The following is a 71,531-nucleotide window of genomic DNA, read 5'->3' as shown; positions in this document are numbered from 1 at the left end:
GCTCTTCAAAAAATTTTCCTGCCTCTCAAATTCACTAGGTCACACAATCAGTCTTCAGAGACTCTCAAAGACTGTATTGTCATAAACAATTGCAAAGACATTTGGCTGGGTATGGTAGCACATGCCTTTAAACCCAGCATCAGGGAGGCAGAGGCAGGCAGAACTTGAGAACAGAGTCAGAAAATAGTTTGAGGCCAGCCTGGTCTACACAGGGAGTTTCAGGCTAGTCAAAGCTACAGAGTAAGACCCTGTCTCAAGAAAAAAGAAGGGCGTTATTTTTCAAATTTGATTGGTTATCTTCTTTGGGTTTGATGAAAGAAGGTTACTTTCTTGCTTTTTCCAGGGAGAAGTTTCCCTCCTTGTATTGGTGTTTTTCTCCTATTATCCTTTGTAGGGCTGGGTTTGTGGATAGATATTGGGTAAACTTGGTTTTCTCATGGAATATCTAAGTTTCTCTATCTATGGTAATTGAGAGTTTTGCTGGGTATAGTAGTCTTGGCTGACATTTGTGTTCTCTTAGAGTCTCCATGAGATCTGCCCAGGATCTTTTCTAGCCTTCATAGTCTCAGGTGAGAAGTCTGGTGTGATTCTGATAGGTCTTCCTTTATATGTTACTTGGCCTTTTTCTCTTACTGCCTTTAATATTCTTTCTTTGTTTAGTACATTTGGGATTTTGATTATTATGTGACGGGAGGTAGTTCTGTTCTGGTCCAGTCTGTTTCGAGTTCCGTAGGCTTCTTTATATTCATGGGCATCTCTCTCTTTAGGTTATGGAAGAGTTCTTCCATAATTTTATTGAAGATATTTGCTGGCCTTTAAGTTGTAAGTCTTCACTCTCATCTATGCCTATAATCCTTAGGTTTGGTCTTCTCATTGTGTCCTGGATTTCCTGGATGTTTTGGGTTACAAGCATTTTGCATTTTGCATTTTCTTTAACTGTTGAGTCCATGGTTTCTATGGTATCTTCAGCACCTGAGATTCAGATTTCAGAACCCTGTCTTGAAAGAACCAAAACAAAAAAAAAAAGAAACAAAGAAACAAAGAAAGAAAGAAAAAAGAAAAAAAGAAAAGAAAAGAAAAGAAAAACAGAAAAAGAAAAGAAACTGGGAAAGACCCTTGAATGCATGGGCACAGGGGAAAAGTTCCTGAAGAGAACACCAATAGCTTATGCCACTCTAAGATCAAGAATTGATTGACAAATGGAACCTTACAAAATTACAAAGTTTTTGTATGGCAAAGGACACTGTCAAAAGGACAAAACAGCAACCAACAAATTGGGAAAAGATCTTTACCTACCCTAAATCTGACTAATCTGGCTAATATCCAAGATATACAAAGAACTCAAGAAGTTAGACTCCAGAGAGCCAAATAACCCTATTAAGAAATGGAGTATAGAGCTAAACAAAGAATTTTCACCTGAGTAATATCGAATGGCTGAGAAACACCTAAAGAAATGTTCAACATCCTTAGTCTTCAAGGAAAGGCAAATCAAAACAACCCTGAGATATCACCTCACACAGTCAGAATGGCTAAAATCAAAAACTCAGAAGAAAATAGGTGCTGGCAAGGATGTGGAGAAAGAGGAACACTCTTCCACTGCTGGTGGCCTTGCAAGCTGCTACAACCACTCTGGAAATCAGTGTTGTGGTTCCTCAGAAAACTGGCCATGATACTATTGGAGGACCCGGCTATACCACTCCTAGGCATATACCCAGAGGATTCCCCAGCATGTAATAAGGAAATTCTTAGGCATGTGGGTGGAATTGAAGGATGTCTTCCTGAGTGAGGTGACCCAATCACAAAAGAACACACATGGTATGTGTTAGTACCGAGACCTGTGACATCATATAGGCGACAATTAGCACAGTGAGACTATAGGCCTGTTGCCAAAGCAACAGCCACCATATACCCAGAATTCAATGGACCTACCTTTACCTGTAATCACCTGTATATAATTGGGTAGTGTTTCTCCCCTCTCTCTCTTTCTCTTCCTTCCTTTTTCCCACCCTTTGTACCTTTTCCCCATCTTAAATAAAGCCCCATGTGGAACTGATTGGCCTGGTGTGACCCCTCATTGTGGCTTGCATCTCTGCCACATCCCCGTGGCCCACTGGCTTGCACGGCGGGCAAACAGGTGACCTGCATGCTGTACAGGCAGATGAACTGCGTGGAAAAACCAACAGTATGCACTCACTGGTAAGCGGATATTAGCCCAGAATCTTGGAATACCCAAGAAACAATTCACTTATCAACTGATGCCCAAGAAGAAGGAAGGAGAGGCCCTTGGTCCTGGAAAGGCTCAATGCAGCAGTGTAGGGGAATACCAGGACAGGGAAATGGGAAGGGGTTGATTGGGGAACAAGGGGAGGGAAGAGGGCTTAGGGGCCATGGATGAACTGGGTTACCTAAAAGAGGGTCTGGAAATGAAAAAGTACAGGGTGCAAGAGAAGGATAAAGCCAAGACAAAGGTTCTGATTAAGATTCACAGTTTAATATTCAGCCCTGTGTTTATATAGGGAAAGCCCACAGACCCATCCTTTGTTTCAGCTGGATTGTGTTGCAAAGCGCGCTCAGCAGGCAGTCTAGTCTTCTAAGTTCCTGTAGGAACTTGCAGATGCAGCAAGGCCAGGCCACTCCACCTAGGTCTTTAAACCCTTGGAGGCAAGCACTCAAGGATTGTTTAGCTTGGGGGAAGGGCACATACCTAGGTAGGAAGATTGTCAGGAAGTCAGGGCCAGTCCTGCCTGCAGAGTGAGATCCTCTCTCAAAACAGCACACACACACCCCGCCCCAAGTTGAAATTGAGCCCTGTGTTGTGGTACATGCCAGTAATCCCATCCTACAGGAGGCTGAGGCAGGAGGATTGCCAGTTTTGAGGCCAACCTGAGTTGCATAGTGAGACCCAATCTCAATGAGCTGAGTGGGTGAGGAGAGACCTCAGTGGTAGAGCACTCAGTTTATGCATGATCCTGCATGCATACAGACAGACAATGAAATTGTTTCCCCATTGCCTTATACCTGTAAACCATATTATTTTACAATTTAGATTCTAATATTTTAATCATCAATTAGTGTACCTATTTATAGAGTACAACATAAAATTTCAAAGTATGTATATTGGTACCAGGACCTCCGAAACCTGTGATATCACATAGGCGATAGTGGGATCTAAACACCTGTTGCCAAGGCAACAGCCACCATATTACCAGAATCCATTGGGCTTACCTTTACCTGCAACCACATAATCATCTGTGTATATATAAGAGAAGCACCTCCACCGCCGTCCCACCCTCGGACCCCCCCCACCTCCCTACCCCCCCACTTCCCCACATCACATAGGCAATAGCAGGACATATACACCTGTTGCCAAGGCAACAGCCACCATATTCCCAGAATCCATTGGGCTCACCTTTACCTGCAACCACATCACCATCCGTGTATATATAAGTAAAGCACCCCCCACCCTCCAACCCCCTACCCCCCACCCCTACCCTCCCACCCCCCCAAGCCCCTACCCCCACTCCCACCCTCCCACCCCTCCACCAAAGAAGTTTCCTACATTGCTAGAATACTGCTGGGCATTGGGCCTGCTCTGAAGTGTGGTTGATAAACCCAGTGAGATCCTACTAGAGAAAACTCATTTTCCCTTTGCAGTGGGTATCAGTTGCTGCCCCGGCCTGCAGGGGTTGTCAACAGGGGACCCTAAGACAGAAGAGGAGAGAATGCAAAGGACAGGAGACACAGAAACGGAACCGAGACAGGCTTTCTGATCAAGGTTTGACAAACTACGTTTTCTCAGGGAATTTATACAGGCAGGGGAAGAAGTAAGGCAAGTGGGATTTTCCATGAAGCCCAGGCATTCTGCCATGGTGAATCTCTGGCAGCTGTAAGGTGTTTTCTTCTTCTGGCAGGGAGCAGTGACCATCAACCACCTGATTTCTCCAAGGTCTGTAGCTGAGGAGAAGTCAAAACCTAAGCCTATCTTTTAAATGGAATCTAAATCTAAAGTAAGGTCATTTTAGCTCCTGGCAAGTTGCAGATAGTGTCTTTATTATTAGGTGTAGACCCCTATGTCAACTCCTTTCTCCCAGTGCTAGGACCACTCATTTCCCTTGAAGCCATGCAGATCTTGTATGTGCTACCAGTCTGTGAGTTCACATGTGCATAAGTCATTTTGTGTCTGGAACACACTTGTTGTTTGGAATCCTCCACCACTTCAGTCTCTTACAATCTTTCTGTCTCCTCTTGTGCATGGCTCCCTAAACCCTGAGGTGGAGGGGTTTGATGTCACAAACCATTTAGGACTGAGTACTTCAAAGTCTCTCAGTCTCTGAACATTGAACAGTTGTGGGTCTCTCTGTTAATTCCTATCTATTACAAGAGGAAGTTTTTCTGATGTGGGTTGATCCTCTATCAGATGTGTAATTGGTAACAGTCTTTTTGAATTCTGTAAGCTGCCACTTTGCTCGAATGATATTGTCCATTGCTGTACAGAAACTTTTCAATTTCCTGAGATTCCATTTCTTAACTGTTAGACTTACTGCCTGTGCTATCCTGTCCAGGAAGTCTTCTCCTGTGCCACCGAGTTCGAGCCTGTTCCCCACATCCTCTTCTTTCAGACTCAGGGTATATGGTTTGAACCATTTGGGGTTGATTTTTGTGAAGGGTGATAAATATTTGCATTCTTCTCCATGCAGTCATCCAGATAGACAAGCACCATTTGTTGAAGATACTGCCTTCTCTCTAGTGGTATACACCTTTAATTCTAGCTCTGGAGGCAGAAGTGGGTAGAATTCTGTGAGTTCAAGCTCAACCTAGTCTACAAAATCAGTTCCAGGACAACCAGGGCTATAAAGAGAGACCCTGCTTCAAAAGCACCAAAAAAAATAATCAGGAGTCCACAAGCATGTGGACTTATGTCTGATTGAGTGCTCAATTCCATACCATTGATTAAGGTGTCTGGTTTTTAAAAAGAATTATTTTATGTATATGAGTACATAGGTACACATAATTTATGTATGTAAATATATCTTCATGCACACCAGAAAAAAGGGCAACAGATCTCTTTACAGATGGTTGTGAGCCACCTGTGGAATTGAACTCAGGACCAAGGTAGAGCAGCCAGCAAGCGCTCTTAACTACTAAGCCATCTCTCTAGCCACCAAGATGTCTGTTTTTGAGCTATGTTGCTTTGTTATTATTCAGTTTTCTATTTATTTTGACAGAGGTTCTCAGCTCATTGCTCAGGGTGATTTTAAACTCACTCCATAGACTATGCAGGCCTTGAACGTCTGCTCTTTCTGTCTTAGCCTCCTGGGTAGCTGGGATTACAGTCCTATACTATTGGTTATCCATTCTTTCTGGAATGAAATGTGCTACAGCTTCTTCTCCTCCTCTTCCTCCTCCTCCTCCTTTTCTTCCTCCTCCTCCTCCTCCTCCTCCTCCTGCTCCTCTTTCTCTATCTCCTCTCCTTCCACTTTCCCCCTTCTCTCTCCCCCTCTCTTTCCCCTCCTCCATCTCCTTCTTCTTTCAAGACAGGATCCCTCTATGTAGCCTGCCTGTCCTGGAGCTCTGTATATAGACTGGGTGGAACTCAAGCTCAAAGAGATATATCTGCCCTGCCCCCAGAGGGCTAGGACTTAAGGCATATGCCATGATGCCCAGCTGAACGTCTAACAATATTTCAATGTTGTCAGTGTTTCACCTTCAGCAAAAGGAGCATCCAAAATATGGTGCAGCACACCTTTAATCCCTGTAATGGGAAGGGAGTATTAATTCAGTGAGTTGAAGGGCAGTCTGGTCTTCTCATTGAATTCCAGGCCAGCAAGTGCTAGATAGTGAGATCCAGTCTCAACACAGAAACAAAAGCAAAGAAAAAAGTATTATTTTAGAAGATAAATCTGGACTTATCTTTAACTTTTAATGTACATGATATGTAAAACCATAAAATTGTATAAATTTATGGTCACTGTATTGTATTTTGGTGCATATTATTGCATTTAAATCAGGTTAAGTATACCTGTCTCCTTCAGTGCTTAATCATCACTTCATGATAAATATGTTCAGAATGCGTTTGTCTAGCTTCCTGGCATGTGTGCTGGCTGCACTACTGGTGTGTACAGTCATCCTGTTGAGAAACAGCACACCTGAGCCTCTCGCTCCTCCTTTCTGTCTAGTACTCATCGATTTGCCTGTTCCATTCCAAGCCGTGTGCCTTGCTCCCATGAACCTTTGGTGACCACTATCTGGTCCCTTCAACTTCCTTGAGGTCAGAATTTTTTAAATTAATAGTTTGCAAGTATTTTTAAAAATTGTGTATGACTGTTTTGCCTGCATGTATGTCTGTGTACCATGTGTGTGCCTGGTACCTGAGGAGGTCAGTAAAGGGCATCGGATGCCCTGGATCTGGACCTACAGATGCATGTGGGCTGCTGCCTATAGGTGTTTCTACCATGACCAAGGCAACTCTTATAAAGACAATATTTCATTGGGGCTGGCTTACAGTTTTAGAGGGTTGGTCCATTAACATCATGGCAGGAAGTATGGCAGTGTCCAGTCTGACATGGTGCTGGAGAAGGAGCTGAGAGTCCTGCATCTTGATCTGACTGCAGCAAGGGGACTGTCTCCCAGGCAGCTAGGAGGAGGGCTTCAAAGTTACCCCCACAGTGACACACTTCCTCCAAGGCCACACCCACTCCAACAAGGCCACATATCCTAATAGTGTCATTCCCTGGGCCAACCATGTTAAAAACACCACAGCTACCCTGTGGGCAATGAGAATTGGACCTGGGTCTTCACAATAAAAATAGTTGAACTGTCTCCAGCTTTATAGACTTCAAATGAGGGGCATTATGCAATGTTTGTCTTTCTATCCCTGGCTTAGTTCCTTTAACATAATGGCCTCCAGTTTCATCCCTGTGGTCAGGAATAAAAAATTAGAACTGAGATGAAGTAGATGAAACTATTTGACTGGTCAGTTTAACTTTAGTGTAACTTGTGAATGGCGATGTGAGGTTTTTATTGCTGTTGGGTATTTGTTCCTTTGTTTGGTGGTTTTGTTGTTGTCTTTTTTGTTGTATTGTTTTTGTTTGTTGGTGTTTGTTTTTTTCTTTGTTTGTTTTGGTGAATGTTGGTTTTTTGAGACAGTGTTTCTCTGTGTAGCCAAGCCAGTCATGGAACTCACTATGTAGATCAGGCTGGCCTTGAACTCACAGATGTGGCTCTTGGGTGCTAGGATTAAAGGCATGCAGTACCACCACGCAGTTACACTTTAACAATTCCTGCTTCAAATTTAAATAAAAGCCCAAGGCCAACCTGTGCTATATAATAAGACTGTATCAAAAAACAAAACAAAACTAAACTAAACAAAGTGAACTTGGAACAACCATTTGATATGAGAGAATTCATGAATCTCAGTTCTTATATGAACCTGCATTCTTGAAGTAGCCTCTGATTTGTGATATAAATCTTGATTCATGTCATCTGATTGAGTTGTTCTGGGTTTTCTGTGATCATTTTAAACACTGTAGTCCCCTTGGATGAGAGACACCAATAGACATTTCATAAGTTGCATACACATTGTCAAGTCCTGTCCAGTAAGAATGTACTTTCACTTATTTGAGATCATTATTAGTAAGACAATTTATTGCAATGTTAACAAATATTTATGTATTTATTATGTATTCAGTGTTCTGCCTCCATGTTTGCCTCTGGGCCAGGAGAGGGCACCAGACCCCATTACAGATGGTTATGAGCCAGCATAACCATCAGTTGCTGGGAATTGAACTCAGGACCTTTGGAAAAAAGACAGTGCTCTTAACCTCTAAGCCCATAGTTTTTTGTTTTGTTTTGTTTTGTTTTTTTGTAAGCATCAATTAGTAAAATAATGAAGTGCACACTTACTGTTGCAAGAATGATCAGACTTCTTCCTGGTACCTTTTGTTACTTCTCAACCTGCCAGTTCTCAAATCTTCCATTGGTCTTACTAACCTGACAGCTTCTGAAACTCACATTTAGAACTCCTAGCTAGTGACTTCTCAACCATTCTTATTCTGTGGCCCTTTGATGCAATTCCTGATGTTGTAGTGACCCCAAACCATAAAGTCATTTTCATTGCTACTTCATAACTGTAATTTTGCTATCATGATAAATGCTAATATGAACATCTTATATGTAGGATGTCTGATATGTGACCCATTTGGAGATCACAACCCATAATTGAGAACCAATAGGGCCGAGGACAAGGACCCACTGACCAATACACCAAGCAGTAGGTAGCTGGATGATACCAAATGCTTCCTTGCACCCTTCTGGAGACTTGAGGTAGTCCCAGATGCTAAAATCAGAGCAGATTTCCTCTTATCACTCATTTGTCTGTTTTCTTGATGAGGAAATTAACTATGTTCCAACAGCAAATGTTACAAAAAGGAATGAATTTTTTTGAGGTTGGAGAGAAGGCTTAGAGGTAAAGCACTTACTGTTCCCACAAAGGACCCAAGTTTGGTTTCTAGTACCTACATGGTGGCCCGTACATAATTCCATTTCTAGGGGTTCTGACACCTTCTTCTGACTTCCACAGATACCACTTACATATGTGGTACACATACATTCATGCAAGAAAAATATGCATGCACATAAAATAAGGAAGTCTTTTCTTTTTCAAAGATGTGAGAACCCAGAAAGAAGAGTACTTGTTCTCTTGGAGAGGATCCAGATTTGGTTCCCAGAAACTGCAGGGTGGCTCACTCCGAAACTTGAGTTTCAGGGCATCTGGAATCTTTTTATGAAACACTCAGGTTCCTGAACAAAGGTGATACACGCAAGCAGGCGAATGCGCGGACACACACACAAACGTGCACGTATACACTCACAAACGCAAACACACATACACACATTAGAATCATTTTTATTTTGGTGGAGATTCTCCTCTCTTGCGGTGCTGACATCTCTTTGAGTCTCTGGAACGTCCATGGTATCTGGAGGTTTCTCTCAGCATCTCTCGGCAGCGTTCTGACACCTGGCCTCATTTCCTTTGTGACCACAATGCTTTCTACTGCTCTCCCCTGAGTTGGTGCAGTGATCCTTCTTCTGACTTTAACTCTGTCCCGAATTCAGGTTCTTTGCATCTAATGTTCAGAGAAAGAATCTCTTTCCTCTTGTGGCTTCTTCTTTGGCTCCCCATGCCCGTCTCTGCAGGAGCATTGTTCTCAGCCATTGCCAACTCTGCTGTATCTATTCTCGTGGCTTCTGTCCTCCATGTGCATTGCTGGGATATCTTGCTGTGGGATTCTGCGTCTCGTGAGATCTGAGCTCTGTGTCTCTCAGACCTTGCTGTCTCAGTCCTCCTTTCCTGGTGCCTTTGGTCCTCCCTGCCTCCTTCTAACCTCCTGTCCCCTGCCTGGTGGTCCCTGGCTAACTTACCTACTTCTTTGCCTTTGGCCTTCCCTGTCTATTCTTTCTTGCACCTTTACCTCCAGCAGAGCTCTGACTGTAGGGGTGGTGGGAAATCTCTTTCTTCACTGGAGGACTCTGAGCTGCAGCTCTCCCTGCTGTCAGAATCTGAGTCAGAGGAATCTGATGGTGAGGAGAAGACTATGAAGATGAAGTTCTCAGGCCTGATTTGTTTGTTTGTTTCTTTGTTTTATTTTTGTTTTTTGTTTTCCTTTTTATTTGTTTTTTGCTCAGTTTCTCCTGGGATTGAAGTCATGCACTCCATTGCCTGGGCCTAAGTTTTCCATAGTCACTCTCTCAATTTTATCTAGACATAGAGAAGTATGTGTTTCTCAGCGTTACTAAGTAGCTAACACTTGGTTCGTTTTATTTTTGTAGCTTTTACCTCTTTCTTCCTACTTCATTTTCCTATCATTCATATACTTTTTTTTTTTTTACTCAGGAGAGTGGCACAAAATTTAAAACAGACCTAATCATATATTCAACCTGGATGAATCCTGGGATTTAGTTTTCAACTCCTATGAGACTTTGACCTAAGATAATGATTGAAAATTGAAGCCATTACTCGATGTACTTGTAAGTTATTGGTATTGCCCTGACACTGGAGAGGGGAGAAAACCCTCTGAAAAGTCGACTCATCCTCAAAACAATTAAGTACACAGAAACTGTGCTTTACAAAAACCACTTTCAATCTCAATTCCTGTATACAGTAAGTGATAAGTATCCATGTTTCAAATTCTACCATAGAGTAAATTGATGTAATTGAGCAAGATAAAATATTGCACAAATACTTCAAGTTTACCAACATTTACATAATATTTTTCATATCTTTAATTTTGTGAAAAAGGCAATCAGTTTACCACAAACAAACATTAATTTTCAAATAAAAGACAGAAAGAAAGAAAAGGAGAGACAGAAAGAAAGAAAGGAAGAAAGAAAGAAAGAAACAAAGAAACAAAGAAAGAAAAGAAATGAAAAGAAAAGGAGTGTGTCACTACATTTAAAAAAAATTTTAGCTGGGCAGTGGTGGCTCACGCCTGTAATCCCAGCACACTGGGAGGCAGAGACAGGTGAATTTCTGAGTTTGAGGCGAGCCTCGTCTACAGAGTGAGTTTCCAGGACAGCCAGGGCTATGCAGAGAAATCCTGTCTCAAAAAAACCAAATTAAAAAAAATTATGTAGCTCTCCCTAAAGGAAAGATACTGTGGCAGACCCTGGATTTTTAAATAATCTGTGGACAATAAAAAGAATTATTTCTCCTGGGTACTAGGACACATTGTGATAACTCTATCACTGTGTTGATTGAGCAAACCTGGGCTTCGAAACACAAAGAAGCATTTCCTGTTCACCTTTTCATGTCGATTCATACAAGTCTTTCTACAGCAGTTGTAATTGATTTAAGGATTCTTATGGTTGATTCATAGAAAGAATCTCATATCTGTAATTTTAGGAGGATGTATACAATGTTGTATTATTCCTATTTAAAGGTTCATTCAAACAGAAGCTATAGATCCTAACAGTCTAGCCAGGACTACTTTTATCCTGGTGTTTTTCTTCTAGCCACAGGATTATATCTTTTATGAACATAGGAATTAAAATATTTTAAAATGTTAAAATGGTAGTGGGTTTTTTTTTGAGTTTTTAATTGGTTTTGTCTGTTGTTTCGATTTTGTGGTTGTTTTAACAACATTTGTTCCTTTTATTCACAAGACATAAGACTTAGCCCTCTTTTGATTCTATTTTCGTTGTGAGTTTACACAAAGAACCTTTATCAATTATAAAACATGTCAAAAGGAAAGCTCCTTAAAATTTACAAACAGGTACTTTATTGAAGAGTTCTCTATACAATCCATCAATGTAAAAAAGACATGGGATTGCATGTAAGGCATGCATGTGCAGTTGTCATTAGAATCATTTTTATTTTGTTGGAGATTCTCCTCTCTTGCGGTGCTGACATCTCTTTGAGCCTCTGGAATGTCCATGGTATCTGGAGGTTTGTCCCAGCATCTCTCGGCAGCGTTCTGACACCTGTCCTCATCTCCTTTGTGACCACAATGCTTTCGACTGCTCTCCCCTGAGGTGGTGCAGTGATCCTTCTTTTGACTTTAACTCTGTCCCGAGTTCAGGTTCTTTGCTTCTCATGTTCCGAGAAAGAATCTCTTCCCTCTTGTGGCTTCTTCTGCAGGAGCCCGTCTCTGCAGGAGCCTTGTTCTCGGCCATTGCCAACTCTGCTGTATCTGTTCTCGTGGCTTCTGTCCTCCATGTGCATTGCTGGGGTATCTTGCCGGGGGATTCTGTGTCTCGTGAGATCTGAGCTCTGTGTCTTTCAGACCTTGCTGTCTCAGTCCTCCTTTCCTGGTGCCTTTGGTCCTCCCTGCCTCCTTCTAACCTCCTGCTCCGTGCCTGGTGGCCCCTGGCTAACTTATCTACTTCTTTGCCTCTGGCCTTCCCTGTCTCTTCTTTCTTGTACCTTTAGCTGGAGCAGAGCTCTGACTGCTGGGGTCATGGGGAATCACTTTCTTCAATGGAGAACTCTGAGCTGCAGCTCTCGCTACTGTCAGAATCTGAGTCAGAGGAATCTGATGGTGAGGAGGAAGACTCTGAAGATGAGGATCTCAGGACTGATTTGTTTGTTTGTTTGTTTCATTTTTGTTTTTTGTTTTTGTTTTTGTTTTGATTTGTTTTTTGCTCAGTTTCTGGTTCCTGGGTTACAATAAATGACCTTGGGCTTGTTTTTCAGATGTTTTCGAAGCTCATCAGTCAAACCTCCCAGGCCTATGGATGTGAAGAAGTTAATGGCAAACCGGCTATTGCGTGGGTCGTCTCGGGGTAACAGTCCTTCAAGGAATGGCTCAAGAGTTTCATCCTTTAACCTTGCATTCAGCTTAGGAAGGCCCATGTATTCACACAGTTCCTGGAAGAAGATCTTGACAAAAATCCTACTAGACGATGTCGTGGTCTCCTCACTCAGCTTTATACATTCCAGAACACTCCAGGGAAGTGAATCTGTGTATAATAGGTGAGCAAACATCTTAGCAACATTCCTCAATCTGTTCATCTCTAAGCGATGGATGGTGTGGTACTGTTCCTTGAAAAGACTTTCAAATGATTCCATGTATTTCCTTTTCAGTGTACAAAACCGTCCAGCCAACAAGCCAAAAAATTTTTCATACGTCCTTTGTTGGGCACAGCAATCAAGTACCATGTTGCAGAGTTCTTTTGTTTGGCTCTCAGCACACTCCATCTTCAGCAACTTGTGTGCACATTCTTCAAAATCTAAACTTGACTGGATGGCAAGATAGATTGTCCGGCGAAGTGAGACTAGGTTGATTTCAGTTTTGTCATGAATAGTTACTTTTCGCCCTCCTTCCTCTTCTTCTCCTTCTTCTTCTTCCCCTCCCTCCTCCTCCTCCCCTTCCTCCTCCTCCTCCTCCTCCTCCTCCTCCTCCTCCTCCTCCTCAGCTTCACTCGTTCCAGCTTCTTGGTCTGTGTTTGAATCACTGTCGTCTTCATCAAGGATTTCTTTTTTAATAGCCTTGTACTTCTCTTCATTCTCCATAAAATGAGGATCCATCTTGAAAACATTAAGAACATCTTCTGGACTGTAGTCATCCTCCAGGGGGAGCATATGTGTCAACTGATCGTCCTCTTCCACTAAATCGAGTCCTTCCAGAATAACAGGGTGGCCCTCGAATCCATCCTTCCGTACAGCAAACATCACTTCAATCATGTACTGAACCCTTTTGTCCATCTCAGACTCGTGTAGAATGGTTCGCAGGCATTCAAAGATTGCATTGATCCCCCTTGGTGACACTTGGGTTAATTTGAGACCACACTCCTTGAGGCAGCCGATAGCCACTTCAACACTGTCATCCGTTGGTCTCTCTAGGAGCAAAGTGAGCATCTCCAGGCCCAGAACCTCATGAGCCACATTTTGGTTAATAAGATGTGCCACAAACTTTGAAGCAGTCAGGCAGAGTTGCTTATCATTCCTTCGATAGCCTTTCCGGAAGTTAAGAATTAGTCTCTTGAGCGTCAGTTCTCCAATCTGTGGGAATTTGGAGTTGATTATTGCCACCAGCGCTGCATAGACGTGAGTGAAGATTGGAGAAGCCCTCTGTGCTTGCAGAACAGATCTGCACAGCAATCCTCTCCCTCTGACTATGTTCTCTTGAAGGAGCGCTTGGACAATGATACTTACATTGGAGATGTTGACCTTGTTGAGGAGACCGTTGATTGATTTCTTCAGAGCCTCCCAACTCATCCTCTGATATGCTAAGCTGCTTTTATCTGTAATCTCTTCCTGCATCCTCCTGAGCTTTGCGGGAGGAATATATGCTCCCCCGGGGTGGGTGAGCAGCGGGTCCAGCTCATCCCTCTTCGTTTTCTTCGCTGGAGGTTCTTCCTGAGTAGAATACTGGGTCACTCCTCGGCCTGGGCTTCTTCTTTCAGGAGATGGGGATTTCCGGGACCGTTTCCGATGACCTGCATCTCTCTCTCTTTCTCTGCGTTTTTCTAGGTCCGGACTTGGTGATTCCGTGCTGTCATCATAAGGGCATCCGGTTCTAGAACGCTCATAGTCGGCCTGGCTGGAATCAGAGTAGTCTCTAGCCCGGGGAGCACATTCTCGGTCTGCATATCTGTCTTCTGAGGTGGAGCTCCGGTTGTAGGAATTGTGCCCCTCCCTTCCGGCGCCACCAGAGGACTGTTTCCTGTGTGCCGTGCTAGTTTGCATCTTCTGCTGTCAGCTGATCCAATAAACCAGATGGCTCAGGTTCATTCAAGTGACAAGTACTCAGTGGTCTGAGTTACAGAACCAATCCCAGTAACCGACTTGTGTATTAGTTAGGTCTCTAGAGAGGCAGAACTTGTGGATCCTCCCTAAAGAGTAAGGGAATTTGTTATGATGACTTACAGTCTGTAGTCCAAGTCCACAACAACGGTCAGCTGTGAATGGGAAGTCGCAGTATCTAGTAGTTGCTCCGTCTCAGCTGGTCTTCTGTCAGAGTAGATTGCAACATGTGTGCTGGCAGGCGAAGAAGAGTGACTCTTCCTTCTTCCTGGGAGGGTCCTTATGTAGTCCTGCAGCAGAAGGGCGTGGCCAGATTAAAGGTGTGTACCACCAGGCCTGGATCTGGGGCTTGTTTTGTCCCAGGCTGACCTCGAACTCAGAGGTGTCCTTGCCCTCTTCTCGTGGGATTCAAGTCATGCACTCCCTTGCCTGGGCCTACGTTTTCCATAGTCACTCTCTCAATTTTATCTACACATAGAGAAGTATGTGTTTCTCAGCATTACTAAGTAGCTAACACTCGGTTCGTTTTATTTTTGTAGCTTTTACCTCTTTCTTCCTACTTCATTTTCCTATCATTCATATACATTTTTTTTTACTCAGGAGAGTGGCCTAAAAATTTAAAACCGATCTAATCATATATTTAACCTGGATGAATCCTGGGATTTAGTTTTCAACTCCTATGAGACTTTGACCTAAGATAATGATTGAAAATTGAAGCCATTACTCGATGTACTCTTAAGTTATTGGTATTGCCCTGACACTGGAGAGGGGAGAAAACCCTCTGAAAAGTCGATTCATCCTCAAAACAATTAAGTACACAGAAACTGTGCTTTACAAAAATCACTTTCAATCTCAATTCTTGTATTATACAGTAAGTGATAAGTATCCATGTTGCAAATTCTACCATAGAGTAAATTGATGTAATTGAGCCAGATAAAATATTGCACAAATACTTCAAGTTTACCAACATTTACATAATATTTTTCATATCTTTAAATTTGTGAAAAAGGCAATCAGTTTGCCACAAACAAACATTAATTTTCAAATAAAAGACAGAAAGAAAGAAAAGGAGAGACAGAAAGAAAGAAACAAAGAAACAAACAAAGAAACAAAGAAAGAAAAGAAATGAAAAGAAAAGGAGTGTGTCACTACATTTAAAAAAAATGTTAGCTGGGCAGTGGTGGCTCACACCTGTAATCCCAGCACACTGGGAGGCAGAGACAGGTGAATTTCTGAGTTCGAGGCCAGCCTCGTCTACAGAGTGAGTTTCCAGGACAGCCGGGGCTATGCAGAGAAATCCTGTCTCAAAAAAACCAAATTAAAAAAAAAAACAACAAAATTTATGTAGCTCTCCCTAAAGGAAAGATACTGTGGCAGACCCTGGATTTTTAAATAATCTCTGGACTATAAAAAGAATTATTTCTCCTGGGTACTAGGACACATTGTGATAACTCTATCACTGTGTTGATTGAGCAAACCTGGGCTTCGAAACACAAAGAAGCATTTCCTGTTCACCTTTTCATGTCGATTCATACAAGTCTTTCTACAGCAGTTGTAATTGATTTAAGGATTCTTATGGTTGATTCATAGGAAGAATCTTATATCTGTAATTTCGGGAGGATGTATACAATGTTGTATTATTCCTATTTAAAGGTTCATTCAAACAGAAGCTATAGATCCTAACAGTCTAGCCAGGACTACTTTTATCCTGGTGTTTTTCTTCTAGCCACAGGATTATATCTTTTATGAACATAGGAATTAAAATATTTAAAAATGTTAAAAGGGTAGTGGGGTTTTTTTTGAGTTTTTAATTGGTTTTGTCTGTTGTTTCGATTTTGTGGTTGTTTTAACAACATTTGTTCCTTTTATTCACAAGACATAAGACTTAGCCCTCTTTTGATTCTATTTACGTTATGATTTTACACAAAGAACCTTTATCAATTATAAAACATGTCAAAAGGAAAGCTCCTTAAAATTTACAAACAGGTACTTTATTGAAGAGTTCTCTATACAATCCATCAATGTAAAAAAGACATGGGATTGCATGTAAGGCATGCATGTGCAGTTGTCATTAGAATCCTTTATATTTTGTTGGAGATTCTCCTCTCTTGCGGTGCTGACATCTCTTTGAGCCTCTGGAATGTCCATGGTATCTGGAGGTTTGTCCCAGCATCTCTCGGCAGCGTTCTGACACCTGTCCTCATCTCCTTTGTGACCACAATGCTTTCGACTGCTCTCCCCTGAGGTGGTGCAGTGATCCTTCTTCTGACTTTAACTCTGTCCCGAGTTCAGGTTCTTTGCTTCTCATGTTCCGAGAAAGAATCTCTTCCCTCTTGTGGCTTCTTCTTTGGCTCCCCATGCCCGTCTCTGCAGGAGCCTTGTTCTCAGCCATTGCCAACTCTGCTGTATCTATTCTCGTGGCTTCTGTCCTCCATGCGCATTGCTGGGGTATCTTGCCGGGGGATTCTGTGTCTCGTGAGATCTGAGCTCTGTGTCTTTCAGACCTTGCTGTCTCAGTCCTCCTTTCCTGGTGCCTTTGGTCCTCCCTGCCTCCTTCTAACCTCCTGCTCCGTGCCTGGTGGCCCCTGGCTAACTTATCTACTTCTTTGCCTCTGGCCTTCCCTGTCTCTTCTTTCTTGTACCTTTAGCTGGAGCAGAGCTCTGACTGCTGGGGTCATGGGGAATCACTTTCTTCAATGGAGAACTCTGAGCTGCAGCTCTCGCTACTGTCAGAATCTGAGTCAGAGGAATCTGATGGTGAGGAGGAAGACTCTGAAGATGAGGATCTCAGGACTGATTTGTTTGTTTGTTTGTTTGTTTGTTTGTTTCATTTTTGTTTTTTGTTTTTGTTTTTGTTTTGATTTGTTTTTTGCTCAGTTTCTGGTTCCTGGGTTACAATAAATGACCTTGGGCTTGTTTTTCAGATGTTTTCGAAGCTCATCAGTCAAACCTCCCAGGCCTATGGATGTGAAGAAGTTAATGGCAAACCGGCTATTGCGTGGGTCGTCTCGGGGTAACAGTCCTTCAAGGAATGGCTCAAGAGTTTCATCCTTTAACCTTGCATTCAGCTTAGGAAGGCCCATGTATTCACACAGTTCCTGGAAGAAGATCTTGACAAAAATCCTACTAGACGATGTCGTGGTCTCCTCACTCAGCTTTATACATTCCAGAACACTCCAGGGAAGTGAATCTGTGTATAATAGGTGAGCAAACATCTTAGCAACATTCCTCAATCTGTTCATCTCTAAGCGATGGATGGTGTGGTACTGTTCCTTGAAAAGACTTTCAAATGATTCCATGTATTTCCTTTTCAGTGTACAAAACCGTCCAGCCAACAAGCCAAAAAATTTTTCATACGTCCTTTGTTGGGCACAGCAATCAAGTACCATGTTGCAGAGTTCTTTTGTTTGGCTCTCAGCACACTCCATCTTCAGCAACTTGTGTGCACATTCTTCAAAATCTAAACTTGACTGGATGGCAAGATAGATTGTCCGGCGAAGTGAGACTAGGTTGATTTCAGTTTTGTCATGAATAGTTACTTTTCGCCCTCCTTCCTCTTCTTCTCCTTCTTCTTCTTCTTCCCCTCCCTCCTCCTCCTCCCCTTCCTCCTCCTCCTCCTCCTCCTCCTCCTCAGCTTCACTCGTTCCAGCTTCTTGGTCTGTGTTTGAATCACTGTCGTCTTCATCAAGGATTTCTTTTTTAATAGCCTTGTACTTCTCTTCATTCTCCATAAAATGAGGATCCATCTTGAAAACATTAAGAACATCTTCTGGACTGTAGTCATCCTCCAGGGGGAGCATATGTGTCAACTGATCGTCCTCTTCCACTAAATCGAGTCCTTCCAGAATAACAGGGTGGCCCTCGAATCCATCCTTCCGTACAGCAAACATCACTTCAATCATGTACTGAACCCTTTTGTCCATCTCAGACTCGTGTAGAATGGTTCGCAGGCATTCAAAGATTGCATTGATCCCCCTTGGTGACACTTGGGTTAATTTGAGACCACACTCCTTGAGGCAGCCGATAGCCACTTCAACACTGTCATCCGTTGGTCTCTCTAGGAGCAAAGTGAGCATCTCCAGGCCCAGAACCTCATGAGCCACATTTTGGTTAATAAGATGTGCCACAAACTTTGAAGCAGTCAGGCAGAGTTGCTTATCATTCCTTCGATAGCCTTTCCGGAAGTTAAGAATTAGTCTCTTGAGCGTCAGTTCTCCAATCTGTGGGAATTTTGAGTTGATTATTGCCACCAGCGCTGCATAGACGTGAGTGAAGATTGGAGAAGCCCTCTGTGCTTGCAGAACAGATCTGCACAGCAATCCTCTCCCTCTGACTATGTTCTCTTGAAGGAGCGCTTGGACAATGATACTTACATTGGAGATGTTGACCTTGTTGAGGAGACCGTTGATTGATTTCTTCAGAGCCTCCCAACTCATCCTCTGATAGGCTAAGCTGCTTTTATCTGTAATCTCTTCCTGCATCCTCCTGAGCTTTGCGGGAGGAATATATGCTCCCCCGGGGTGGGTGAGCAGCGGGTCCAGCTCATCCCTCTTCGTTTTCTTCGCTGGAGGTTCTTCCTGAGTAGAATACTGGGTCACTCCTCGGCCTGGGCTTCTTCTTTCAGGAGATGGGGATTTCCGGGACCGTTTCCGATGACCTGCATCTCTCTCTCTTTCTCTGCGTTTTTCTAGGTCCGGACTTGGTGATTCCGTGCTGTCATCATAAGGGCATCCGGTTCTAGAACGCTCATAGTCGGCCTGGCTGGAATCAGAGTAGTCTCTAGCCCGGGGAGCACATTCTCGGTCTGCATATCTGTCTTCTGGGGCGGAGCTCCGGTTGTAGGAATTGTGCCCCTCCCTTCCGGCGCCACCAGAGGACTGTTTCCTGTGTGCCGTGCTAGTTTGCATCTTCTGCTGTCAGCTGATCCAATAAACCAGATGGCTCAGGTTCATTCAAGTGACAAGTACTCAGTGGTCTGAGTTACAGAACCAATCCCAGTAACCGACTTGTGTATTAGTTAGGTCTCTAGAGAGGCAGAACTTGTGGATCCTCCCTAAAGAGTAAGGGAATTTGTTATGATGACTTACAGTCTGTAGTCCAAGTCCACAACAACGGTCAGCTGTGAATGGGAAGTCGCAGTATCTAGTAGTTGCTCCGTCTCAGCTGGTCTTCTGTCAGAGTAGATTGCAACATGTGTGCTGGCAGGCGAAGAAGAGTGACTCTTCCTTCTTCCTGGGAGGGTCCTTATGTAGTCCTGCAGCAGAAGGGCGTGGCCAGATTAAAGGTGTGTACCACCAGGCCTGGATCTGGGGCTTGTTTTGTCCCAGGCTGACCTCGAACTCAGAGGTGTCCTTGCCCTCTTCTCGTGGGATTCAAGTCATGCACTCCCTTGCCTGGGCCTACGTTTTCCATAGTCACTCTCTCAATTTTATCTACACATAGAGAAGTATGTGTTTCTCAGCATTACTAAGTAGCTAACACTCGGTTCGTTTTATTTTTGTAGCTTTTACCTCTTTCTTCCTACTTCATTTTCCTATCATTCATATACATTTTTTTTTACTCAGGAGAGTGGCCTAAAAATTTAAAACCGATCTAATCATATATTTAACCTGGATGAATCCTGGGATTTAGTTTTCAACTCCTATGAGACTTTGACCTAAGATAATGATTGAAAATTGAAGCCATTACTCGATGTACTCTTAAGTTATTGGTATTGCCCTGACACTGGAGAGGGGAGAAAACCCTCTGAAAAGTCGATTCATCCTCAAAACAATTAAGTACACAGAAACTGTGCTTTACAAAAATCACTTTCAATCTCAATTCTTGTATTATACAGTAAGTGATAAGTATCCATGTTGCAAATTCTACCATAGAGTAAATTGATGTAATTGAGCCAGATAAAATATTGCACAAATACTTCAAGTTTACCAACATTTACATAATATTTTTCATATCTTTAAATTTGTGAAAAAGGCAATCAGTTTGCCACAAACAAACATTAATTTTCAAATAAAAGACAGAAAGAAAGAAAAGGAGAGACAGAAAGAAAGAAACAAAGAAACAAACAAAGAAACAAAGAAAGAAAAGAAATGAAAAGGAGTGTGTCACTACATTTAAAAAAAATGTTAGCTGGGCAGTGGTGGCTCACACCTGTAATCCCAGCACACTGGGAGGCAGAGACAGGTGAATTTCTGAGTTCGAGGCCAGCCTCGTCTACAGAGTGAGTTTCCAGGACAGCCGGGGCTATGCAGAGAAATCCTGTCTCAAAAAAACCAAATTAAAAAAAAAAAAACAACAAAATTTATGTAGCTCTCCCTAAAGGAAAGATACTGTGGCAGACCCTGGATTTTTAAATAATCTCTGGACTATAAAAAGAATTATTTCTCCTGGGTACTAGGACACATTGTGATAACTCTATCACTGTGTTGATTGAGCAAACCTGGGCTTCGAAACACAAAGAAGCATTTCCTGTTCACCTTTTCATGTCGATTCATACAAGTCTTTCTACAGCAGTTGTAATTGATTTAAGGATTCTTATGGTTGATTCATAGGAAGAATCTTATATCTGTAATTTCGGGAGGATGTATACAATGTTGTATTATTCCTATTTAAAGGTTCATTCAAACAGAAGCTATAGATCCTAACAGTCTAGCCAGGACTACTTTTATCCTGGTGTTTTTCTTCTAGCCACAGGATTATATCTTTTATGAACATAGGAATTAAAATATTTAAAAATGTTAAAACGGTAGTGGGGTTTTTTTTGAGTTTTTAATTGGTTTTGTCTGTTGTTTCGATTTTGTGGTTGTTTTAACAACATTTGTTCCTTTTATTCACAAGACATAAGACTTAGCCCTCTTTTGATTCTATTTACGTTATGATTTTACACAAAGAACCTTTATCAATTATAAAACATGTCAAAAGGAAAGCTCCTTAAAATTTACAAACAGGTACTTTATTGAAGAGTTCTCTATACAATCCATCAATGTAAAAAAGACATGGGATTGCATGTAAGGCATGCATGTGCAGTTGTCATTAGAATCCTTTATATTTTGTTGGAGATTCTCCTCTCTTGCGGTGCTGACATCTCTTTGAGCCTCTGGAATGTCCATGGTATCTGGAGGTTTGTCCCAGCATCTCTCGGCAGCGTTCTGACACCTGTCCTCATCTCCTTTGTGACCACAATGCTTTCGACTGCTCTCCCCTGAGGTGGTGCAGTGATCCTTCTTCTGACTTTAACTCTGTCCCGAGTTCAGGTTCTTTGCTTCTCATGTTCCGAGAAAGAATCTCTTCCCTCTTGTGGCTTCTTCTTTGGCTCCCCATGCCCGTCTCTGCAGGAGCCTTGTTCTCAGCCATTGCCAACTCTGCTGTATCTATTCTCGTGGCTTCTGTCCTCCATGCGCATTGCTGGGGTATCTTGCCGGGGGATTCTGTGTCTCGTGAGATCTGAGCTCTGTGTCTTTCAGACCTTGCTGTCTCAGTCCTCCTTTCCTGGTGCCTTTGGTCCTCCCTGCCTCCTTCTAACCTCCTGCTCCGTGCCTGGTGGCCCCTGGCTAACTTATCTACTTCTTTGCCTCTGGCCTTCCCTGTCTCTTCTTTCTTGTACCTTTAGCTGGAGCAGAGCTCTGACTGCTGGGGTCATGGGGAATCACTTTCTTCAATGGAGAACTCTGAGCTGCAGCTCTCGCTACTGTCAGAATCTGAGTCAGAGGAATCTGATGGTGAGGAGGAAGACTCTGAAGATGAGGATCTCAGGACTGATTTGTTTGTTTGTTTGTTTGTTTGTTTCATTTTTGTTTTTTGTTTTTGTTTTTGTTTTGATTTGTTTTTTGCTCAGTTTCTGGTTCCTGGGTTACAATAAATGACCTTGGGCTTGTTTTTCAGATGTTTTCGAAGCTCATCAGTCAAACCTCCCAGGCCTATGGATGTGAAGAAGTTAATGGCAAACCGGCTATTGCGTGGGTCGTCTCGGGGTAACAGTCCTTCAAGGAATGGCTCAAGAGTTTCATCCTTTAACCTTGCATTCAGCTTAGGAAGGCCCATGTATTCACACAGTTCCTGGAAGAAGATCTTGACAAAAATCCTACTAGACGATGTCGTGGTCTCCTCACTCAGCTTTATACATTCCAGAACACTCCAGGGAAGTGAATCTGTGTATAATAGGTGAGCAAACATCTTAGCAACATTCCTCAATCTGTTCATCTCTAAGCGATGGATGGTGTGGTACTGTTCCTTGAAAAGACTTTCAAATGATTCCATGTATTTCCTTTTCAGTGTACAAAACCGTCCAGCCAACAAGCCAAAAAATTTTTCATACGTCCTTTGTTGGGCACAGCAATCAAGTACCATGTTGCAGAGTTCTTTTGTTTGGCTCTCAGCACACTCCATCTTCAGCAACTTGTGTGCACATTCTTCAAAATCTAAACTTGACTGGATGGCAAGATAGATTGTCCGGCGAAGTGAGACTAGGTTGATTTCAGTTTTGTCATGAATAGTTACTTTTCGCCCTCCTTCCTCTTCTTCTCCTTCTTCTTCTTCTTCCCCTCCCTCCTCCTCCTCCCCTTCCTCCTCCTCCTCCTCCTCCTCCTCCTCAGCTTCACTCGTTCCAGCTTCTTGGTCTGTGTTTGAATCACTGTCGTCTTCATCAAGGATTTCTTTTTTAATAGCCTTGTACTTCTCTTCATTCTCCATAAAATGAGGATCCATCTTGAAAACATTAAGAACATCTTCTGGACTGTAGTCATCCTCCAGGGGGAGCATATGTGTCAACTGATCGTCCTCTTCCACTAAATCGAGTCCTTCCAGAATAACAGGGTGGCCCTCGAATCCATCCTTCCGTACAGCAAACATCACTTCAATCATGTACTGAACCCTTTTGTCCATCTCAGACTCGTGTAGAATGGTTCGCAGGCATTCAAAGATTGCATTGATCCCCCTTGGTGACACTTGGGTTAATTTGAGACCACACTCCTTGAGGCAGCCGATAGCCACTTCAACACTGTCATCCGTTGGTCTCTCTAGGAGCAAAGTGAGCATCTCCAGGCCCAGAACCTCATGAGCCACATTTTGGTTAATAAGATGTGCCACAAACTTTGAAGCAGTCAGGCAGAGTTGCTTATCATTCCTTCGATAGCCTTTCCGGAAGTTAAGAATTAGTCTCTTGAGCGTCAGTTCTCCAATCTGTGGGAATTTTGAGTTGATTATTGCCACCAGCGCTGCATAGACGTGAGTGAAGATTGGAGAAGCCCTCTGTGCTTGCAGAACAGATCTGCACAGCAATCCTCTCCCTCTGACTATGTTCTCTTGAAGGAGCGCTTGGACAATGATACTTACATTGGAGATGTTGACCTTGTTGAGGAGACCGTTGATTGATTTCTTCAGAGCCTCCCAACTCATCCTCTGATAGGCTAAGCTGCTTTTATCTGTAATCTCTTCCTGCATCCTCCTGAGCTTTGCGGGAGGAATATATGCTCCCCCGGGGTGGGTGAGCAGCGGGTCCAGCTCATCCCTCTTCGTTTTCTTCGCTGGAGGTTCTTCCTGAGTAGAATACTGGGTCACTCCTCGGCCTGGGCTTCTTCTTTCAGGAGATGGGGATTTCCGGGACCGTTTCCGATGACCTGCATCTCTCTCTCTTTCTCTGCGTTTTTCTAGGTCCGGACTTGGTGATTCCGTGCTGTCATCATAAGGGCATCCGGTTCTAGAACGCTCATAGTCGGCCTGGCTGGAATCAGAGTAGTCTCTAGCCCGGGGAGCACATTCTCGGTCTGCATATCTGTCTTCTGGGGCGGAGCTCCGGTTGTAGGAATTGTGCCCCTCCCTTCCGGCGCCACCAGAGGACTGTTTCCTGTGTGCCGTGCTAGTTTGCATCTTCTGCTGTCAGCTGATCCAATAAACCAGATGGCTCAGGTTCATTCAAGTGACAAGTACTCAGTGGTCTGAGTTACAGAACCAATCCCAGTAACCGACTTGTGTATTAGTTAGGTCTCTAGAGAGGCAGAACTTGTGGATCCTCCCTAAAGAGTAAGGGAATTTGTTATGATGACTTACAGTCTGTAGTCCAAGTCCACAACAACGGTCAGCTGTGAATGGGAAGTCGCAGTATCTAGTAGTTGCTCCGTCTCAGCTGGTCTTCTGTCAGAGTAGATTGCAACATGTGTGCTGGCAGGCGAAGAAGAGTGACTCTTCCTTCTTCCTGGGAGGGTCCTTATGTAGTCCTGCAGCAGAAGGGCGTGGCCAGATTAAAGGTGTGTACCACCAGGCCTGGATCTGGGGCTTGTTTTGTCCCAGGCTGACCTCGAACTCAGAGGTGTCCTTGCCCTCTTCTCGTGGGATTCAAGTCATGCACTCCCTTGCCTGGGCCTACGTTTTCCATAGTCACTCTCTCAATTTTATCTACACATAGAGAAGTATGTGTTTCTCAGCATTACTAAGTAGCTAACACTCGGTTCGTTTTATTTTTGTAGCTTTTACCTCTTTCTTCCTACTTCATTTTCCTATCATTCATATACATTTTTTTTTACTCAGGAGAGTGGCCTAAAAATTTAAAACCGATCTAATCATATATTTAACCTGGATGAATCCTGGGATTTAGTTTTCAACTCCTATGAGACTTTGACCTAAGATAATGATTGAAAATTGAAGCCATTACTCGATGTACTCTTAAGTTATTGGTATTGCCCTGACACTGGAGAGGGGAGAAAACCCTCTGAAAAGTCGATTCATCCTCAAAACAATTAAGTACACAGAAACTGTGCTTTACAAAAATCACTTTCAATCTCAATTCTTGTATTATACAGTAAGTGATATGTATCCATGTTGCAAATTCTACCATAGAGTAAATTGATGTAATTGAGCCAGATAAAATATTGCACAAATACTTCAAGTTTACCAACATTTACATAATATTTTTCATATCTTTAAATTTGTGAAAAAGGCAATCAGTTTGCCACAAACAAACATTAATTTTCAAATAAAAGACAGAAAGAAAGAAAAGGAGAGACAGAAAGAAAGAAACAAAGAAACAAACAAAGAAACAAAGAAAGAAAAGAAATGAAAAGAAAAGGAGTGTGTCACTACATTTAAAAAAAATGTTAGCTGGGCAGTGGTGGCTCACACCTGTAATCCCAGCACACTGGGAGGCAGAGACAGGTGAATTTCTGAGTTCGAGGCCAGCCTCGTCTACAGAGTGAGTTTCCAGGACAGCCAGGGCTATGCAGAGAAATCCTGTCTCAAAAAAACCAAATTAAAAAAAAAAAAACAACAAAATTTATGTAGCTCTCCCTAAAGGAAAGATACTGTGGCAGACCCTGGATTTTTAAATAATCTCTGGACTATAAAAAGAATTATTTCTCCTGGGTACTAGGACACATTGTGATAACTCTATCACTGTGTTGATTGAGCAAACCTGGGCTTCGAAACACAAAGAAGCATTTCCTGTTCACCTTTTCATGTCGATTCATACAAGTCTTTCTACAGCAGTTGTAATTGATTTAAGGATTCTTATGGTTGATTCATAGGAAGAATCTTATATCTGTAATTTCGGGAGGATGTATACAATGTTGTATTATTCCTATTTAAAGGTTCATTCAAACAGAAGCTATAGATCCTAACAGTCTAGCCAGGACTACTTTTATCCTGGTGTTTTTCTTCTAGCCACAGGATTATATCTTTTATGAACATAGGAATTAAAATATTTTAAAATGTTAAAACGGTAGTGGGGTTTTTTTTTGAGTTTTTAATTGGTTTTGTCTGTTTTTTCGATTTTGTGGTTGCTTTAACAACATTTGTTCCTTTTATTCACAAGACATAAGACTTAGCCCTCTTTTGATTCTATTTACGTTATGATTTTACACAAAGAACCTTTATCAATTATAAAACATGTCAAAAGGAAAGCTCCTTAAAATTTACAAACAGGTACTTTATTGAAGAGTTCTCTATACAATCCATCAATGTAAAAAAGACATGGGATTGCATGTAAGGCATGCATGTGCAGTTGTCATTAGAATCCTTTTTATTTTGTTGGAGATTCTCCTCTCTTGCGGTGCTGACATCTCTTTGAGCCTCTGGAATGTCCATGGTATCTGGAGGTTTGTCCCAGCATCTCTCGGCAGCGTTCTGACACCTGTCCTCATCTCCTTTGTGACCACAATGCTTTCGACTGCTCTCCCCTGAGGTGGTGCAGTGATCCTTCTTCTGACTTTAACTCTGTCCCGAGTTCAGGTTCTTTGCTTCTCATGTTCCGAGAAAGAATCTCTTCCCTCTTGTGGCTTCTTCTTTGGCTCCCCATGCCCATCTCTGCAGGAGCCTTGTTCTCAGCCATTGCCAACTCTGCTGTATCTATTCTCGTGGCTTCTGTCCTCCATGCGCATTGCTGGGGTATCTTGCCGGGGGATTCTGTGTCTCGTGAGATCTGAGCTCTGTGTCTTTCAGACCTTGCTGTCTCAGTCCTCCTTTCCTGGTGCCTTTGGTCCTCCCTGCCTCCTTCTAACCTCCTGCTCCGTGCCTGGTGGCCCCTGGCTAACTTATCTACTTCTTTGCCTCTGGCCTTCCCTGTCTCTTCTTTCTTGTACCTTTAGCTGGAGCAGAGCTCTGACTGCTGGGGTCATGGGGAATCACTTTCTTCAATGGAGGACTCTGAGCTGCAGCTCTCGCTACTGCCAGAATCTGAGTCAGAGGAATCTGATGGTGAGGAGGAAGACTCTGAAGATGAGGATCTCAGGACTGATTTGTTTGTTTGTTTGTTTGTTTGTTTGTTTCATTTTTGTTTTTTGTTTTTGTTTTTGTTTTGATTTGTTTTTTGCTCAGTTTCTGGTTCCTGGGTTACAATAAATGACCTTGGGCTTGTTTTTCAGATGTTTTCGAAGCTCATCAGTCAAACCTCCCAGGCCTATGGATGTGAAGAAGTTAATGGCAAACCGGCTATTGCGTGGGTCGTCTCGGGGTAACAGTCCTTCAAGGAATGGCTCAAGAGTTTCATCCTTTAACCTTGCATTCAGCTTAGGAAGGCCCATGTATTCACACAGTTCCTGGAAGAAGATCTTGACAAAAATCCTACTAGACGATGTCGTGGTCTCCTCACTCAGCTTTATACATTCCAGAACACTCCAGGGAAGTGAATCTGTGTATAATAGGTGAGCAAACATCTTAGCAACATTCCTCAATCTGTTCATCTCTAAGCGATGGATGGTGTGGTACTGTTCCTTGAAAAGACTTTCAAATGATTCCATGTATTTCCTTTTCAGTGTACAAAACCGTCCAGCCAACAAGCCAAAAAATTTTTCATACGTCCTTTGTTGGGCACAGCAATCAAGTACCATGTTGCAGAGTTCTTTTGTTTGGCTCTCAGCACACTCCATCTTCAGCAACTTGTGTGCACATTCTTCAAAATCTAAACTTGACTGGATGGCAAGATAGATTGTCCGGCGAAGTGAGACTAGGTTGATTTCAGTTTTGTCATGAATAGTTACTTTTCGCCCTCCTTCCTCTTCTTCTCCTTCTTCTTCTTCTTCCCCTCCCTCCTCCTCCTCCCCTTCCTCCTCCTCCTCCTCCTCCTCCTCCTCCTCCTCCTCAGCTTCACTCGTTCCAGCTTCTTGGTCTGTGTTTGAATCACTGTCGTCTTCATCAAGGATTTCTTTTTTAATAGCCTTGTACTTCTCTTCATTCTCCATAAAATGAGGATCCATCTTGAAAACATTAAGAACATCTTCTGGACTGTAGTCATCCTCCAGGGGGAGCATATGTGTCAACTGATCGTCCTCTTCCACTAAATCGAGTCCTTCCAGAATAACAGGGTGGCCCTCGAATCCATCCTTCCGTACAGCAAACATCACTTCAATCATGTACTGAACCCTTTTGTCCATCTCAGACTCGTGTAGAATGGTTCGCAGGCATTCAAAGATTGCATTGATCCCCCTTGGTGACACTTGGGTTAATTTGAGACCACACTCCTTGAGGCAGCCGATAGCCACTTCAACACTGTCATCCGTTGGTCTCTCTAGGAGCAAAGTGAGCATCTCCAGGCCCAGAACCTCATGAGCCACATTTTGGTTAATAAGATGTGCCACAAACTTTGAAGCAGTCAGGCAGAGTTGCTTATCATTCCTTCGATAGCCTTTCCGGAAGTTAAGAATTAGTCTCTTGAGCGTCAGTTCTCCAATCTGTGGGAATTTTGAGTTGATTATTGCCACCAGCGCTGCATAGACGTGAGTGAAGATTGGAGAAGCCCTCTGTGCTTGCAGAACAGATCTGCACAGCAATCCTCTCCCTCTGACTATGTTCTCTTGAAGGAGCGCTTGGACAATGATACTTACATTGGAGATGTTGACCTTGTTGAGGAGACCGTTGATTGATTTCTTCAGAGCCTCCCAACTCATCCTCTGATATGCTAAGCTGCTTTTATCTGTAATCTCTTCCTGCATCCTCCTGAGCTTTGCGGGAGGAATATATGCTCCCCCGGGGTGGGTGAGCAGCGGGTCCAGCTCATCCCTCTTCGTTTTCTTCGCTGGAGGTTCTTCCTGAGTAGAATACTGGGTCACTCCTCGGCCTGGGCTTCTTCTTTCAGGAGATGGGGATTTCCGGGACCGTTTCCGATGACCTGCATCTCTCTCTCTTTCTCTGCGTTTTTCTAGGTCCGGACTTGGTGATTCCGTGCTGTCATCATAAGGGCATCCGGTTCTAGAACGCTCATAGTCGGCCTGGCTGGAATCAGAGTAGTCTCTAGCCCGGGGAGCACATTCTCGGTCTGCATATCTGTCTTCTGGGGCGGAGCTCCGGTTGTAGGAATTGTGCCCCTCCCTTCCGGCGCCACCAGAGGACTGTTTCCTGTGCTAGTTTGCATCTTCTGCTGTCAGCTGATCCAATAAACCAGATGGCTCAGGTTCATTCAAGTGACAAGTACTCAGTGGTCTGAGTTACAGAACCAATCCCAGTAACCGACTTGTGTATTAGTTAGGTCTCTAGAGAGGCAGAACTTGTGGATCCTCCCTAAAGAGTAAGGGAATTTGTTCTGATGACTTACAGTCTGTAGTCCAAGTCCACAACAACGGTCAGCTGTGAATGGGAAGTCGCAGTATCTAGTAGTTGCTCCGTCTCAGCTGGTCTTCTGTCAGAGTAGATTGCAACATGTGTGCTGGCAGGCGAAGAAGAGTGACTCTTCCTTCTTCCTGGGAGGGTCCTTATGTAGTCCTGCAGCAGAAGGGCGTGGCCAGATTAAAGGTGTGTACCACCAGGCCTGGATCTGGGGCTTGTTTTGTCCCAGGCTGACCTCGAACTCAGAGGTGTCCTTGCCCTCTTCTCGTGGGATTCAAGTCATGCACTCCCTTGCCTGGGCCTACGTTTTCCATAGTCACTCTCTCAATTTTATCTACACATAGAGAAGTATGTGTTTCTCAGCATTACTAAGTAGCTAACACTCGGTTCGTTTTATTTTTGTAGCTTTTACCTCTTTCTTCCTACTTCATTTTCCTATCATTCATATACATTTTTTTTTAATCAGGAGAGTGGCCTAAAAATTTAAAACCGATCTAATCATATATTTAACCTGGATGAATCCTGGGATTTAGTTTTCAACTCCTATGAGACTTTGACCTAAGATAATGATTGAAAATTGAAGCCATTACTCGATGTACTCTTAAGTTATTGGTATTGCCCTGACACTGGAGAGGGGAGAAAACCCTCTGAAAAGTCGATTCATCCTCAAAACAATTAAGTACACAGAAACTGTGCTTTACAAAAATCACTTTCAATCTCAATTCTTGTATTATACAGTAAGTGATAAGTATCCATGTTGCAAATTCTACCATAGAGTAAATTGATGTAATTGAGCCAGATAAAATATTGCACAAATACTTCAAGTTTACCAACATTTACATAATATTTTTCATATCTTTAAATTTGTGAAAAAGGCAATCAGTTTGCCACAAACAAACATTAATTTTCAAATAAAAGACAGAAAGAAAGAAAAGGAGAGACAGAAAGAAAGAAACAAAGAAACAAACAAAGAAACAAAGAAAGAAAAGAAATGAAAAGGAGTGTGTCACTACATTTAAAAAAAATGTTAGCTGGGCAGTGGTGGCTCACACCTGTAATCCCAGCACACTGGGAGGCAGAGACAGGTGAATTTCTGAGTTCGAGGCCAGCCTCGTCTACAGAGTGAGTTTCCAGGACAGCCGGGGCTATGCAGAGAAATCCTGTCTCAAAAAAACCAAATTAAAAAAAAAAAACAACAAAATTTATGTAGCTCTCCCTAAAGGAAAGATACTGTGGCAGACCCTGGATTTTTAAATAATCTCTGGACTATAAAAAGAATTATTTCTCCTGGGTACTAGGACACATTGTGATAACTCTATCACTGTGTTGACTGAGCAAACCTGGGCTTCGAAACACAAAGAAGCATTTCCTGTTCACCTTTTCATGTCGATTCATACAAGTCTTTCTACAGCAGTTGTAATTGATTTAAGGATTCTTATGGTTGATTCATAGGAAGAATCTTATATCTGTAATTTCGGGAGGATGTATACAATGTTGTATTATTCCTATTTAAAGGTTCATTCAAACAGAAGCTATAGATCCTAACAGTCTAGCCAGGACTACTTTTATCCTGGTGTTTTTCTTCTAGCCACAGGATTATATCTTTTATGAACATAGGAATTAAAATATTTAAAAATGTTAAAAGGGTAGTGGGGTTTTTTTTGAGTTTTTAATTGGTTTTGTCTGTTGTTTCGATTTTGTGGTTGTTTTAACAACATTTGTTCCTTTTATTCACAAGACATAAGACTTAGCCCTCTTTTGATTCTATTTACGTTATGATTTTACACAAAGAACCTTTATCAATTATAAAACATGTCAAAAGGAAAGCTCCTTAAAATTTACAAACAGGTACTTTATTGAAGAGTTCTCTATACAATCCATCAATGTAAAAAAGACATGGGATTGCATGTAAGGCATGCATGTGCAGTTGTCATTAGAATCCTTTATATTTTGTTGGAGATTCTCCTCTCTTGCGGTGCTGACATCTCTTTGAGCCTCTGGAATGTCCATGGTATCTGGAGGTTTGTCCCAGCATCTCTCGGCAGCGTTCTGACACCTGTCCTCATCTCCTTTGTGACCACAATGCTTTCGACTGCTCTCCCCTGAGGTGGTGCAGTGATCCTTCTTCTGACTTTAACTCTGTCCCGAGTTCAGGTTCTTTGCTTCTCATGTTCCGAGAAAGAATCTCTTCCCTCTTGTGGCTTCTTCTTTGGCTCCCCATGCCCGTCTCTGCAGGAGCCTTGTTCTCAGCCATTGCCAACTCTGCTGTATCTATTCTCGTGGCTTCTGTCCTCCATGCGCATTGCTGGGGTATCTTGCCGGGGGATTCTGTGTCTCGTGAGATCTGAGCTCTGTGTCTTTCAGACCTTGCTGTCTCAGTCCTCCTTTCCTGGTGCCTTTGGTCCTCCCTGCCTCCTTCTAACCTCCTGCTCCGTGCCTGGTGGCCCCTGGCTAACTTATCTACTTCTTTGCCTCTGGCCTTCCCTGTCTCTTCTTTCTTGTACCTTTAGCTGGAGCAGAGCTCTGACTGCTGGGGTCATGGGGAATCACTTTCTTCAATGGAGAACTCTGAGCTGCAGCTCTCGCTACTGTCAGAATCTGAGTCAGAGGAATCTGATGGTGAGGAGGAAGACTCTGAAGATGAGGATCTCAGGACTGATTTGTTTGTTTGTTTGTTTGTTTGTTTGTTTCATTTTTGTTTTTTGTTTTTGTTTTTGTTTTGATTTGTTTTTTGCTCAGTTTCTGGTTCCTGGGTTACAATAAATGACCTTGGGCTTGTTTTTCAGATGTTTTCGAAGCTCATCAGTCAAACCTCCCAGGCCTATGGATGTGAAGAAGTTAATGGCAAACCGGCTATTGCGTGGGTCGTCTCGGGGTAACAGTCCTTCAAGGAATGGCTCAAGAGTTTCATCCTTTAACCTTGCATTCAGCTTAGGAAGGCCCATGTATTCACACAGTTCCTGGAAGAAGATCTTGACAAAAATCCTACTAGACGATGTCGTGGTCTCCTCACTCAGCTTTATACATTCCAGAACACTCCAGGGAAGTGAATCTGTGTATAATAGGTGAGCAAACATCTTAGCAACATTCCTCAATCTGTTCATCTCTAAGCGATGGATGGTGTGGTACTGTTCCTTGAAAAGACTTTCAAATGATTCCATGTATTTCCTTTTCAGTGTACAAAACCGTCCAGCCAACAAGCCAAAAAATTTTTCATACGTCCTTTGTTGGGCACAGCAATCAAGTACCATGTTGCAGAGTTCTTTTGTTTGGCTCTCAGCACACTCCATCTTCAGCAACTTGTGTGCACATTCTTCAAAATCTAAACTTGACTGGATGGCAAGATAGATTGTCCGGCGAAGTGAGACTAGGTTGATTTCAGTTTTGTCATGAATAGTTACTTTTCGCCCTCCTTCCTCTTCTTCTCCTTCTTCTTCTTCTTCCCCTCCCTCCTCCTCCTCCCCTTCCTCCTCCTCCTCCTCCTCCTCCTCCTCAGCTTCACTCGTTCCAGCTTCTTGGTCTGTGTTTGAATCACTGTCGTCTTCATCAAGGATTTCTTTTTTAATAGCCTTGTACTTCTCTTCATTCTCCATAAAATGAGGATCCATCTTGAAAACATTAAGAACATCTTCTGGACTGTAGTCATCCTCCAGGGGGAGCATATGTGTCAACTGATCGTCCTCTTCCACTAAATCGAGTCCTTCCAGAATAACAGGGTGGCCCTCGAATCCATCCTTCCGTACAGCAAACATCACTTCAATCATGTACTGAACCCTTTTGTCCATCTCAGACTCGTGTAGAATGGTTCGCAGGCATTCAAAGATTGCATTGATCCCCCTTGGTGACACTTGGGTTAATTTGAGACCACACTCCTTGAGGCAGCCGATAGCCACTTCAACACTGTCATCCGTTGGTCTCTCTAGGAGCAAAGTGAGCATCTCCAGGCCCAGAACCTCATGAGCCACATTTTGGTTAATAAGATGTGCCACAAACTTTGAAGCAGTCAGGCAGAGTTGCTTATCATTCCTTCGATAGCCTTTCCGGAAGTTAAGAATTAGTCTCTTGAGCGTCAGTTCTCCAATCTGTGGGAATTTGGAGTTGATTATTGCCACCAGCGCTGCATAGACGTGAGTGAAGATTGGAGAAGCCCTCTGTGCTTGCAGAACAGATCTGCACAGCAATCCTCTCCCTCTGACTATGTTCTCTTGAAGGAGCGCTTGGACAATGATACTTACATTGGAGATGTTGACCTTGTTGAGGAGACCGTTGATTGATTTCTTCAGAGCCTCCCAACTCATCCTCTGATAGGCTAAGCTGCTTTTATCTGTAATCTCTTCCTGCATCCTCCTGAGCTTTGCGGGAGGAATATATGCTCCCCCGGGGTGGGTGAGCAGCGGGTCCAGCTCATCCCTCTTCGTTTTCTTCGCTGGAGGTTCTTCCTGAGTAGAATACTGGGTCACTCCTCGGCCTGGGCTTCTTCTTTCAGGAGATGGGGATTTCCGGGACCGTTTCCGATGACCTGCATCTCTCTCTCTTTCTCTGCGTTTTTCTAGGTCCGGACTTGGTGATTCCGTGCTGTCATCATAAGGGCATCCGGTTCTAGAACGCTCATAGTCGGCCTGGCTGGAATCAGAGTAGTCTCTAGCCCGGGGAGCACATTCTCGGTCTGCATATCTGTCTTCTGGGGCGGAGCTCCGGTTGTAGGAATTGTGCCCCTCCCTTCCGGCGCCACCAGAGGACTGTTTCCTGTGTGCCGTGCTAGTTTGCATCTTCTGCTGTCAGCTGATCCAATAAACCAGATGGCTCAGGTTCATTCAAGTGACAAGTACTCAGTGGTCTGAGTTACAGAACCAATCCCAGTAACCGACTTGTGTATTAGTTAGGTCTCTAGAGAGGCAGAACTTGTGGATCCTCCCTAAAGAGTAAGGGAATTTGTTATGATGACTTACAGTCTGTAGTCCAAGTCCACAACAACGGTCAGCTGTGAATGGGAAGTCGCAGTATCTAGTAGTTGCTCCGTCTCAGCTGGTCTTCTGTCAGAGTAGATTGCAACATGTGTGCTGGCAGGCGAAGAAGAGTGACTCTTCCTTCTTCCTGGGAGGGTCCTTATGTAGTCCTGCAGCAGAAGGGCGTGGCCAGATTAAAGGTGTGTACCACCAGGCCTGGATCTGGGGCTTGTTTTGTCCCAGGCTGACCTCGAACTCAGAGGTGTCCTTGCCCTCTTCTCGTGGGATTCAAGTCATGCACTCCCTTGCCTGGGCCTACGTTTTCCATAGTCACTCTCTCAATTTTATCTACACATAGAGAAGTATGTGTTTCTCAGCATTACTAAGTAGCTAACACTCGGTTCGTTTTATTTTTGTAGCTTTTACCTCTTTCTTCCTACTTCATTTTCCTATCATTCATATACATTTTTTTTTACTCAGGAGAGTGGCCTAAAAATTTAAAACCGATCTAATCATATATTTAACCTGGATGAATCCTGGGATTTAGTTTTCAACTCCTATGAGACTTTGACCTAAGATAATGATTGAAAATTGAAGCCATTACTCGATGTACTCTTAAGTTATTGGTATTGCCCTGACACTGGAGAGGGGAGAAAACCCTCTGAAAAGTCGATTCATCCTCAAAACAATTAAGTACACAGAAACTGTGCTTTACAAAAATCACTTTCAATCTCAATTCTTGTATTATACAGTAAGTGATAAGTATCCATGTTGCAAATTCTACCATAGAGTAAATTGATGTAATTGAGCCAGATAAAATATTGCACAAATACTTCAAGTTTACCAACATTTACATAATATTTTTCATATCTTTAAATTTGTGAAAAAGGCAATCAGTTTGCCACAAACAAACATTAATTTTCAAATAAAAGACAGAAAGAAAGAAAAGGAGAGACAGAAAGAAAGAAACAAAGAAACAAACAAAGAAACAAAGAAAGAAAAGAAATGAAAAGAAAAGGAGTGTGTCACTACATTTAAAAAAAATGTTAGCTGGGCAGTGGTGGCTCACACCTGTAATCCCAGCACACTGGGAGGCAGAGACAGGTGAATTTCTGAGTTCGAGGCCAGCCTCGTCTACAGAGTGAGTTTCCAGGACAGCCGGGGCTATGCAGAGAAATCCTGTCTCAAAAAAACCAAATTAAAAAAAAAAAAACAACAAAATTTATGTAGCTCTCCCTAAAGGAAAGATACTGTGGCAGACCCTGGATTTTTAAATAATCTCTGGACTATAAAAAGAATTATTTCTCCTGGGTACTAGGACACATTGTGATAACTCTATCACTGTGTTGATTGAGCAAACCTGGGCTTCGAAACACAAAGAAGCATTTCCTGTTCACCTTTTCATGTCGATTCATACAAGTCTTTCTACAGCAGTTGTAATTGATTTAAGGATTCTTATGGTTGATTCATAGGAAGAATCTTATATCTGTAATTTCGGGAGGATGTATACAATGTTGTATTATTCCTATTTAAAGGTTCATTCAAACAGAAGCTATAGATCCTAACAGTCTAGCCAGGACTACTTTTATCCTGGTGTTTTTCTTCTAGCCACAGGATTATATCTTTTATGAACATAGGAATTAAAATATTTAAAAATGTTAAAACGGTAGTGGGGTTTTTTTTGAGTTTTTAATTGGTTTTGTCTGTTGTTTCGATTTTGTGGTTGTTTTAACAACATTTGTTCCTTTTATTCACAAGACATAAGACTTAGCCCTCTTTTGATTCTATTTACGTTATGATTTTACACAAAGAACCTTTATCAATTATAAAACATGTCAAAAGGAAAGCTCCTTAAAATTTACAAACAGGTACTTTATTGAAGAGTTCTCTATACAATCCATCAATGTAAAAAAGACATGGGATTGCATGTAAGGCATGCATGTGCAGTTGTCATTAGAATCATTTATATTTTGTAGGAGATTCTCCTCTCTTGCGGTGCTGACATCTCTTTGAGCCTCTGGAATGTCCATGGTATCTGGAGGTTTGTCCCAGCATCTCTCGGCAGCGTTCTGACACCTGTCCTCATCTCCTTTGTGACCACAATGCTTTCGACTGCTCTCCCCTGAGGTGGTGCAGTGATCCTTCTTCTGACTTTAACTCTGTCCCGAGTTCAGGTTCTTTGCTTCTCATGTTCCGAGAAAGAATCTCTTCCCTCTTGTGGCTTCTTCTTTGGCTCCCCATGCCCGTCTCTGCAGGAGCCTTGTTCTCAGCCATTGCCAACTCTGCTGTATCTATTCTCGTGGCTTCTGTCCTCCATGCGCATTGCTGGGGTATCTTGCCGGGGGATTCTGTGTCTCGTGAGATCTGAGCTCTGTGTCTTTCAGACCTTGCTGTCTCAGTCCTCCTTTCCTGGTGCCTTTGGTCCTCCCTGCCTCCTTCTAACCTCCTGCTCCGTGCCTGGTGGCCCCTGGCTAACTTATCTACTTCTTTGCCTCTGGCCTTCCCTGTCTCTTCTTTCTTGTACCTTTAGCTGGAGCAGAGCTCTGACTGCTGGGGTCATGGGGAATCACTTTCTTCAATGGAGAACTCTGAGCTGCAGCTCTCGCTACTGTCAGAATCTGAGTCAGAGGAATCTGATGGTGAGGAGGAAGACTCTGAAGATGAGGATCTCAGGACTGATTTGTTTGTTTGTTTGTTTGTTTGTTTCATTTTTGTTTTTTGTTTTTGTTTTTGTTTTGATTTGTTTTTTGCTCAGTTTCTGGTTCCTGGGTTACAATAAATGACCTTGGGCTTGTTTTTCAGATGTTTTCGAAGCTCATCAGTCAAACCTCCCAGGCCTATGGATGTGAAGAAGTTAATGGCAAACCGGCTATTGCGTGGGTCGTCTCGGGGTAACAGTCCTTCAAGGAATGGCTCAAGAGTTTCATCCTTTAACCTTGCATTCAGCTTAGGAAGGCCCATGTATTCACACAGTTCCTGGAAGAAGATCTTGACAAAAATCCTACTAGACGATGTCGTGGTCTCCTCACTCAGCTTTATACATTCCAGAACACTCCAGGGAAGTGAATCTGTGTATAATAGGTGAGCAAACATCTTAGCAACATTCCTCAATCTGTTCATCTCTAAGCGATGGATGGTGTGGTACTGTTCCTTGAAAAGACTTTCAAATGATTCCATGTATTTCCTTTTCAGTGTACAAAACCGTCCAGCCAACAAGCCAAAAAATTTTTCATACGTCCTTTGTTGGGCACAGCAATCAAGTACCATGTTGCAGAGTTCTTTTGTTTGGCTCTCAGCACACTCCATCTTCAGCAACTTGTGTGCACATTCTTCAAAATCTAAACTTGACTGGATGGCAAGATAGATTGTCCGGCGAAGTGAGACTAGGTTGATTTCAGTTTTGTCATGAATAGTTACTTTTCGCCCTCCTTCCTCTTCTTCTCCTTCTTCTTCTTCTTCCCCTCCCTCCTCCTCCTCCCCTTCCTCCTCCTCCTCCTCCTCCTCCTCCTCAGCTTCACTCGTTCCAGCTTCTTGGTCTGTGTTTGAATCACTGTCGTCTTCATCAAGGATTTCTTTTTTAATAGCCTTGTACTTCTCTTCATTCTCCATAAAATGAGGATCCATCTTGAAAACATTAAGAACATCTTCTGGACTGTAGTCATCCTCCAGGGGGAGCATATGTGTCAACTGATCGTCCTCTTCCACTAAATCGAGTCCTTCCAGAATAACAGGGTGGCCCTCGAATCCATCCTTCCGTACAGCAAACATCACTTCAATCATGTACTGAACCCTTTTGTCCATCTCAGACTCGTGTAGAATGGTTCGCAGGCATTCAAAGATTGCATTGATCCCCCTTGGTGACACTTGGGTTAATTTGAGACCACACTCCTTGAGGCAGCCGATAGCCACTTCAACACTGTCATCCGTTGGTCTCTCTAGGAGCAAAGTGAGCATCTCCAGGCCCAGAACCTCATGAGCCACATTTTGGTTAATAAGATGTGCCACAAACTTTGAAGCAGTCAGGCAGAGTTGCTTATCATTCCTTCGATAGCCTTTCCGGAAGTTAAGAATTAGTCTCTTGAGCGTCAGTTCTCCAATCTGTGGGAATTTTGAGTTGATTATTGCCACCAGCGCTGCATAGACGTGAGTGAAGATTGGAGAAGCCCTCTGTGCTTGCAGAACAGATCTGCACAGCAATCCTCTCCCTCTGACTATGTTCTCTTGAAGGAGCGCTTGGACAATGATACTTACATTGGAGATGTTGACCTTGTTGAGGAGACCGTTGATTGATTTCTTCAGAGCCTCCCAACTCATCCTCTGATAGGCTAAGCTGCTTTTATCTGTAATCTCTTCCTGCATCCTCCTGAGCTTTGCGGGAGGAATATATGCTCCCCCGGGGTGGGTGAGCAGCGGGTCCAGCTCATCCCTCTTCGTTTTCTTCGCTGGAGGTTCTTCCTGAGTAGAATACTGGGTCACTCCTCGGCCTGGGCTTCTTCTTTCAGGAGATGGGGATTTCCGGGACCGTTTCCGATGACCTGCATCTCTCTCTCTTTCTCTGCGTTTTTCTAGGTCCGGACTTGGTGATTCCGTGCTGTCATCATAAGGGCATCCGGTTCTAGAACGCTCATAGTCGGCCTGGCTGGAATCAGAGTAGTCTCTAGCCCGGGGAGCACATTCTCGGTCTGCATATCTGTCTTCTGGGGCGGAGCTCCGGTTGTAGGAATTGTGCCCCTCCCTTCCGGCGCCACCAGAGGACTGTTTCCTGTGTGCCGTGCTAGTTTGCATCTTCTGCTGTCAGCTGATCCAATAAACCAGATGGCTCAGGTTCATTCAAGTGACAAGTACTCAGTGGTCTGAGTTACAGAACCAATCCCAGTAACCGACTTGTGTATTAGTTAGGTCTCTAGAGAGGCAGAACTTGTGGATCCTCCCTAAAGAGTAAGGGAATTTGTTCTGATGACTTACAGTCTGTAGTCCAAGTCCACAACAACGGTCAGCTGTGAATGGGAAGTCGCAGTATCTAGTAGTTGCTCCGTCTCAGCTGGTCTTCTGTCAGAGTAGATTGCAACATGTGTGCTGGCAGGCGAAGAAGAGTGACTCTTCCTTCTTCCTGGGAGGGTCCTTATGTAGTCCTGCAGCAGAAGGGCGTGGCCAGATTAAAGGTGTGTACCACCAGGCCTGGATCTGGGGCTTGTTTTGTCCCAGGCTGACCTCGAACTCAGAGGTGTCCTTGCCCTCTTCTCGTGGGATTCAAGTCATGCACTCCCTTGCCTGGGCCTACGTTTTCCATAGTCACTCTCTCAATTTTATCTACACATAGAGAAGTATGTGTTTCTCAGCATTACTAAGTAGCTAACACTCGGTTCGTTTTATTTTTGTAGCTTTTACCTCTTTCTTCCTACTTCATTTTCCTATCATTCATATACATTTTTTTTTACTCAGGAGAGTGGCCTAAAAATTTAAAACCGATCTAATCATATATTTAACCTGGATGAATCCTGGGATTTCGTTTTCAACTCCTATGAGACTTTGACCTAAGATAATGATTGAAAATTGAAGCCATTACTCGATGTACTCTTAAGTTATTGGTATTGCCCTGACACTGGAGAGGGGAGAAAACCCTCTGAAAAGTCGATTCATCCTCAAAACAATTAAGTACACAGAAACTGTGCTTTACAAAAATCACTTTCAATCTCAATTCTTGTATTATACAGTAAGTGATATGTATCCATGTTGCAAATTCTACCATAGAGTAAATTGATGTAATTGAGCCAGATAAAATATTGCACAAATACTTCAAGTTTACCAACATTTACATAATATTTTTCATATCTTTAAATTTGTGAAAAAGGCAATCAGTTTGCCACAAACAAACATTAATTTTCAAATAAAAGACAGAAAGAAAGAAAAGGAGAGACAGAAAGAAAGAAACAAAGAAACAAACAAAGAAACAAAGAAAGAAAAGAAATGAAAAGAAAAGGAGTGTGTCACTACATTTAAAAAAAATGTTAGCTGGGCAGTGGTGGCTCACACCTGTAATCCCAGCACACTGGGAGGCAGAGACAGGTGAATTTCTGAGTTCGAGGCCAGCCTCGTCTACAGAGTGAGTTTCCAGGACAGCCAGGGCTATGCAGAGAAATCCTGTCTCAAAAAAACCAAATTAAAAAAAAAAAAACAACAAAATTTATGTAGCTCTCCCTAAAGGAAAGATACTGTGGCAGACCCTGGATTTTTAAATAATCTCTGGACTATAAAAAGAATTATTTCTCCTGGGTACTAGGACACATTGTGATAACTCTATCACTGTGTTGATTGAGCAAACCTGGGCTTCGAAATACAAAGAAGCATTTCCTGTTCACCTTTTCATGTCGATTCATACAAGTCTTTCTACAGCAGTTGTAATTGATTTAAGGATTCTTATGGTTGATTCATAGGAAGAATCTTATATCTGTAATTTCGGGAGGATGTATACAATGTTGTATTATTCCTATTTAAAGGTTCATTCAAACAGAAGCTATAGATCCTAACAGTCTAGCCAGGACTACTTTTATCCTGGTGTTTTTCTTCTAGCCACAGGATTATATCTTTTATGAACATAGGAATTAAAATATTTTAAAATGTTAAAACGGTAGTGGGGTTTTTTTTTGAGTTTTTAATTGGTTTTGTCTGTTTTTTCGATTTTGTGGTTGCTTTAACAACATTTGTTCCTTTTATTCACAAGACATAAGACTTAGCCCTCTTTTGATTCTATTTACGTTATGATTTTACACAAAGAACCTTTATCAATTATAAAACATGTCAAAAGGAAAGCTCCTTAAAATTTACAAACAGGTACTTTATTGAAGAGTTCTCTATACAATCCATCAATGTAAAAAAGACATGGGATTGCATGTAAGGCATGCATGTGCAGTTGTCATTAGAATCCTTTTTATTTTGTTGGAGATTCTCCTCTCTTGCGGTGCTGACATCTCTTTGAGCCTCTGGAATGTCCATGGTATCTGGAGGTTTGTCCCAGCATCTCTCGGCAGCGTTCTGACACCTGTCCTCATCTCCTTTGTGACCACAATGCTTTCGACTGCTCTCCCCTGAGGTGGTGCAGTGATCCTTCTTCTGACTTTAACTCTGTCCCGAGTTCAGGTTCTTTGCTTCTCATGTTCCGAGAAAGAATCTCTTCCCTCTTGTGGCTTCTTCTTTGGCTCCCCATGCCCATCTCTGCAGGAGCCTTGTTCTCAGCCATTGCCAACTCTGCTGTATCTATTCTCGTGGCTTCTGTCCTCCATGCGCATTGCTGGGGTATCTTGCCGGGGGATTCTGTGTCTCGTGAGATCTGAGCTCTGTGTCTTTCAGACCTTGCTGTCTCAGTCCTCCTTTCCTGGTGCCTTTGGTCCTCCCTGCCTCCTTCTAACCTCCTGCTCCGTGCCTGGTGGCCCCTGGCTAACTTATCTACTTCTTTGCCTCTGGCCTTCCCTGTCTCTTCTTTCTTGTACCTTTAGCTGGAGCAGAGCTCTGACTGCTGGGGTCATGGGGAATCACTTTCTTCAATGGAGGACTCTGAGCTGCAGCTCTCGCTACTGCCAGAATCTGAGTCAGAGGAATCTGATGGTGAGGAGGAAGACTCTGAAGATGAGGATCTCAGGACTGATTTGTTTGTTTGTTTGTTTGTTTGTTTGTTTCATTTTTGTTTTTTGTTTTTGTTTTTGTTTTGATTTGTTTTTTGCTCAGTTTCTGGTTCCTGGGTTACAATAAATGACCTTGGGCTTGTTTTTCAGATGTTTTCGAAGCTCATCAGTCAAACCTCCCAGGCCTATGGATGTGAAGAAGTTAATGGCAAACCGGCTATTGCGTGGGTCGTCTCGGGGTAACAGTCCTTCAAGGAATGGCTCAAGAGTTTCATCCTTTAACCTTGCATTCAGCTTAGGAAGGCCCATGTATTCACACAGTTCCTGGAAGAAGATCTTGACAAAAATCCTACTAGACGATGTCGTGGTCTCCTCACTCAGCTTTATACATTCCAGAACACTCCAGGGAAGTGAATCTGTGTATAATAGGTGAGCAAACATCTTAGCAACATTCCTCAATCTGTTCATCTCTAAGCGATGGATGGTGTGGTACTGTTCCTTGAAAAGACTTTCAAATGATTCCATGTATTTCCTTTTCAGTGTACAAAACCGTCCAGCCAACAAGCCAAAAAATTTTTCATACGTCCTTTGTTGGGCACAGCAATCAAGTACCATGTTGCAGAGTTCTTTTGTTTGGCTCTCAGCACACTCCATCTTCAGCAACTTGTGTGCACATTCTTCAAAATCTAAACTTGACTGGATGGCAAGATAGATTGTCCGGCGAAGTGAGACTAGGTTGATTTCAGTTTTGTCATGAATAGTTACTTTTCGCCCTCCTTCCTCTTCTTCTCCTTCTTCTTCTTCTTCCCCTCCCTCCTCCTCCTCCCCTTCCTCCTCCTCCTCCTCCTCCTCCTCCTCCTCCTCCTCAGCTTCACTCGTTCCAGCTTCTTGGTCTGTGTTTGAATCACTGTCGTCTTCATCAAGGATTTCTTTTTTAATAGCCTTGTACTTCTCTTCATTCTCCATAAAATGAGGATCCATCTTGAAAACATTAAGAACATCTTCTGGACTGTAGTCATCCTCCAGGGGGAGCATATGTGTCAACTGATCGTCCTCTTCCACTAAATCGAGTCCTTCCAGAATAACAGGGTGGCCCTCGAATCCATCCTTCCGTACAGCAAACATCACTTCAATCATGTACTGAACCCTTTTGTCCATCTCAGACTCGTGTAGAATGGTTCGCAGGCATTCAAAGATTGCATTGATCCCCCTTGGTGACACTTGGGTTAATTTGAGACCACACTCCTTGAGGCAGCCGATAGCCACTTCAACACTGTCATCCGTTGGTCTCTCTAGGAGCAAAGTGAGCATCTCCAGGCCCAGAACCTCATGAGCCACATTTTGGTTAATAAGATGTGCCACAAACTTTGAAGCAGTCAGGCAGAGTTGCTTATCATTCCTTCGATAGCCTTTCCGGAAGTTAAGAATTAGTCTCTTGAGCGTCAGTTCTCCAATCTGTGGGAATTTTGAGTTGATTATTGCCACCAGCGCTGCATAGACGTGAGTGAAGATTGGAGAAGCCCTCTGTGCTTGCAGAACAGATCTGCACAGCAATCCTCTCCCTCTGACTATGTTCTCTTGAAGGAGCGCTTGGACAATGATACTTACATTGGAGATGTTGACCTTGTTGAGGAGACCGTTGATTGATTTCTTCAGAGCCTCCCAACTCATCCTCTGATATGCTAAGCTGCTTTTATCTGTAATCTCTTCCTGCATCCTCCTGAGCTTTGCGGGAGGAATATATGCTCCCCCGGGGTGGGTGAGCAGCGGGTCCAGCTCATCCCTCTTCGTTTTCTTCGCTGGAGGTTCTTCCTGAGTAGAATACTGGGTCACTCCTCGGCCTGGGCTTCTTCTTTCAGGAGATGGGGATTTCCGGGACCGTTTCCGATGACCTGCATCTCTCTCTCTTTCTCTGCGTTTTTCTAGGTCCGGACTTGGTGATTCCGTGCTGTCATCATAAGGGCATCCGGTTCTAGAACGCTCATAGTCGGCCTGGCTGGAATCAGAGTAGTCTCTAGCCCGGGGAGCACATTCTCGGTCTGCATATCTGTCTTCTGGGGCGGAGCTCCGGTTGTAGGAATTGTGCCCCTCCCTTCCGGCGCCACCAGAGGACTGTTTCCTGTGCTAGTTTGCATCTTCTGCTGTCAGCTGATCCAATAAACCAGATGGCTCAGGTTCATTCAAGTGACAAGTACTCAGTGGTCTGAGTTACAGAACCAATCCCAGTAACCGACTTGTGTATTAGTTAGGTCTCTAGAGAGGCAGAACTTGTGGATCCTCCCTAAAGAGTAAGGGAATTTGTTCTGATGACTTACAGTCTGTAGTCCAAGTCCACAACAACGGTCAGCTGTGAATGGGAAGTCGCAGTATCTAGTAGTTGCTCCGTCTCAGCTGGTCTTCTGTCAGAGTAGATTGCAACATGTGTGCTGGCAGGCGAAGAAGAGTGACTCTTCCTTCTTCCTGGGAGGGTCCTTATGTAGTCCTGCAGCAGAAGGGCGTGGCCAGATTAAAGGTGTGTACCACCAGGCCTGGATCTGGGGCTTGTTTTGTCCCAGGCTGACCTCGAACTCAGAGGTGTCCTTGCCCTCTTCTCGTGGGATTCAAGTCATGCACTCCCTTGCCTGGGCCTACGTTTTCCATAGTCACTCTCTCAATTTTATCTACACATAGAGAAGTATGTGTTTCTCAGCATTACTAAGTAGCTAACACTCGGTTCGTTTTATTTTTGTAGCTTTTACCTCTTTCTTCCTACTTCATTTTCCTATCATTCATATACATTTTTTTTTAATCAGGAGAGTGGCCTAAAAATTTAAAACCGATCTAATCATATATTTAACCTGGATGAATCCTGGGATTTAGTTTTCAACTCCTATGAGACTTTGACCTAAGATAATGATTGAAAATTGAAGCCATTACTCGATGTACTCTTAAGTTATTGGTATTGCCCTGACACTGGAGAGGGGAGAAAACCCTCTGAAAAGTCGATTCATCCTCAAAACAATTAAGTACACAGAAACTGTGCTTTACAAAAATCACTTTCAATCTCAATTCTTGTATTATACAGTAAGTGATAAGTATCCATGTTGCAAATTCTACCATAGAGTAAATTGATGTAATTGAGCCAGATAAAATATTGCACAAATACTTCAAGTTTACCAACATTTACATAATATTTTTCATATCTTTAAATTTGTGAAAAAGGCAATCAGTTTGCCACAAACAAACATTAATTTTCAAATAAAAGACAGAAAGAAAGAAAAGGAGAGACAGAAAGAAAGAAACAAAGAAACAAACAAAGAAACAAAGAAAGAAAAGAAATGAAAAGGAGTGTGTCACTACATTTAAAAAAAATGTTAGCTGGGCAGTGGTGGCTCACACCTGTAATCCCAGCACACTGGGAGGCAGAGACAGGTGAATTTCTGAGTTCGAGGCCAGCCTCGTCTACAGAGTGAGTTTCCAGGACAGCCGGGGCTATGCAGAGAAATCCTGTCTCAAAAAAACCAAATTAAAAAAAAAAAACAACAAAATTTATGTAGCTCTCCCTAAAGGAAAGATACTGTGGCAGACCCTGGATTTTTAAATAATCTCTGGACTATAAAAAGAATTATTTCTCCTGGGTACTAGGACACATTGTGATAACTCTATCACTGTGTTGACTGAGCAAACCTGGGCTTCGAAACACAAAGAAGCATTTCCTGTTCACCTTTTCATGTCGATTCATACAAGTCTTTCTACAGCAGTTGTAATTGATTTAAGGATTCTTATGGTTGATTCATAGGAAGAATCTTATATCTGTAATTTCGGGAGGATGTATACAATGTTGTATTATTCCTATTTAAAGGTTCATTCAAACAGAAGCTATAGATCCTAACAGTCTAGCCAGGACTACTTTTATCCTGGTGTTTTTCTTCTAGCCACAGGATTATATCTTTTATGAACATAGGAATTAAAATATTTAAAAATGTTAAAAGGGTAGTGGGGTTTTTTTTGAGTTTTTAATTGGTTTTGTCTGTTGTTTCGATTTTGTGGTTGTTTTAACAACATTTGTTCCTTTTATTCACAAGACATAAGACTTAGCCCTCTTTTGATTCTATTTACGTTATGATTTTACACAAAGAACCTTTATCAATTATAAAACATGTCAAAAGGAAAGCTCCTTAAAATTTACAAACAGGTACTTTATTGAAGAGTTCTCTATACAATCCATCAATGTAAAAAAGACATGGGATTGCATGTAAGGCATGCATGTGCAGTTGTCATTAGAATCCTTTATATTTTGTTGGAGATTCTCCTCTCTTGCGGTGCTGACATCTCTTTGAGCCTCTGGAATGTCCATGGTATCTGGAGGTTTGTCCCAGCATCTCTCGGCAGCGTTCTGACACCTGTCCTCATCTCCTTTGTGACCACAATGCTTTCGACTGCTCTCCCCTGAGGTGGTGCAGTGATCCTTCTTCTGACTTTAACTCTGTCCCGAGTTCAGGTTCTTTGCTTCTCATGTTCCGAGAAAGAATCTCTTCCCTCTTGTGGCTTCTTCTTTGGCTCCCCATGCCCGTCTCTGCAGGAGCCTTGTTCTCAGCCATTGCCAACTCTGCTGTATCTATTCTCGTGGCTTCTGTCCTCCATGCGCATTGCTGGGGTATCTTGCCGGGGGATTCTGTGTCTCGTGAGATCTGAGCTCTGTGTCTTTCAGACCTTGCTGTCTCAGTCCTCCTTTCCTGGTGCCTTTGGTCCTCCCTGCCTCCTTCTAACCTCCTGCTCCGTGCCTGGTGGCCCCTGGCTAACTTATCTACTTCTTTGCCTCTGGCCTTCCCTGTCTCTTCTTTCTTGTACCTTTAGCTGGAGCAGAGCTCTGACTGCTGGGGTCATGGGGAATCACTTTCTTCAATGGAGAACTCTGAGCTGCAGCTCTCGCTACTGTCAGAATCTGAGTCAGAGGAATCTGATGGTGAGGAGGAAGACTCTGAAGATGAGGATCTCAGGACTGATTTGTTTGTTTGTTTGTTTGTTTGTTTGTTTCATTTTTGTTTTTTGTTTTTGTTTTTGTTTTGATTTGTTTTTTGCTCAGTTTCTGGTTCCTGGGTTACAATAAATGACCTTGGGCTTGTTTTTCAGATGTTTTCGAAGCTCATCAGTCAAACCTCCCAGGCCTATGGATGTGAAGAAGTTAATGGCAAACCGGCTATTGCGTGGGTCGTCTCGGGGTAACAGTCCTTCAAGGAATGGCTCAAGAGTTTCATCCTTTAACCTTGCATTCAGCTTAGGAAGGCCCATGTATTCACACAGTTCCTGGAAGAAGATCTTGACAAAAATCCTACTAGACGATGTCGTGGTCTCCTCACTCAGCTTTATACATTCCAGAACACTCCAGGGAAGTGAATCTGTGTATAATAGGTGAGCAAACATCTTAGCAACATTCCTCAATCTGTTCATCTCTAAGCGATGGATGGTGTGGTACTGTTCCTTGAAAAGACTTTCAAATGATTCCATGTATTTCCTTTTCAGTGTACAAAACCGTCCAGCCAACAAGCCAAAAAATTTTTCATACGTCCTTTGTTGGGCACAGCAATCAAGTACCATGTTGCAGAGTTCTTTTGTTTGGCTCTCAGCACACTCCATCTTCAGCAACTTGTGTGCACATTCTTCAAAATCTAAACTTGACTGGATGGCAAGATAGATTGTCCGGCGAAGTGAGACTAGGTTGATTTCAGTTTTGTCATGAATAGTTACTTTTCGCCCTCCTTCCTCTTCTTCTCCTTCTTCTTCTTCTTCCCCTCCCTCCTCCTCCTCCCCTTCCTCCTCCTCCTCCTCCTCCTCCTCCTCAGCTTCACTCGTTCCAGCTTCTTGGTCTGTGTTTGAATCACTGTCGTCTTCATCAAGGATTTCTTTTTTAATAGCCTTGTACTTCTCTTCATTCTCCATAAAATGAGGATCCATCTTGAAAACATTAAGAACATCTTCTGGACTGTAGTCATCCTCCAGGGGGAGCATATGTGTCAACTGATCGTCCTCTTCCACTAAATCGAGTCCTTCCAGAATAACAGGGTGGCCCTCGAATCCATCCTTCCGTACAGCAAACATCACTTCAATCATGTACTGAACCCTTTTGTCCATCTCAGACTCGTGTAGAATGGTTCGCAGGCATTCAAAGATTGCATTGATCCCCCTTGGTGACACTTGGGTTAATTTGAGACCACACTCCTTGAGGCAGCCGATAGCCACTTCAACACTGTCATCCGTTGGTCTCTCTAGGAGCAAAGTGAGCATCTCCAGGCCCAGAACCTCATGAGCCACATTTTGGTTAATAAGATGTGCCACAAACTTTGAAGCAGTCAGGCAGAGTTGCTTATCATTCCTTCGATAGCCTTTCCGGAAGTTAAGAATTAGTCTCTTGAGCGTCAGTTCTCCAATCTGTGGGAATTTGGAGTTGATTATTGCCACCAGCGCTGCATAGACGTGAGTGAAGATTGGAGAAGCCCTCTGTGCTTGCAGAACAGATCTGCACAGCAATCCTCTCCCTCTGACTATGTTCTCTTGAAGGAGCGCTTGGACAATGATACTTACATTGGAGATGTTGACCTTGTTGAGGAGACCGTTGATTGATTTCTTCAGAGCCTCCCAACTCATCCTCTGATAGGCTAAGCTGCTTTTATCTGTAATCTCTTCCTGCATCCTCCTGAGCTTTGCGGGAGGAATATATGCTCCCCCGGGGTGGGTGAGCAGCGGGTCCAGCTCATCCCTCTTCGTTTTCTTCGCTGGAGGTTCTTCCTGAGTAGAATACTGGGTCACTCCTCGGCCTGGGCTTCTTCTTTCAGGAGATGGGGATTTCCGGGACCGTTTCCGATGACCTGCATCTCTCTCTCTTTCTCTGCGTTTTTCTAGGTCCGGACTTGGTGATTCCGTGCTGTCATCATAAGGGCATCCGGTTCTAGAACGCTCATAGTCGGCCTGGCTGGAATCAGAGTAGTCTCTAGCCCGGGGAGCACATTCTCGGTCTGCATATCTGTCTTCTGGGGCGGAGCTCCGGTTGTAGGAATTGTGCCCCTCCCTTCCGGCGCCACCAGAGGACTGTTTCCTGTGTGCCGTGCTAGTTTGCATCTTCTGCTGTCAGCTGATCCAATAAACCAGATGGCTCAGGTTCATTCAAGTGACAAGTACTCAGTGGTCTGAGTTACAGAACCAATCCCAGTAACCGACTTGTGTATTAGTTAGGTCTCTAGAGAGGCAGAACTTGTGGATCCTCCCTAAAGAGTAAGGGAATTTGTTATGATGACTTACAGTCTGTAGTCCAAGTCCACAACAACGGTCAGCTGTGAATGGGAAGTCGCAGTATCTAGTAGTTGCTCCGTCTCAGCTGGTCTTCTGTCAGAGTAGATTGCAACATGTGTGCTGGCAGGCGAAGAAGAGTGACTCTTCCTTCTTCCTGGGAGGGTCCTTATGTAGTCCTGCAGCAGAAGGGCGTGGCCAGATTAAAGGTGTGTACCACCAGGCCTGGATCTGGGGCTTGTTTTGTCCCAGGCTGACCTCGAACTCAGAGGTGTCCTTGCCCTCTTCTCGTGGGATTCAAGTCATGCACTCCCTTGCCTGGGCCTACGTTTTCCATAGTCACTCTCTCAATTTTATCTACACATAGAGAAGTATGTGTTTCTCAGCATTACTAAGTAGCTAACACTCGGTTCGTTTTATTTTTGTAGCTTTTACCTCTTTCTTCCTACTTCATTTTCCTATCATTCATATACATTTTTTTTTACTCAGGAGAGTGGCCTAAAAATTTAAAACCGATCTAATCATATATTTAACCTGGATGAATCCTGGGATTTAGTTTTCAACTCCTATGAGACTTTGACCTAAGATAATGATTGAAAATTGAAGCCATTACTCGATGTACTCTTAAGTTATTGGTATTGCCCTGACACTGGAGAGGGGAGAAAACCCTCTGAAAAGTCGATTCATCCTCAAAACAATTAAGTACACAGAAACTGTGCTTTACAAAAATCACTTTCAATCTCAATTCTTGTATTATACAGTAAGTGATAAGTATCCATGTTGCAAATTCTACCATAGAGTAAATTGATGTAATTGAGCCAGATAAAATATTGCACAAATACTTCAAGTTTACCAACATTTACATAATATTTTTCATATCTTTAAATTTGTGAAAAAGGCAATCAGTTTGCCACAAACAAACATTAATTTTCAAATAAAAGACAGAAAGAAAGAAAAGGAGAGACAGAAAGAAAGAAACAAAGAAACAAACAAAGAAACAAAGAAAGAAAAGAAATGAAAAGAAAAGGAGTGTGTCACTACATTTAAAAAAAATGTTAGCTGGGCAGTGGTGGCTCACACCTGTAATCCCAGCACACTGGGAGGCAGAGACAGGTGAATTTCTGAGTTCGAGGCCAGCCTCGTCTACAGAGTGAGTTTCCAGGACAGCCGGGGCTATGCAGAGAAATCCTGTCTCAAAAAAACCAAATTAAAAAAAAAAAACAACAAAATTTATGTAGCTCTCCCTAAAGGAAAGATACTGTGGCAGACCCTGGATTTTTAAATAATCTCTGGACTATAAAAAGAATTATTTCTCCTGGGTACTAGGACACATTGTGATAACTCTATCACTGTGTTGATTGAGCAAACCTGGGCTTCGAAACACAAAGAAGCATTTCCTGTTCACCTTTTCATGTCGATTCATACAAGTCTTTCTACAGCAGTTGTAATTGATTTAAGGATTCTTATGGTTGATTCATAGGAAGAATCTTATATCTGTAATTTCGGGAGGATGTATACAATGTTGTATTATTCCTATTTAAAGGTTCATTCAAACAGAAGCTATAGATCCTAACAGTCTAGCCAGGACTACTTTTATCCTGGTGTTTTTCTTCTAGCCACAGGATTATATCTTTTATGAACATAGGAATTAAAATATTTAAAAATGTTAAAACGGTAGTGGGGGTTTTTTGAGTTTTTAATTGGTTTTGTCTGTTGTTTCGATTTTGTGGTTGCTTTAACAACATTTGTTCCTTTTATTCACAAGACATAAGACTTAGCCCTCTTTTGATTCTATTTACGTTATGATTTTACACAAAGAACCTTTATCAATTATAAAACATGTCAAAAGGAAAGCTCCTTAAAATTTACAAACAGGTACTTTATTGAAGAGTTCTCTATACAATCCATCAATGTAAAAAAGACATGGGATTGCATGTAAGGCATGCATGTGCAGTTGTCATTAGAATCCTTTTTATTTTGTTGGAGATTCTCCTCTCTTGCGGTGCTGACATCTCTTTGAGCCTCTGGAATGTCCATGGTATCTGGAGGTTTGTCCCAGCATCTCTCGGCAGCGTTCTGACACCTGTCCTCATCTCCTTTGTGACCACAATGCTTTCGACTGCTCTCCCCTGAGGTGGTGCAGTGATCCTTCTTCTGACTTTAACTCTGTCCCGAGTTCAGGTTCTTTGCTTCTCATGTTCCGAGAAAGAATCTCTTCCCTCTTGTGGCTTCTTCTTTGGCTCCCCATGCCCATCTCTGCAGGAGCCTTGTTCTCAGCCATTGCCAACTCTGCTGTATCTATTCTCGTGGCTTCTGTCCTCCATGCGCATTGCTGGGGTATCTTGCCGGGGGATTCTGTGTCTCGTGAGATCTGAGCTCTGTGTCTTTCAGACCTTGCTGTCTCAGTCCTCCTTTCCTGGTGCCTTTGGTCCTCCCTGCCTCCTTCTAACCTCCTGCTCCGTGCCTGGTGGCCCCTGGCTAACTTATCTACTTCTTTGCCTCTGGCCTTCCCTGTCTCTTCTTTCTTGTACCTTTAGCTGGAGCAGAGCTCTGACTGCTGGGGTCATGGGGAATCACTTTCTTCAATGGAGAACTCTGAGCTGCAGCTCTCGCTACTGTCAGAATCTGAGTCAGAGGAATCTGATGGTGAGGAGGAAGACTCTGAAGATGAGGATCTCAGGACTGATTTGTTTGTTTGTTTGTTTGTTTGTTTGTTTCATTTTTGTTTTTTGTTTTTGTTTTTGTTTTGATTTGTTTTTTGCTCAGTTTCTGGTTCCTGGGTTACAATAAATGACCTTGGGCTTGTTTTTCAGATGTTTTCGAAGCTCATCAGTCAAACCTCCCAGGCCTATGGATGTGAAGAAGTTAATGGCAAACCGGCTATTGCGTGGGTCGTCTCGGGGTAACAGTCCTTCAAGGAATGGCTCAAGAGTTTCATCCTTTAACCTTGCATTCAGCTTAGGAAGGCCCATGTATTCACACAGTTCCTGGAAGAAGATCTTGACAAAAATCCTACTAGACGATGTCGTGGTCTCCTCACTCAGCTTTATACATTCCAGAACACTCCAGGGAAGTGAATCTGTGTATAATAGGTGAGCAAACATCTTAGCAACATTCCTCAATCTGTTCATCTCTAAGCGATGGATGGTGTGGTACTGTTCCTTGAAAAGACTTTCAAATGATTCCATGTATTTCCTTTTCAGTGTACAAAACCGTCCAGCCAACAAGCCAAAAAATTTTTCATACGTCCTTTGTTGGGCACAGCAATCAAGTACCATGTTGCAGAGTTCTTTTGTTTGGCTCTCAGCACACTCCATCTTCAGCAACTTGTGTGCACATTCTTCAAAATCTAAACTTGACTGGATGGCAAGATAGATTGTCCGGCGAAGTGAGACTAGGTTGATTTCAGTTTTGTCATGAATAGTTACTTTTCGCCCTCCTTCCTCTTCTTCTCCTTCTTCTTCTTCTTCCCCTCCCTCCTCCTCCTCCCCTTCCTCCTCCTCCTCCTCCTCCTCCTCCTCAGCTTCACTCGTTCCAGCTTCTTGGTCTGTGTTTGAATCACTGTCGTCTTCATCAAGGATTTCTTTTTTAATAGCCTTGTACTTCTCTTCATTCTCCATAAAATGAGGATCCATCTTGAAAACATTAAGAACATCTTCTGGACTGTAGTCATCCTCCAGGGGGAGCATATGTGTCAACTGATCGTCCTCTTCCACTAAATCGAGTCCTTCCAGAATAACAGGGTGGCCCTCGAATCCATCCTTCCGTACAGCAAACATCACTTCAATCATGTACTGAACCCTTTTGTCCATCTCAGACTCGTGTAGAATGGTTCGCAGGCATTCAAAGATTGCATTGATCCCCCTTGGTGACACTTGGGTTAATTTGAGACCACACTCCTTGAGGCAGCCGATAGCCACTTCAACACTGTCATCCGTTGGTCTCTCTAGGAGCAAAGTGAGCATCTCCAGGCCCAGAACCTCATGAGCCACATTTTGGTTAATAAGATGTGCCACAAACTTTGAAGCAGTCAGGCAGAGTTGCTTATCATTCCTTCGATAGCCTTTCCGGAAGTTAAGAATTAGTCTCTTGAGCGTCAGTTCTCCAATCTGTGGGAATTTTGAGTTGATTATTGCCACCAGCGCTGCATAGACGTGAGTGAAGATTGGAGAAGCCCTCTGTGCTTGCAGAACAGATCTGCACAGCAATCCTCTCCCTCTGACTATGTTCTCTTGAAGGAGCGCTTGGACAATGATACTTACATTGGAGATGTTGACCTTGTTGAGGAGACCGTTGATTGATTTCTTCAGAGCCTCCCAACTCATCCTCTGATAGGCTAAGCTGCTTTTATCTGTAATCTCTTCCTGCATCCTCCTGAGCTTTGCGGGAGGAATATATGCTCCCCCGGGGTGGGTGAGCAGCGGGTCCAGCTCATCCCTCTTCGTTTTCTTCGCTGGAGGTTCTTCCTGAGTAGAATACTGGGTCACTCCTCGGCCTGGGCTTCTTCTTTCAGGAGATGGGGATTTCCGGGACCGTTTCCGATGACCTGCATCTCTCTCTCTTTCTCTGCGTTTTTCTAGGTCCGGACTTGGTGATTCCGTGCTGTCATCATAAGGGCATCCGGTTCTAGAACGCTCATAGTCGGCCTGGCTGGAATCAGAGTAGTCTCTAGCCCGGGGAGCACATTCTCGGTCTGCATATCTGTCTTCTGAGGTGGAGCTCCGGTTGTAGGAATTGTGCCCCTCCCTTCCGGCGCCACCAGAGGACTGTTTCCTGTGTGCCGTGCTAGTTTGCATCTTCTGCTGTCAGCTGATCCAATAAACCAGATGGCTCAGGTTCATTCAAGTGACAAGTACTCAGTGGTCTGAGTTACAGAACCAATCCCAGTAACCGACTTGTGTATTAGTTAGGTCTCTAGAGAGGCAGAACTTGTGGATCCTCCCTAAAGAGTAAGGGAATTTGTTATGATGACTTACAGTCTGTAGTCCAAGTCCACAACAACGGTCAGCTGTGAATGGGAAGTCGCAGTATCTAGTAGTTGCTCCGTCTCAGCTGGTCTTCTGTCAGAGTAGATTGCAACATGTGTGCTGGCAGGCGAAGAAGAGTGACTCTTCCTTCTTCCTGGGAGGGTCCTTATGTAGTCCTGCAGCAGAAGGGCGTGGCCAGATTAAAGGTGTGTACCACCAGGCCTGGATCTGGGGCTTGTTTTGTCCCAGGCTGACCTCGAACTCAGAGGTGTCCTTGCCCTCTTCTCGTGGGATTCAAGTCATGCACTCCCTTGCCTGGGCCTACGTTTTCCATAGTCACTCTCTCAATTTTATCTACACATAGAGAAGTATGTGTTTCTCAGCATTACTAAGTAGCTAACACTCGGTTCGTTTTATTTTTGTAGCTTTTACCTCTTTCTTCCTACTTCATTTTCCTATCATTCATATACATTTTTTTTTACTCAGGAGAGTGGCCTAAAAATTTAAAACCGATCTAATCATATATTTAACCTGGATGAATCCTGGGATTTAGTTTTCAACTCCTATGAGACTTTGACCTAAGATAATGATTGAAAATTGAAACCATTACTCGATGTACTCTTAAGTTATTGGTATTGCCCTGACACTGGAGAGGGGAGAAAACCCTCTGAAAAGTCGATTCATCCTCAAAACTATTAAGTACACAGAAACTGTGCTTTACAAAAATCACTTTCAATCTCAATTCTTGTATACAGTAAGTGATAAGTATCCATGTTGCAAATTCTACCATAGAGTAAATTGATGTAATTGAGCCAGATAAAATATTGCACAAATACTTCAAGTTTACCAACATTTACATAATATTTTTCATATCTTTAAATTTGTGAAAAAGGCAATCAGTTTGCCACAAACAAACATTAATTTTCAAATAAAAGACAGAAAGAAAGAAAAGGAGAGACAGAAAGAAAGAAACAAAGAAACAAACAAAGATACAAAGAAAGAAAATAAATGAAAAGAAAAGGAGTGTGTCACTACATTTAAAAAAAATTTTAGCTGGGCAGTGGTGGCTCACACCTGTAATCCCAGCACACTGGGAGGCAGAGACAGGTGAATTTCTGAGTTTGAGGCCAGCCTCGTCTACAGAGTGAGTTTCCAGGACAGCCAGGGCTATGCAGAGAAATCCTGTCTCAAAAAAACCAAATTAAAAAAAAAAACAACAAAATTTATGTAGCTCTCCCTAAAGGAAAGATACTGTGGCAGACCCTGGATTTTTAAATAATCTCTGGACTATAAAAAGAATTATTTCTCCTGGGTACTAGGACACATTGTGATAACTCTATCACTGTGTTGATTGAGCAAACCTGGGCTTCGAAACACAAAGAAGCATTTCCTGTTCACCTTTTCATGTCGATTCATACAAGTCTTTCTACAGCAGTTGTAATTGATTTAAGGATTCTTATGGTTGATTCATAGGAAGAATCTTATATCTGTAATTTCGGGAGGATGTATACAATGTTGTATTATTCCTATTTAAAGGTTCATTCAAACAGAAGCTATAGATCCTAACAGTCTAGCCAGGACTACTTTTATCCTGGTGTTTTTCTTCTAGCCACAGGATTATATCTTTTATGAACATAGGAATTAAAATATTTAAAAATGTTAAACCGGTAGTGGGGTTTTTTTGAGTTTTTAATTGGTTTTGTCTGTTGTTTCGATTTTGTGGTTGTTTTAACAACATTTGTTCCTTTTATTCACAAGACATAAGACTTAGCCCTCTTTTGATTCTATTTACGTTATGATTTTACACAAAGAACCTTTATCAATTATAAAACATGTCAAAAGGAAAGCTCCTTAAAATTTACAAACAGGTACTTTATTGAAGAGTTCTCTATACAATCCATCAATGTAAAAAAGACATGGGATTGCATGTAAGGCATGCATGTGCAGTTGTCATTAAAATCATTTATATTTTGTTGGAGATTCTCCTCTCTTGCGGTGCTGACATCTCTTTGAGCCTCTGGAATGTCCATGGTATCTGGAGGTTTGTCCCAGCATCTCTCGGCAGCGTTCTGACACCTGTCCTCATCTCCTTTGTGACCACAATGCTTTCGACTGCTCTCCCCTGAGGTGGTGCAGTGATCCTTCTTCTGACTTTAACTCTGTCCCGAGTTCAGGTTCTTTGCTTCTCATGTTCCGAGAAAGAATCTCTTCCCTCTTGTGGCTTCTTCTTTGGCTCCCCATGCCCGTCTCTGCAGGAGCCTTGTTCTCAGCCATTGCCAACTCTGCTGTATCTATTCTCGTGGCTTCTGTCCTCCATGCGCATTGCTGGGGTATCTTGCCGGGGGATTCTGTGTCTCGTGAGATCTGAGCTCTGTGTCTTTCAGACCTTGCTGTCTCAGTCCTCCTTTCCTGGTGCCTTTGGTCCTCCCTGCCTCCTTCTAACCTCCTGCTCCGTGCCTGGTGGCCCCTGGCTAACTTATCTACTTCTTTGCCTCTGGCCTTCCCTGTCTCTTCTTTCTTGTACCTTTAGCTGGAGCAGAGCTCTGACTGCTGGGGTCATGGGGAATCACTTTCTTCAATGGAGAACTCTGAGCTGCAGCTCTCGCTACTGCCAGAATCTGAGTCAGAGGAATCTGATGGTGAGGAGGAAGACTCTGAAGATGAGGATCTCAGGACTGATTTGTTTGTTTGTTTGTTTGTTTGTTTGTTTCATTTTTGTTTTTTGTTTTTGTTTTGATTTGTTTTTTGCTCAGTTTCTGGTTCCTGGGTTACAATAAATGACCTTGGGCTTGTTTTTCAGATGTTTTCGAAGCTCATCAGTCAAACCTCCCAGGCCTATGGATGTGAAGAAGTTAATGGCAAACCGGCTATTGCGTGGGTCGTCTCGGGGTAACAGTCTTTCAAGGAATGGCTCAAGAGTTTCATCCTTTAACCTTGCATTCAGCTTAGGAAGGCCCATGTATTCACACAGTTCCTGGAAGAAGATCTTGACAAAAATCCTACTAGACGATGTCGTGGTCTCCTCACTCAGCTTTATACATTCCAGAACACTCCAGGGAAGTGAATCTGTGTATAATAGGTGAGCAAACATCTTAGCAACATTCCTCAATCTGTTCATCTCTAAGCGATGGATGGTGTGGTACTGTTCCTTGAAAAGACTTTCAAATGATTCCATGTATTTCCTTTTCAGTGTACAAAACCGTCCAGCCAACAAGCCAAAAAATTTTTCATACGTCCTTTGTTGGGCACAGCAATCAAGTACCATGTTGCAGAGTTCTTTTGTTTGGCTCTCAGCACACTCCATCTTCAGCAACTTGTGTGCACATTCTTCAAAATCTAAACTTGACTGAATGGCAAGATAGATTGTCCGGCGAAATGAGACTAGGTTGATTTCAGTTTGGTCATGAATAGTTACTTTTCGCCCTCCTTCCTCTTCTTCTCCTTCTTCTTCTTCCCCTCCCTCCTCCTCCTCCCCTTCCTCCTCCTCCTCCTCCTCCTCCTCCTCAGCTTCACTCGTTCCAGCTTCTTGGTCTGTGTTTGAATCACTGTCGCCTTCATCAAGGATTTCTTTTTTATTAGCCTTGTACTTCTCTTCATTCTCCATAAAATGAGGATCCATCTTGAAAACATTAAGAACATCTTCTGGACTGTAGTCATCCTCCAGGGGGAGCATATGTGTCAACTGATCGTCCTCTTCCACTAAATCGAGTCCTTCCAGAATAACAGGGTGGCCCTCGAATCCATCCTTCCGTACAGCAAACATCACTTCAATCATGTACTGAACCCTTTTGTCCATCTCAGACTCGTGTAGAATGGTTCGCAGGCATTCAAAGATTGCATTGATCCCCCTTGGTGACACTTGGGTTAATTTGAGACCACACTCCTTGAGGCAGCCGATAGCCACTTCAACACTGTCATCCGTTGGTCTCTCTAGGAGCAAAGTGAGCATCTCCAGGCCCAGAACCTCATGAGCCACATTTTGGTTAATAAGATGTGCCACAAACTTTGAAGCAGTCAGGCAGAGTTGCTTATCATTCCTTCGATAGCCTTTCCGGAAGTTAAGAATTAGTCTCTTGAGCGTCAGTTCTCCAATCTGTGGGAATTTTGAGTTGATTATTGCCACCAGCGCTGCATAGACGTGAGTGAAGATTGGAGAAGCCCTCTGTGCTTGCAGAACAGATCTGCACAGCAATCCTCTCCCTCTGACTATGTTCTCTTGAAGGAGCGCTTGGACAATGATACTTACATTGGAGATGTTGACCTTGTTGAGGAGACCGTTGATTGATTTCTTCAGAGCCTCCCAACTCATCCTCTGATATGCTAAGCTGCTTTTATCTGTAATCTGTTCCTGCATCCTCCTGAGCTTTGCGGGAGGAATATATGCTCCCCCGGGGTGGGTGAGCAGCGGGTCCAGCTCATCCCTCTTCGTTTTCTTTGCTGGAGGTTCTTCCTGAGTAGAATACTGGGTCACTCCTCGGCCTGGGCTTCTTCTTTCAGAAGATGGGGATTTCCGGGACCGTTTCCGATGACCTGCATCTCTCTCTCTTTCTCTGCGTTTTTTTAGGTCCGGACTTGGTGATTCCGTGCTGTCATCATAAGGGCATCCGGTTCTAGAACGCTCATAGTCGGCCTGGCTGTAATCAGAGTAGTCTCTAGGCCGGGGAGCACATTCTCTGTCCGCATATCTGTCTTCTGGAGTGGAGCTCCGGTTGTAGGAATTGTGCCCCTCCCTTCCGGCTCGACCAGAGGACTGTTTCCTGTGTGCCATGCTAGTTTGCATCTTCTGCTGTCAGCTGATCCAATAAACCAGATGGCTCAGGTTCATTCAAGTGACAAGTACTCAATGGTCTGAGTTACAGAACCAATCCCAGTAACCGACTTGTGTATTAGTTAGGTCTCTAGAGAGGCAGAACTTGTGGATCCTCCCTAAAGAGTAAGGGAATTTGTTCTGATGACTTACAGTCTGTAGTCCAAGTCCACAACAACGGTCAGCTGTGAATGGGAAGTCGCAGTATCTAGTAGTTGCTCAGTCTCAACTGGTCTTCTGTCAGAGTAGATTGCAACATGTGTGCTGGCAGGCGAAGAAGAGTGACTCTTCCTTCTTCCTGGTAGGGTCCTTATGTAGTCCTGCAGCAGAAGGGCGTGGCCAGATTAAAGGTGTGTACCACCTGGCCTGGGTCTGGGGCTTGTTTTGTCCCAGGCTGACCTCGAACTCAGAGGTGTCCTTGCCTTCTTCTCCTGGGATTCAAGTTATGCACTCCCTTGCCTGGGCCTACGTTTTCCATAGTCACTCTCTCAATTTTATCTACACATATAGAAGTATGTGTTTCTCAGCGTTCCTAAGTAGCTAACACTTGCTTCATTTTATTTTTGTAGCTTTTACCTCCTTTTTCCTACTTCATTTTCCTATCATTCATATACATTTTTTACTCAGGAGAGTGGCCTAAATATTTAAAACAGACCTAACCATATATTTAACCTGGATGAATCCTGGGATTTAGTTTTCAACTCCTATGAGACTTTGACCTAAGATAATGATTGAAAATTGAAGCCACTACTCGATGTACTTGTAAGTTATTGGTATTGCCCTGACACTGGAGAGGGGAGAAAACCCTCTGAAAAGTCGATTCATCCTCAAAACATTTAAGTACACAGAAACTGTGCTTTACAAAAATCACTTTCAATCTCAATTCTTGTATACAGTAAGCGATAAGTATTGATGTTTCAAATTCTACCATAGAGTAAATTGATGTAATTGACCCAGACAAAATATTGTACAAATACTTTAAGTTTACCAACATTTACATAATATTTTTCATATCTTTAAATTTGTGAAAAAGGCAATCAAAGTTTGCCACAAACAAAAAAAAAAACAATATCTGTTTGTTTTGATTGAATTCTAGACATACAACTTTGACACAAAGTTTACCTCATTTCCATGAGGCCTGCACAGAGCCAATAATAATGGGAAAAGAAAAAAATCATTTGATTGTGTACTTTGATTGTGAATCAAAGTCCTCTGAATCTCCTGGATGCTGTTCTATGAATACACCCCTAAAATGGGCATGGTACCCATTTGTTGGTATGAGTAGCTACCAAATGGCAGCACACTTTTTCTATGCCATCTTTTTGCATCTTCCCTTCTTGAATACCAGATGGTATTACTAAGGGCTGCAGATGGGATACTACTAGTTTCCGCCTAAACTCGCAGTGTCAGATATTTTTGACTAGGTTGTGTGGAACTATATTACACGATTAAAGTATTATCTGTTCCCGAAAGATGCATGAAGCACCTAGATAACTGTTTTGATAGTCAAAGTTTCAGATGTTTTTAAGTTTCTTAAATGCACCTATTCTGAGCTCAGAATTTACTGATGTGTAAATTTACAATTTACGGTTACAGAAAGGCCCTCATAAATCCCCTTAGCTTGGAAATGTCCCTTCTCATCCATCCATCCATCCATCCAAGTAAAGTTCAGCGATGACCATTCAGTTCATCAACTGTTTGATTTCACACTGTGGCCACACAACCTCTATGGCTTCCTTGTCTGTGGGCAGACATATTTCAGTAGTCAGCTGAACCTGTCCTTTAACTGAGAGGCGTGTGGTCATTTGCAAACAACTTTTAGTATTCCTTGCTGACAAACCAAATTCCATCCAGGGAAGAGACCACTGAGGAACAGAAGCTCAAACATTCCAATTCAGCTCTTGGGTCACACAAATGTCTCCACAAAATAAGAGTCCTCCCTGTCTACAACAAATACAGAAACCATTGTTTAATGATATGGAGGATTAAGACAAATTCTCCCATAGCCCAAGCTCCATTTAATTCTCAGTATAGCTGAGGATGACTTTGAGTCCTGCTGTTCCTGCCTCTGTCTCCCAAAGGCCGGCATGGCAGATGGGCCCCACCATACCTAGGCACCTTCTCTTTTAGTAGGAACACATTTCTAGTATGAATTCTCTGTGGTCTTCTTTAGGATAATTGAGTTTCTCTTTAACCTTAAACTGTTTCAGCATTGGAGGGGAATATAAGGACAGAGAAAAAGGAGGGAGGTGATTGGAGAATAGATGGAGAGAAGAAGGTTTATGGGACATATGGGGAGGGGGATCCGGCAAAGGGGGGGAAATCATTTGGACTGTAAACAAAGAATATAGAAAAAAAAAGAATCTTCCTAGTTGGTTTTCACTACAAAGTAAAATGCAGGTGAGTCTTCCCTGTGTGTTTCACATGCAAAATTATATTGTTCACATCCTAGAAATGTGATCCTGGCTGCCTTTGGACCAAGATGTAGAATTCTCAGTTCCTTCTCCAGCACCTTGTCTGCCACTCTTCCCAGCATTATGATGAACTGAACCTCTAAAATTACAGGAGCCTAGGATAACTGTCATCTGAGGGGCTTCACCCAACAGGTGATGGAAACAGATGCAAAGACCCACAGGCAAACGTTAGGAGTAGCTTGCTTGTAGGATCCTGTGGAAAATGGAAAAGATGAACTGAAGGAGCTAGAGGGATCAAGGACACCACAACAAAGTCGACGGAATCAAATAACCTGGGCCATGGGGGCTCACAGCGACTGAACCACCAACCAGAAAGCAGGCCTTGAATGGACCTAGCCCCTTTATGTGTAGGTGTGTGTGTGTGTGTGTGTGTGTGTGTAGAACATTTGTACAGCTTGATCTTCCAGGCTCCTTCCCAGTACTAGGATGGACATGGAGACCTACTCAATATACTAGTTCCTTGGTAGTGTGTCCTAAACCTAGTCTCACCAAGTTTGTCTGGTGACTTGTATTTTTCAAAAAAAGGAAAAAAAAAAAAAAGATGTTGAAAGAAAGGTGGAAAAGACCATTGAGGCTAACTGCACTAATAGAGCCTCGATGTTCTTTAACCTGTAGAACTTGGTAGTTTTATCCAGAGATTTCATTTAGAATGCAAAGTTGCATAATGTCACAGAGACAAGAAAGGAGATAGTTCATCTTAAAGAAGCAGTACTCACCGGAACTAGAGTCCAACTGTGGGATCTAATGTGTGCATTCTATTTTTTAATCCAAATATTTTTTGTTATGAAAGTCAAAATAAAAATAAATGGAGGGGCTGGAAGTAATCTCAAAATGTGTAAATGTATAGCAAGCCCCATATTGTTTTGCCTTTTTCATTTGGTTAAGTTATTGTCCTGTCTAAAAATCAGATCGAATACTTCTTACATTTTTCTCTGAAATATTTGTGTGAAATATTTTAGATCATCAATATAGTTGATAATAATCAATAATTTATAATTTACAATACAATTTAAGAATATAGTTTGAGAATTTCAGAGAACAACCATGAGCTGGTAACTCAATCTTCAATATGAGAATTTTTAGAACAGAGTGGAATCCAGGCCATATTTAAGGTTTGAGGTCATGAAACATATGCATTTGACAAGGATATATATTTTCTCTTCTTATTGTTCTGTAATAGCGATGGCATTGGTCGAACTCATGTTCTTCTCTAACAAAATCATTTATGGTACCACCAAGAACTGGAGATAACTGTTATTTGTAGCATGGGTTGAATTTTCTAAAATAATATGAAGAATGTGCCTCATATTTTCCTTGTATACTGATTTTTATACATATTTTCCTTGTATACCAGATTTTTCTCTGTTTTCTAAACAAGTGGTAGAATATTACTTAAGAGTTCACTTAAAATCTTAATGCCAAAAGTACATGCCAAGCTAATTCAATGTTAAAGTACAGCCTGGAATATGATTGAAATTTTTGGCAATGTACATATCTAATAAAGGACAGAGATCAAGGACATAAAAATTCAGAATCACAAAAGCAAAAAAAAAAATAGATGTCAGCCTTGCTCTTGTTTTTGGTGTGATTCTTTTGTTGTTTGTCCTGTTGTTCAGATATATTATTTTGTTTATTTTATATGAAAGTGTTTTTTGGTTTGGGTTTGGGTTTTTTTTGTTTGTTTTGTTGTGTTTCCTACTGTATGGCTGTGGCCCTTTTGCATTCAGTTCCTTCAGCTGCCCAGAGAGGAGATCAAATCCTCTGTTAACACAAAATAGTGTGTTCAAATCTGTTATAGGCTAAATAATACTGTCTATAAAACCAAAAGTACAGTAAAATAGTAATAGTAACCAATTAGCTGATTGAAGCTAAAACCTTGTATTTCAGAGAAAACTGAATATTGAGCTTGAATAAATAGCTGTAATTCAATTCATAGTTCCCAGTTTTCTTCATATATTCCAGCTCTTGATTTATTAAATGGCATTAGTAGAAACAGGCTTTTCCCTATCATCACTGGTCTTGCATGGGATAGAATCTCATCATCAGAGTGTTTGAAAAGAAGTATAGCAAGCAAGGTTGCCCACAGATGGGAGTTTTTAACTGATTCACAAACCTGGACCTGAACTTTGACAATAGCCATCAAGATGCATTCATCTATTGGGTGAGGAAGATAGTGATAATGTTTTAGCATATATGATTACATCTACAATTTAAGAAAAACTGAATCAGTGACAACAATAAAAGATTCTGATTTGAAATAAAAGGTAGGAAGGTTTTCATGATGACATATGTTGCAAATCATGAATATCTCTTGTGCTTTTAGATAGATTGGTACACTGAGTATGTGGTATTCAACTAATCTTTATATTTAGAAATCTGGATCTATTGATTTTGAATTTTAAATTTAGATAAATGTGCACACAGTAAGAACAGAGTCACCGGAGATGTCACTGAACACATTTTCTTTCATTGCATTATAGAGGACATAAAGATAAGTCAAAATGCTGAGATAAAAACATTTTAATATTTGTACACAATGTCACCAATTTCATCATATAAATCCTCACATACTACAGGTCTTTTATAAAGTGCAGAATGTCAAACATATTCCAACATTGTCCTCACACAGGAGGTATTGAAAACAAACAGGATGAAAATGATCACTGTCAATGAGTCACAGTCACAGAAAGAGAATTCCTTAAGTGTGTCCTCACTGCAGAGTCTATGCAGCCACTACAGCGATCCGAGTCTGTAGAAGCAGAATGGGGGTGGAGATGACAAAGCAACTCTCTTAGCTGCTTCAGCCTATTCAGATTCTGCTTCTCAAAGCCCGCAGAGGTCCCATCCACATGCTGGCCAGGGTTAGGTGGTAGAGGCATGGGTATCGGACATGTCTGATTCTGTTTGACTGATAAGTAAATGTGTGAGAACCCTGACTCACCTTACTCAGTAGTTTCACAAATTGGGATATGGGAATCAAATTTTATTTTATGGCATTTTATTTCTTTTACTCAATAGCATAATTAATCTCATTTATATAATTGAAAATCAACATATGTCTAGAAAACAATTCAGTGTCTTGGAAGAGTTCAGGTACAAATTTTGTTAAGTTGTACAAAGTGGAGACCTTCAGCATTGGCTCCGCACCCAGTCCCACAACACCCAGAGGAAGTTCAACTCCTAGGCGCTAATAACATGCCAGGATCATAGGAGAGGTCACAACATCTGCCCCAAAACCCCAAGTAACTGGGTCCCTCAGGACCCAGGGACGCAGGAAACCCCCCCACCCCAGCCAGTGACATGGGTCCCTATGGTTGGAACATGCACCTGGAGCAAACCTGGAGAACTGGCTCTGCACCACTCTTAAAATTCCCAGAGGGAGCCCAATTCCCAGGTGCTCTGAAATGCCCAGGATCACAGGATCACACAATCACACGATCACAGAATTACAGAGGAAGCTCACCTCCCAGGAGATTGGACACACCCAGGAGCACTGGAGCTCTGACAGACTCAAGATCACAGCTAAGACCACAACATCTTTCCCAACACCCAGTGTAACTGGGACCCCCAGGGAAACACCAGCCCACGCCAGCCAGAGGCATGAGTTCCTTCTACACCTTTGATCTGTGCTCTGGCTCCCCACCCACCAATGCAACACCAGAGAAAGTTTGATTCCCAGGAGCTCTGACACAACGTGATCTCAGGAGCTTGGTCACACCAGAGCTATGCAACTCATTTTTCTTACAGTAAATCATTAGTGACAAACACACAACAGGAATAGTGACCTTCCAGATCATTTTGGGAAATAGCTTTTTATTGATGGCGTCAGCTTTCACCATGTATTTCTGTGCTTCTTTTCTTTTTGTTGTTTAATTTGTGTTTATTTTATGAGATGCCTCTGGTCTGAAGGAGAAACATACAGTACCTAAAACAAATTCTGACATGTGTTGAAGGCTGAGAAATTTTCAAGGCCCAGCTACTGTCTGACTCTTATTCATTGGGAATGCAAATAATGAATTCAGTTAAAGGATTAATGTTGACTTTCCAATATAACTGAGAAGGTAGCAGCCTGAGAGTTGGCATTGTAGGTCCCACCATGGCTTTATCTTACCTGCTCTAACCTCTGAGGTCTAAGAGACTGTAGCTTGAACTAGTACTTGCCACAGCAAAGGAAGAGAACCTAGTGCAGAAGGAACTGCTGCATCAGAAGCCACCTGCTTAGCCTCATGCCCCAGCAAACAGAATTCCCTGGATGGGTTTCCTTCCTCATATTTTATCCCTTTGTTACTAGGCCCTGATTTTATGTAACCAGTGAGTCAGCCAGGCTGCGTCTGGCTCTGATACCTTTTCTTCTGTGACAACACCGCCCTGAGAGATCTGAGGTCTCTGCCTTGACCCTAAGTGTTCAAGACCAGCCACCGTATGTAGCTCTGTGCCATTAAATGTATAGTGAGAGAATAGAACTTAGCAAAGATTTCTGTTTGGTCTTTGATTTGGGTATTTGCTTTTGGTTGTTTTGGTTTTGGTTTTGTTCTTTGGATTTTATATTTTCTTGTTCTTGTTTTTCAAAATGTGTTAACATTGACACATTTATATTAACATCCTTTTTTAAACCTGTCTTTTTAAATGTATATTTTAGGGCTGGAGAGATGACTCAGTGGTTAAGAGCACCCACTGTCTGCTCTTCCAGAGGTCCCGAGTTCAATTCTTATCAACCACATGGTGGCTCACAACCATTTGTAATGAGATCTGATGCCCTCTCCTGATGTGTCTGAAGACAGAGAGAGTGTACTCATATACATAAAGAAATATTTAAAAAATATGTATTTTATGAATAAAAATGTTTTTAACTCTATAAAACCACCTTCCTTATACATGTGTGCTGTCACACTCCTGTAGACCCAGAAGTTGCAGGCACTAATGGATCGCTGTAAATTTCAGGAACTCTAATGCATAGAGAGTGTGGTCAGCAAGCCAGGGCTACCCAGACTGTTGGTGTCTTCTGTGTTTATACTGGATATGCACTTTATGATGCTACTAGCACCATACTAGATCCATGCTGTCATGTCTTTAGCTATCCCTGAAATATAGTACTCTACAACCCTCATTCACTATTGACCCTGTGAACCAATTTATTGAGAAAATCACACACACATTGCTCTAAAGATTCTCAGGAAATAAAAACACTTACAAATGGTTGTAAAAAAAAAAAATGGGAACTGAGTCATGTGCCTTGTTTTTCTTACAGTAAGTCATTAGTGGTAAACACACAGCAGGGATAGTGACCTTCCAGATCATGTTGGAAAATAGCTTTTTATAGATGGTGTCAGCCTTCACCATGTATTTCTGTGCATCTTTTTTGTTGGTGCTGTTTAATTTGTGTTTATTTATTTTATAAGAATGGGTGTTTTTGCCTACTCATTGCCATTCTTCCCCTGAATGCAATTCCTGTGGATGCCAGAAAAGGGGAATAAAATTCTCTGCTCTCTCTCTCTCTCTCTCTCTCTCTCTCTCTCTCTCTCTCTCTCTGTGTGTGTGTGTGTGTGTGTGTGTGTGTGTGTGTGTGTGTGTGATAGGTACCATGTTGCTCCTCTGAACCTATGAGGCATCATTTGAGCTGCTGAACTTGGCTTTTGACTTTCCAGCACATATGCTGTGTTAACTGGCTTGGATAATCTCTAACTGAATGATGAAGTCTATGGAGACGTAGGGAGACATGTGCACGAAGTTGGCATGCTAAGTGGCTAAGTATCTATGGGTTCAGGATCACAATCCAGCATCACTAATTTTCAATCATGGAGCAGACCTGAGAGCTCATCTAGAATGGCAATGTAGAATAGGTGCATCTGATAGATTGACATTATCCTCCTGGAGTCCATGTGGGATACATTTGCATTCCCCTGATGGCTGAAGATACTGTATGCTCCCTCATTTTATTTGTGTTTCATATTTGAGGACCATTTATTCTGTTCATTAGCCCATTTACTGATGATTTGTTTTTTAGTGTTTACTTTTTGCAGTTCTTTGCATTTTCTCAACCTATAGGCCATGACCCTTACACAGGGGTCACATATCAGATATCCTGCATATCTGGTATTTACATTATGATTCACAGCAGCATTAGGAAGGTTGAGAGCCACTGTTCTAGCTTCTGATCCCACTTGATGTATAATTAGTGAAGGTCTCCTCCCTTATCTGCAGGCTCTATCTTCGGTCAAGTAGCTGTTTTCTTTGAGGTAGAAATGTTTTTAGTTTTATGTCGTCTCATTTGTCAATCCCTGGGGGCTATTCTCTGGGTTAATAGAGGCCTTTTCAGAAGTCCCTTGCCCATACCTATACCTTGAGGTGTTTTTCTTTTTTGTGCTAGTTGTTTCAAAGTTTCAGGTCCTCTAATGCCGTTGGTCCATTTTATGTTTGTTTTGGTGCACAGTAAAGAAATACATATCAAGTTTCATTTTTCTATACATGGTGTCATCACCTTTTTCCTGATGTACAATTTTGATAGTTTTGTTGCTGTATAGATTTCCTTGTGGATCCCTTTGTGTTTCTATTGTGTGTCTTTAAGATTTCTATTGTGTTGGTTGGCATGTCTCTTGTGTCTTTTTCTGCCAGTAGCACACACATTTTGCTCTATGTCTCTTTAGTGTAATTTGAAGATGGAGTACTGTGATACCTCCAGCATTATTCTTTCTGCTTAGGACTGATTAGACTGTGTGATCTCTGTACATCTATATGTACTTTTAATTTATTGTTGCTACTGTTTGTGAAGAGAGTCATTGGGATTTTATTTGGATTGCACCGAATCTGGAGGTTGGATCTGCAGGGCGTCCCATTTTACTCACTTGTATCAGTCCACAAGCAGGGGAAACCTTGCTGCAATGTCTCAAAGTCTCATTGTAGAGGTCGTGCATTTCCTTTTTTCTTCTGCTTTTTTTATTCTTTATTTTTTATTATTATATTCAACACAATATATTTTTCTACCAATCATAAAAATGATGGACATGTTATTAAACAAACATAAAAAGATAAAGTCTTTTTGTTTGCTTCTGTTTTGGTAAAGATAAAAATCTTGGCTCTTAATGTGGTATGAACCCAAAATAAGAACAATTTTTAGACATTGGAGTTCATTGTAATAGGGCTGTACTTCAATGTCCCTCATATCACCAAAGGATTTTACCTCTATAGTAGCTAAGCTAACAGTTGACAGTTCTGCTGTGCCAAGGAATGAATTATAGGCACAATTATTTGGATACAGATTTCCTGCTATAGTCAACGCTATTTGACTTGAGTGATTGTTATTCTCAGCCCACAGGGATAAGATTACATTCATTTAAGAAATGGTGTGTGGATTAAGATGGTCTATCCATGAAGTCATTCATCAACTGTTTCAATGAACAATGGTTCTACTTGGAGGGTGGCACAGACATTAGGTCAAGGTAAGATTCTGGTCCATTGGCTGTGATGATTTTGAAAAACATTCATCTCAGAAAAAGAGTAACTTATAAGATCATCTTCAAACTTAATACAATAATTATAAATATGGAGCAAAACATTTGTTCTCGCTTTTTGTTGTTCTCTTACAAGCCACCTCCCAAATTAATTGTCTATGTTTCTTTTGGCTGTATACATAATTTTGAAATATGTAAGCTGTTCTGAAACCCATAGTATAGTGTAAAAACATCAAATAAGCAGTCCTACTAATAGAGAGGCTGAGATAGGAGAAGCACGATTTAAAAACTATTATGTGGTACACAGCAAGACACTGTCACGTACAAACAAGTGAAAAGTGTATATGAATTGTACAATATTGGACCTATTTCTCCAATTACCAAATTAGACAGACCACTGGGTAAAAGCCAACAAATTTCTAACTCCTCATATTCTTCAATTTCAATCAATTAGGATATGCTGATAATATTAGTTTTCATATTAAGAAATATTAAGGAAAAGTGATTGTTACTTCCTGCTATTTTTGTTGTTAGCGGTGGAATTATGTTTGTGTGACTATCATCTTTTGGGTTTGTTGAAAGATTATTTTTGCTTTTTCTAGGGTGTAGTTTCCCTGCTTATATTGGTGTTTTCCATCTATTATCCTTTGTAGAGCTGGATTTATGGAAAGATATTATATAAATTTGGTTTTGTCATGGAATATTTTGGTTTCTCCATCTATGGTAATTGAGAGTTTTGCTGGGTATAGTAGCCTGGGCTGGCATTTGTGTTCTCTTAGCGTCTGTATGAACTCTGCCCAGGATGTTGTCGCTTTCATAGTCTCTGGTGAGAAGTCTGGTATAATTCTGATAGGTCTGCCTTTATATGTTACTTGACCTTTTTCCTTTATTGCTTTTAATATTCTTGCTTTTTTTGGTGCATTTGGTGTTTTGATTATAATGTGATGGGGGAAATTTCTTTTCTGATCCAGTCTATGATTTCTGTAGGCTCCTTGTATGTTTATGGGCATCTTTCTTTAGGTTAGAGAAGTTTTTGTCTATAATTTTGTTGAAGATATTTCCTGGCCCTTTAAGTTGGGAATCTTAACTTTCTTCTATACCCATTATTCTTAGATTTGTTCTTCTCATTGTATCCTGGATTTCCTGGATGTTTTGGGTTAGGAGTGTTTTGCTTTTTGCGTTTTCTTTGACTGTTGTGTCAATGTCTTCTATGGCATCTTCTGCACCTGAGATTCTCTCTTCTATCTCTTGTATTCTGTTGTTGATGCTTTCATCTATGACTCCTGATCTCTTTCCTAGGTTTTCTATCTCAAGCGTTGCCTTCCTTTGTGATTTCTTTATTATTTCTATTTCCACTTTTAGGTCCTGGATGGTTTTGTTCACTTCCTTGCCTATTTCATTGTGTTTTCCTGCAATTCTTTAAGAGATTTTTGTGTTTCCTCTTTAAGGGCTTCCACCTGTTTACCTGTGTTCTCCTGTATTTCTTCAAGGGAATTATTTATGACCTTCTTAAGGTCATCTATCATCATCATGAGAAGTGATTTTAAATTCAAATCTTGCTTTTCTGGTATGATGGTGTTTCCAGGACTTGCTTTGGTGGAAGAATTGGGTTCTGGTGATACCAAGTAACCTTGGTTTCTGTTGCTTATGTTTTTGTGCTTGCTTCCTTCCCTCTGGTTATCTCTAGTGCTGCCTGCCCTTGATATAACAGACTGGATATATCATTCCTGTGTTCCTGGTTGTGTCAGAGTCAAGCTATCTCTGTTATCCTGTGATTCTGGGATCCTGTGACCCTGAGTTTTTGGGTGTGTCTCAGCTCCTGGCAGTCAAGCTGCCACTGGGACCCTGAGATCCTGGTGTGACCAAGCTCCTGTAATCCTGTGATGCTGTGATCCTGTGATTGTGTGATCCTGTGATTGGGAATTGTGGACATCTATAATAGTGTCTGGGTTTTGTAACTGTCTATGGGATGGATCACTAGGTGGGGTAGTCTCTGGATGGTCTGTCCCTCAGTCCACACTTTGTCTCAGTATCTCCTTCTGTGGGTATTTTGTTCCCCCTTCTAGGAAAGACCAGAGTATCCATACTTTGTTCTTCCTTCTTCTTGGGCATCATTTGATATGTGAATTGTGTCTTGGGTATTCCGAGCTTCTGGGCTAATATCCACTTATCAGTGAGTGCATATCATGTGTGTTCTTTTGTGATTGGGCTATCTAAATTAGGATGATATTTTCCAGTTTCACACATTTGCCTAAGGATTTCATGAATTCGTTGTTTTTAATAGCTGAGTAGTATTCCATTGTGCAAATATACCACAATTTCTGTATCCATTCCTCCATTGAGGGACATCTGGGTTCTTTCCAACTTCTGGCAATTATAAATACGGCTGTTATGAACATAGTGGAGCATGTGTCTTTATTATATGCAGGGAAATCCTCTGGGTATATGCCCAGGAGTGGTATAATAGGGTCATCCGATAGTATCATGCCCAGTTTTCTGAGGAATCGCCCGAGTGATTTCCAGAGTAGTGGTACCAGTTTGCAATCCCACCAGCAGTAGAGGAGTGTTCCTCTTTCTCCACATCCTTGCCAGCACCTGCTGCCTCTTGAGGGTTTTTTTTGTTTGTTTGTTTTTGTTTTTGTTCTTGTTTTGTTTGGTTTGGTTTGGGTTTTTTTTGAGAGAGGGTTTCTCTGTGTAGCCCTGGCTCTCCTGGAACTCACTTGTAGACTCTGATGATTTTT

General features: G+C 42.3%; 10 pseudogenes; all 10 read right to left on the bottom strand.

Moving 5' to 3' along the window:
- Positions 1-11,367: 11,367 nt before the first annotated feature.
- On the bottom strand, positions 11,368-14,185 carry LOC127678235 (pre-mRNA-splicing factor CWC22 homolog; annotated as a pseudogene).
- Positions 14,186-16,313: 2,128 nt separating this feature from the next.
- Positions 16,314-19,149, bottom strand: LOC127677234 (pre-mRNA-splicing factor CWC22 homolog; annotated as a pseudogene).
- Positions 19,150-21,274: 2,125 nt separating this feature from the next.
- Positions 21,275-24,106, bottom strand: LOC127677233 (pre-mRNA-splicing factor CWC22 homolog; annotated as a pseudogene).
- Positions 24,107-26,249: 2,143 nt separating this feature from the next.
- LOC127677232 (pre-mRNA-splicing factor CWC22 homolog) lies at positions 26,250-30,651 on the bottom strand (annotated as a pseudogene).
- A 548-nt stretch (positions 30,652-31,199) lies between these two features.
- On the bottom strand, positions 31,200-34,035 carry LOC127677231 (pre-mRNA-splicing factor CWC22 homolog; annotated as a pseudogene).
- A 2,136-nt stretch (positions 34,036-36,171) lies between these two features.
- LOC127678232 (pre-mRNA-splicing factor CWC22 homolog) lies at positions 36,172-38,997 on the bottom strand (annotated as a pseudogene).
- A 2,143-nt stretch (positions 38,998-41,140) lies between these two features.
- On the bottom strand, positions 41,141-45,542 carry LOC127677230 (pre-mRNA-splicing factor CWC22 homolog; annotated as a pseudogene).
- Positions 45,543-46,090: 548 nt separating this feature from the next.
- LOC127677229 (pre-mRNA-splicing factor CWC22 homolog) lies at positions 46,091-48,926 on the bottom strand (annotated as a pseudogene).
- Positions 48,927-51,066: 2,140 nt separating this feature from the next.
- On the bottom strand, positions 51,067-53,890 carry LOC127678233 (pre-mRNA-splicing factor CWC22 homolog; annotated as a pseudogene).
- Positions 53,891-56,020: 2,130 nt separating this feature from the next.
- Positions 56,021-58,841, bottom strand: LOC127678234 (pre-mRNA-splicing factor CWC22 homolog; annotated as a pseudogene).
- Positions 58,842-71,531: the final 12,690 nt, after the last annotated feature.

The sequence above is a fragment of the Apodemus sylvaticus genome, chromosome 2 (assembly GCF_947179515.1).
Source record: "Apodemus sylvaticus chromosome 2, mApoSyl1.1, whole genome shotgun sequence".
Classification (NCBI taxonomy): Eukaryota; Metazoa; Chordata; class Mammalia; order Rodentia; family Muridae; genus Apodemus; species Apodemus sylvaticus.
The sequence above is the reverse complement of the archived record's forward strand: the minus strand, read 5'-3'. Positions and strand labels throughout refer to the sequence as shown.